The 72089-nt window shown below is 44.5% G+C and overlaps 1 protein-coding gene across 1 annotated transcript; it reads right to left on the minus strand.

Moving 5' to 3' along the window:
* Positions 1-5303: 5303 nt before the first annotated feature.
* Positions 5304-35504, minus strand: RPGRIP1 (RPGR interacting protein 1). Its single transcript, XM_075852959.1, has 25 exons — positions 35423-35504; positions 35249-35308; positions 30599-30731; positions 30060-30355; positions 29199-29298; positions 28830-28973; positions 28605-28710; positions 28023-28046; positions 24286-24432; positions 23688-23761; positions 23464-23603; positions 20142-20305; positions 18905-19198; positions 16242-16359; positions 15701-16150; positions 15023-15162; positions 14499-14847; positions 14270-14406; positions 11784-12002; positions 9295-9415; positions 9112-9209; positions 8111-8303; positions 7896-7986; positions 6690-6820; positions 5304-5701 (listed from the first exon to the last, which is right to left on the minus strand). Exons 1-25 carry the CDS (start codon positions 35502-35504, stop codon positions 5553-5555), a joined length of 3960 nt encoding a protein of 1319 aa, XP_075709074.1. The 3' UTR covers positions 5304-5552.
* Between the last annotated feature and the right edge of the window lie 36585 nt (positions 35505-72089).

Genomic DNA, 72089 nt, shown 5'->3' on the forward strand with positions numbered 1-72089 from the left:
CCTTAGAAGCAAGTGATTGGCTCAGAATCAGCTTCAAATTGAATTATGTTCTGCTGGATTGTTAGGACCCATTACTTTGTCAGAACCTGTGCCCCACCGGTGGATCCTTCGGTACTCTAGTGGGCCAGTTCAACCCTGCTTACCTGCTCTTTCCTTCTTCTTTACCATGTCTGTTTTTCTTGTGTATGTTTCTCCAATAGTTACTTCTCTGTACCTATTCGGATTAGTACACAAGGGAAGACACTCCTACTCTGAGGAAGGAACACCCACATGACAGTCCAAAATCACCCTGAGAGTTAAAGAGGTTGTCTAGGATTAGAAAAACATGGCTGCTTTTAAAAAAACAGCTCCACATTTGTCCACAGGTTGTGTGGAGTATTGCAGCTTAACTCCATACAACATATGGACAGGTGTAGTTCTGTTTCTGCAAAAAAGTAGCCATATTTTTTGAATTCCAGACAACCCCTTTAGCAATGCAACTTCTTCCTCTTAGTGTTTTAATTTATCTTATTAGAAGGCACATCCTGGGAGAAACAGCTATAAAATATAGTAGGACTTGATATTTTTAAATAAAACAACCTAAATGCACAACTCATCTGGGACGTAGGTAGAGTGAGGCACAAGGGTTGGATTATAATTGGAGTAAAAGAGCCATTTTTTAGTCGGTGGAAAGAACTGGTGCAGCACTCCTCTCTCCAGAGGGGGCAGGAAATTGTCCCAAGGGTCCTTCTGTCCTGGATGGGAAAAATTTGCACCTAAATGGCAGAAGCATTTAATCTTTGCTATGTACATAACTGGACATCATTTATGGCAAATCCACGGGTCGGAGGACCTTAGTTTTTGACATTTGTGATTTATAGAACTGTGGATATGCCGTAAATGAGATGAGAATACCTCTTTAAAGAGAATCTGTCAGCTTTCCTAACACGTCTGTTTTAGTAAATAATTGTATTCCCCATGACATAACATTTATGGAGCATCTAGTCTTAAAACTCTACACTGTGCCCTTCCTATGTTATTCCTTCTAGAAATTCATGAATAAATTGACAACTGGGTGTTACTAGTTGGGGATGTCCCTACACAGACTGAATGGCCAATCAGTACTACAGAGTGAGACTGTAGGGACACGCCCCTTTGGAATTTATTCATAAAATTCTAGGAGGAATTAACAAAGGAACGGCACAATGCAGAGTTCTAAAAAATAATGTTCCACAAATGTTATATCATGGGAAATAAAAGTATTTACTAAAATAGACATGTCAGGAGGTGACACGTCCTCTTCAAAGAATAGCATTTTTTTTGGTTTAGAGCATTCACAAGGGGTAGCTGACTACATATGGAGTTATACAGCTAGGATTGGGTTTATTGGGAGTTGTATGAATATTTATTTTGGTGGCTGCAGGCAGAAAGAATTGTATAATTTAATGCTATGGCTGTGTGAAGAAAAGCAGGGTAACTGTCACCTTTGCCTAGCATGGAAACAGCTGAGAGGCATGTAAATAACCTAACGCTATCACTCCACATTCATTCAAGCATCAAAATAATGGGCTCTTCACCCCTTTTCTTAGACAACGAAAAAGGCCATACTTACAAATGGACACAGCCAGGTCAGAAACGCTGATGAAGGAGAGTGAGCAGGTGCTTTAAATAATAATAGCCACTCCCACTAGTCTTGAGGGGAGTGGTGTGTAGTGCATGGGATGTGTAGTAAAAAATAATAAATGAATAGTGTATGTGCAAGTGTAATACTATAAGTGAAATATAGGGGGCAGTAATGAGTGAAGTGCCTCAATAGAAATAAATGAATAATGGGGTGCAAGTGTGTGAAACATGGAGGGATAGTGTGTACGTCATGAGGCACAACGTGTATAGCCAGGTAGAAGCCTATTTGGGACGCCTTGATAGTTCATAGAGCGGGCTACCCTGCTTGCTATGCCAAACAACAACACACCACCCTCTCCCAGCATCAAAGACCCGGCTGTGTCCAAGAGAAGCGAATGTATGTAATAATGAAAAATACCTGGGGTATTAGTGATCATTTTGGCCAAAAGGACGCAAGCAAGCTTTTGGCCAAAATGATCACTAATACCCCAGGTATTTTTCATTATTACGTATATTCGCTTCTCTTGGACACAACATGGTGTGTTGTTGTTTGGCATAGCAAGCAGGGTAGCCCGCTCTATGAACTATCAAGGCGTCACAAATAGGCTTCTACCTGGCTATACACGTTGTGCCTCATGACGTACACACTATCCCTCCATGTTTCACACACTTGCACCCCATTATTCATTTATTTCTATTGAGGCACTTCACTCATTACTGCCCCCTATATTTCACTTATAGTATTACACTTGCACATACACTATTCATTTATTATTTTTTACTACACATCCCATGCACTACACACCACTCCCCTCAAGACTAGTGGGAGTGGCTATTATTATTTAAAGCACCTGCTCACTCTCCTTCATCAGCGTTTCTGACCTGGCTGTGTCCATTTGTAAGTATGGCCTTTTTCGGTGTTTTTGTATATGTCCTCCTGTTTTTATCTGTTTTGCCTTTTCTTAGACAAGTTGCGGGGGTCAATGGATCACTGTTCTAACAGTTGGTGGATCAGACTCTTGCTGATCTGACATTTATGTCATATGCAATTGATATGCCATAAATGTCTATGGTGGAAATCCCCTTTAAATGACATCTAAAAATTATTGTTCGAGCTTATTCACACATTGTGCTTTGTCACCTTTTTGCCACAGTTTTGTGAAAATCGTAACACCAAAAAAATACAAAACTGCAACGTGTGAATGAGCCCTAGCACTGATTTTATGAGCCATATTCAAGTTTACGCAGACATGCACACATCCAAATACATACACATACCGAAGTACACAAGCACACACAACCTTACAAACAAATACACATACAAACACATATAAACACACACACACAGACAGACCTCCTCAGTGCTTTTTCTTCACATGGCTCTCGCATCTCATTGAAAGCATTGCATGGAAGGAAGAAGGGAGATTTGGAGCTGCGCTGTGTACTCTGTCCACACATCCTAGTTGGTGTTGCAGCGATTACTGAAAATCATAACAAAACCGTGATAAAACCATGATGTGTGGGCACAATCTCACTCTGACATTATTATGTTATGTCGTACACGTAGAAAGTTTTCAAAGTGAGTTTGAGACCTCAGTCCAGTTATACTTGTGTAATAGAAAAAATCGAGAAGGTAGATATTAATACGACTTTATCTTCAATAATGAATGTGCATTGAAACGTGGGGTTGGTTAAAGGTGGCAAGTAGGTTGGTGTCTTTATAAGAGGGTTACCTGAACCAATTTATCAGAGGGAGATAGAGGAGAAGACGTTCCCTGCTTTTCACCACTTTTTATTTTTTTATTTTATAAAGTAGATATGGAAAACAGTATTGGGAACCCACATTTAAAATTTATGTTCATGGATTTTACATGCAAGTTTACAGGCTTGCAGAGAATAATGTGACAAAGAGGGCACTTACAATTACATTTTATTTAAATCCGGTTTCTGTTAAGAATATATATATTTTTATGTGACTATGTAAATAAAACAGCTTGAAATATTCCAGTTTTGACACTGGCCACTAGAGCAGACACAATACGCTCCTATTTCCTGACTGTGTTCTGCTTACATTTTATTAATGAAACTAAATTGACATACAAGACATTTTCTTTAAGGCTGGGTTCACACGAGCATGTTACGTCCGTAATGGACGGAACGTATTTCGGCCGCAAGTCCCGGACTGAACACACTGCAGGGAGCCGGGCTCCTAGCATCATAGTTATGTACGATGCTAGGAGTCCCTGCCTCGCTGCCGGACAACTGTCACGTACTGTAATCATGTTTTCAGTACGTGACAGTAGTTCCACGGAGAGGCAGGGACTCCTAGCGTCGTACATAACTATGATGCTAGGAGCCCGGCTCCCTGCAGTGTGTTCGGTCCGGGACTTGCAGCCGAAATACGTTCCGTCCTTTACGGATGTAATGTGCTCGTGTGAACCCAGCCTTACACCAAGCAAAAGCAGCACTTGTCCTGACCAGCATCTTCTTTGATACACCCCGTGCAGCGTACACAAGACATAATATAGCCATTATCTAAATATTTAGGAAGGTGATGATGGCTGCAGACCAGGTCCCCTTACACAAATAAATGTGTAAAACTGAAATGCATGTAAGAAATTGCAATGCAAATTGTGACTTTTGGGTCCTTTTGCGACTTTTCTACGACAGAAAACTGGCATAGAAAGGTTGATAAATTGCCCCCAAAGGGTTTGTCTCCTGCTCATGACCCCCTCTACTAGCTAGATCAGGGATCCACTATTATAAAGGGTTCTGTAGGAGTCAACACAACCATGTATTACATTCGAATGGGCCCCATACAATTATAATAATTTGATAGAATTGGATTTCTCACTTTTTTTGGGCACTTTCTCTAAAGGACCATGCCCTATTTGCCATGAATACAGCAAAGTATACTACACAATTGAAAGTGAGCATGAAACCTCTTGTGTATAGATGGATTTCTTCTGCTGATGGGCTTAACGTTGCATCCGACACTGCATAGATGTACAATTCTATTGGAGTTATGTTGTTGGAAATGGATGAAAGTGGTTGTTGAAGGCTGACATGCAGGCAGATGCCATTAACAGCTGTATGCTATAGTTGGTATATATACACTCATGATATCAGGTCACATCACAGAGGCAGCTTGAGAAAATACAAAAAAGATGATATTGTAGGGTTAAATATGGCAAATGTTTTTCAGTATCAGGATATGGAAAAACTGCTGAACAATAAGGGGTATTGTGTGAAAACCATGCTTGTTGATGGTTGGAGATTCATATTTTTAAACCAAACCCAGAAGTGGATCCAGGAGAAAGGAGAAGTGTATGTTCATCCTTTATATTTCTCATTCCTTTTGAGACCGCTTCTGACTTTGGCTCAAAAATCTGCATCGGAATATGCAACAAATGGCGATGTGTGAACATAGCCTTAAGGGCCTTTTACACAGAGACATCGTTGATCGGTGCTCTTCTGCACCTGTCACAAGGAGCTATGGATGAGGACATCCGATCGCTCGCCCCCATACATTATTATCATGTCAGCAGCGCATCTCCTTATTTACACAGGGAAATGTGCTGCCGACAACGATAACATTTGACTTTTTTAAACCGATACGGCCAGCAGATGATCCAGCGTTTGCTCGTTCATCTGCTCATCGCTGCCCTGTTTACACTGGGAAATTATCGGCAACGAGCGTTCTATGAACACTCGTCTGCACGATAATCTGCCAGTGTAAAACCTCCTTTATATAAGGATTTCAAACAATGGTGTTTATTGTTAAGTAGATCTTATCCCACACAGCATCAGCTCCTCCAAGCCAATTTTATTTCTCAAGACCTTTTATATTGTGTGCTATGCCTTCATTCATTATCCTTGTAATGGAAAGTATTACATGTCTTAGTCTTCTCTTGCAGGCCAATGGACGGAATTCCTATTGCGTTATGCTGTCAGAGCACTTGACTTGTGATTATGGAAGGTGATGTTTGGCCTCTAGACTTCATTCTTCTCTCCCTGTACACAATTCGTGCTGCTTCTCTTGCTTCTATCACCACACGTAGTGCTCCAATTATTTGTCTTGGGTCAGATACATCTAAAACTGAAGAAAAATAGAAAACACATTTTCTGACACGCAACCAAAATATGTTCTATTCTAAAATACAAGTAAGAGCCTGTTCACTTCAGCGTCGGGCTTCCGTTTATGGGCTTCCGTTTATGGGTTTCTGACTTTTCTGTTGGAGGCACCGATGAACGGAACGCCAAACGGAAATCATTGCTTCCGTTTGCATTACCATTGATTTCAAATGTTTTTTTTTTCAGTTTTTTTTAGCAGAAACACCGTAGTCGACTACGCTATTGTTTCCGTGAAAAAACCTGAAACTTTACGGAACTGAAACAAACGGAAACCAACTCCAACAGAAGCATTACCATTGAAATCAATGGTAATGCAAACGGAGGCTATGATTTCCATTTGTCTTTCTGTTCATCGGTTCCTCGGACGGAAAATTTGAATGGAACCCATGAACGAAAGCACGATGCCGATGTGGACAGGCCCTAAGGCAGCAGATATACATTCTAGTGCTGAATATAGGGCAGCCATAACAGGCTTGGGTTATATAAATAATTCTCTATTGGTCCAAGGTATAGTCCTTCTAGTTCATACAGATGAGCATTAGTTCTCACGCAGTATAGTTTAATGTGTTCAAAGCTGTGATTGGATCTAAAAAAAACAACTTTCCTTTATAATATTCTTTTGTTATAGTTAGTTCGTTTTTTTTAAAAAACTAAGTAGGTACAAAATTCAGTGCTGATTAATACTATATCTTTATAGGGCTTATAGCTCCCATGTTCTGACACAGAGCTCGGAATCCCTTCACATATTGATAGAACCAAATGATAAAATTCTGTCTGCCTGAAGCCGACATTAGGGGGAGCTGACTGAATCCAATAATAAAACCATCTTCAGTAAGCTTATTATCTCCCCCTAGTGGTGTTTACAGAATCTTATCATTTCACGCTATGGCTGTATGAAGGGGAGCAGGGGATTTAGAGCTCTGCTGGAAGCTGTCTGTTGGATATTTACTCACCCTGTAAAGTTTCTTCTGCCGGCTCTACAGCTCTTCTCAAGAGGTTCCGCAGGTCTAGATAAGCATATCCTAAATCACGACACTCCTCTTCTTCTTCATTCATTGGGTCGCTCACCACTGTGAACGTTAACCTTTGTTGTATCCATGAGATAAAAGTAAAACTTTTTATTCATTTAAATTTATTATTTTTTATGGACAAATAATAACTTCCTAGTGCAACCCCATTAGGGTATGTTCACACGGCTTATTTTCGGCCGTAAATGCCCGAAAAATCGGAAGCAGAACACCTCCAAACATCTGCCATTGATTGCAATGGGTAAAAACGGCTTTCTGTTCCGATGGGCCGTTTTGAAAAACGGCCGCGTAAAAGAAGTGCATGTCACTTCTTGAGACGTTTTTGGAAACGTTTTTCATAGACTCTATAGAAAAACAGCTCCAAAAACGGCCGTTAAAATGCAGTGAAAAACGCGACTTTGATTGAAAAACTTCTGAAAATCAGGAGCTGTTTTCCCTCCGTATTTTCAGACGTTTTTTGTGTGTGCAAATACCCTTACAATAAAAACTTCTTTCATTTTCTCCCATACAACAGGTTTTATTTGCCAACATATAATGACCACAGTAGCTCCCTGAACAAAAGATGTCCATTTTACATAAGGTCCTATGAATTACAACCAACTGTAAGCAAGACAACTGCTCTTGTATGTGATCATTTCATTGTGTTACATAGCAGTGATAACAAGTTATGTGTATGCTATAAAGGCACTGTGTGGTCTCGAAGTGCGCTCAAATAATCGGAATCAAATGAGCCTCCTTCATGTTCCAAACACTTTACAGCTAATTGCAATACAGTTTTTTTACGGGTCCACACAAGCCATTTTTTAAGTCACAATCCGGGCAAAAACTGAAAATACAACTATTGCTTGTAGTGGCGGTGTCCATTTCAGCCCCAAAGTCTTACGTGGCACCCACTTAATGGGGGATTGACAGGTTTCTTATGGTAGGCCCGTCCTGCAGCCTGCCTGTATTCTCAGGTGCCTGGCAGAGGTTGTATATGATGTGACTTATTGTAAATTCGGCACGCGCAGTCTCACTTCCTATCCAGATACCTGGGCAGGTCATGACCGCTTTTGCCCGGAGAATTTCTTTAATGCAATGTGACTATTGACCATAAACATCATAAACGCTGACAAACAAAAAACCGCACACCTGACTCTTTCTCCTGCAGTTTCTGATCCGTCTAGGAGCATATAGAGGAAATGTCTACGATCGGCATGATTTTCACCATCAATATAAATCGCTGTGAGAAGAGAGGACATTCAGTTAAAGCAATGATCTTATGAGTCTCTGCCTGATCAGCGACAAGTGATCACTTCCGATGTTAAGGTTTTTATTATATATTGCAGTCACCATGCTGTCCTAACCTTTGCTGAAATGGTAGAATATCTCTTCACCATGGACAGGTTTGCGAAGTGAAAAAGGGGTTTCTGTTTCTTCAAGGGGAACACCAGGAAAATGGAATTCCACAAACACTCTCTCCACTGATTTATCAGTAACCACATGTGAACACGGGTCTAAAGTTAGAGAGGCCACCTCCACCCGGATCCTGGATGAGGGCTGAACAAAGAGTACAGAGGCAGGATTAAACATTCTACAACAATTCTAGGTACTAATATTACAACTTTTGTATGCCAATCATTGACATTCTGCGGAGCTGGAAACATCTGACCCATTTGTGAACTGCCACAATTTGGAGGTGGAAACTACATCATATAAAGACGTTTATAATTAATAACCTCCAGATACAAGAATATTACTAGGCTAGGTATTGTTCCAAAGGAACATCCTCCCTTCTATAATGATTAGGCAGCTCTATAATAGATACATTTATACAGAGAAATACAGAGTCTGAAGCCAATTTATATCAAACTGTATGACAACTTTATTTAAATATACAAAACAACAAACATATTAAAAAGGTATATGACAGGAGAAACTCTATATATAGTAAACATAGAGATACACCAAAAAAAAACAGAATTTGAAATGTCAAACCCTATTGTGTGGGCAGCTGTAAGAATATCACCTATATAAAGTGTCAGTCATCTCAGTCTGTATAAGTATTCATACGTATGCGGGACATGAATCGTCCAACAGTAGAGTATTGTGATAAAGAGATAGATGTAGATCATGCATTAAGTAAACATTAGATGAGTGGGATATTCTTACCCATGAAGTAATCTCTGGTACACCTGGTGATCTATGTGTGCGCTGTATTTCCCGTTGAAATCAATGGCCAAATGTCTGGAGTCGTTCTGCCTCCGATTCTTCAGCCATTTCTCGGGACGTTTACGGCCCGAAAAACGGCTGAAAACACTGCGTGTGCACATGCCCTAAGAGAAGGCATAAGAAATTAGGCACATACCAATTTATGTGGAAAAAATGGTTCCGGTGCTATGACAATATCATCATCATCTTCATCATCTGTAATGTATGAGTCACCAAGTTTATTTGATGTATCACCTGAGAAAATGGCAAGTCATGTGTTAAACTTGACCAGTGTATTAATAGGTATTATTAATTACTATTTAGAAAGCTGCTGCGTTACCTCTTTCTTTTGGTAGACCTTGTCTGACTGGTTTGAAGGAGCTGACGTATCTTGTTTCCTGATCCAATTCATTTATATCTTCACACACAAGACTTTCTTCATGTTGTGCCTCTGAAATATCCTGCAAATTTAAAGGTGAATGTAAAACATATGAACAGATGTCTGTATGCTGGCATTTATTATGTACACGTACTGCCTAACAGCTCTTGTGCATGGCCGAATTACGGCTCCGTGAAGAGGTTAAATATTTAGAGCCAAGGACGGGATCAAATCAAACCCTAGGATTTAGGAAATTCTCCTTCAAAGAAGGGCTTTGGAAAATGCTTTCCTGATCTCCCCGGACAGGATCCAGTCCCATCTTTGGCAGTAAATCTATTACCTCTATAACCTGTATTAGGCTTCAACATTTATTCACCCATTCCTTACCTACAGATCTTGGTTGGCCTGATAGAGATAATAGAAAAAGAAGTCTACTTGTTCAACCACAACCCAATATGTCATCAAAGGGGTATTCCAATTTCAGCAAAAAAGTCTTGTGTGATTGTGCAATGAAAGGTTATGATATGTTCTGTCATGCTATTCTTTAATATATTTTGTGCACCAATTACTCAAGGTTTTCAACATCCCTGCTTGCAGTCATCAAATGTGAACCTTCCTTCTTTACTCGCATTAAAATCTGTCCTGGCCATATTGTGATCACACAGGTGCATCGCTCAATACAAGACACACTGTAAGGCCCCATGCACATGACCGTAGAAATTGTACGGAATTGCGGACTGTAATTACGGTCCTCAATTACGGACCTATTCACTTCTATTGTCCACGGACACATTCCTGTTTATCTACGGGAAGGTGTCCGGGCCGTAGAAAGCCACCGCAAAAGATAGGACATGTCCTATCATTTCGCTTTTTACGGACCGTGCTACCATACTGTGTATGGGAGCACGGGCCGAAAATGAGGGTGGCTGTTGTCGGTCGGTCGTGCTCGTAATCATGGACCGTGATTATGGGCATGGCCGTGTGTATGAGGCCTTAGGCTACATGCACACGTTGCGTATTTTGCTGTGGAAAATACACAGCAAAACAACAGGAGACCGTAATAAATTTGCAGGAAAAAAAAACGCACCTGAAGGTTTTTACGTTTTGCTGTGTATTTCTCCAGAACCAGGGAGATAGAATTCACAAGCGGAATTGCGGGATAAATTGACATGCCGCTGTTTAGAAAATACGCACTGCGGGTCAATTTACATCCTGAAAAATACTACAGCGTGGACATCAGATTCCCTGCAAATACGCGTGGCAAAATCGCACGTAATATGCATCGTGTGCATTGACCCTTAGGCTACGTGCACACATGCGAATCTGGCTGCGGAAAGTACATACCAAACCGCAGCAATACGCAGGAAAACCCGCACCTAATCCTGCATTTTTTGATGTTTTGATGCGTTTTCCGTTGCGTTTTCATGCTGCGAGTTTTGGTGCGATTTTCCTCTGCATTACGCAGATACAATTGGCAAGCGGAAACACAAGAGAAATTGAAATGCTGCGGATTCAAAAAAACGCACCGCAGGTCAATTTCCGACTCTAATAATACCACAGCGTGTACATGAGATTTCCTCATTGACTATGCTGGTACTGTATTACGCTCCGTATTTTCCCTATGCAAATCCGCGTGGAAAAAACACACGAGATACGCATCATGTGCATTGAGCCTTAGGCCTTATTGAGACGAACATTGAATACGTCCATGTGATGGCCGTTAAAACAACGGCTGTCACTTGACGCATGTTTTTCAATGGGGCCGTTCACACGGCCGTTGTTTCAATGGACCGTGTGAAGGGTTCGTTGACAAATAGAACGTGTCCCATTTTGGTCCATTTTCACTAATCCCTCCACAGACTCAAGTCTATGGGGATCCGTAAAAACGGGTCCTGCACGGGGGCACCTCGGACGTGAAAAACTTCACGTCTGAGTGTCCCCACGGTCGTGTGAATCTAGCCTTAGGGTAAATTCGCATGCGGCAGATTTCTTGCAGAGATTTCTGCGACAGTGCCATTCATCTGAATGGGGTTTGCAGAAATTCTTGCACATACTGCAGACCCCATTCAGATATACGGAATGTATTTCAGTCGCAGAAATTTCTGAAACAAATCTGCCTTGTGTGAACATACACTAATGAGCATTGCACCTTGACCAGCCCAGATTTTCATAACCTGGAAGTAAACAATGAAGGTTCACATTCAAGGGCGGCAAGCAGAGATCTTCAAAATGGCGAGGAATTGATGCACAAAGTATATTAGAATACTGCGTAACTTTTTATCAAACCAAAAAATAAGCTCTATATGCGGAAACTGGAAAACCTGTTTTATTCTGATGAGAAATAATAGTCAGCCATTGACCTGGGGCAGTTACTTATCACACTCAGCAGGTTATCTATTATTACTATTCATATAAAACAATGTCAACCTGGTATTCATATAACCACTCACCTCCACGTTCATGTCCATCTCTTCACTCTGGTGACCAGGTGTCGAGGAGTCATGTTTGGTTTCTTTTTGCTTCAGATTTGGATAGTCTGGTGTGTAAAGATCTCGCCTTCCCCTTTTGTTAGTGCTTACATCTCTCTGTAGTTCCTCCTCAGCCTTTCGTGATTTTGATAAATGAATCTTTGAAGCATCTCTAAGTAACACTTTCCTTGGAGATTGGGGCTGAAAAATATTATACCTTTTGCACAGACATGTATATGCAGTATATTCTAGCTTCACGAACACACTATTATGAGAGTTTGATATGTTTAGACCTATGTATATAGTTGAATAATAACAAGACAACAAACTGGCTGCTTCATGGAAATGACTTTATTATACACTATATACTTACACTATAAACCAGCGGTGCACAACCTTTTCTGGTCTAAGGGCCACATTGTCACACTGTATCACTTTGAGACATTTATGGTATATTGGTCGCCTCATCTCCTCCTTGCTGGAATGTCAAAACAGTGGATATGCCAAAAATGTCTAAGATAGGTATAAGGGTATGTTCACACGATCTATTTTTGGCCGTTTTTCAGGCCGTAAATGCCACGAAAAACGGCTGAAAATAAGGGGGCTGAACGCCTTGATTTCAATGGGAAAAACAGCGTTTCGTTCCCACGGGGCGTTCGCCCGGTAAAAAAGAAGTACATGTCACTTCTTGAGCCGTTTTTGGAGCCGTTTTTCATTGTCTTAATAGAAAAACAGCTCCAAAAACATCCGTAAAAAAGCATAAAAAAACGCCTGATGTATATAAAAAGGATGAAAATCAGGGGCTGCTTTCACTTGATAATAGCTCTATATTTTACAGCCGTTGTTTGTTAAGCATGTGAACATAGCCTCAATCTTTAAAGGAGCACTCTGGGTAAAACTAATACCCTGTGTTATGCAGGGCCTGAGAGAGCGTTGAATGACATACATTCAAAGAGCACCAAAGAGAAAAACCCTGTCATGGTCTGCATTAGGCATGACACAGTAACAGACTGTTCCTTTAAGTTGCCTAATATACTGTCCCACAGTTCTCACATAGCAGTCCCAACAACACTGTGCCCCCATAGAAGTGCCAACCACACAGTGCCACCATAACAGTACCAGTCACACAGCGCACGTTATAACAGTTGCAGACACACAGTGTCCCCCTATAACTGTGCCTTCCACACAGTGCCCTCCCATTTCTGTGCACATCACACAGTGCACCATTAGTACTTACCTCCTCACCACTCCTCTCCTCTCTGACATGGATGATACATGTGAGCACCCACTAGAGGTCGCTCTCATGGTTTTTCAAGACCTACACTGATATCTATGGTCAGTGCAGGGAGAACGGCTGCTGTCTAATATCAGCACTCCATTCTCTGCATCAGATTGATGTGGTAGTCTTCTGACAGCTGAACCACGAAGACATAGACAAACGTGTCTGTGTCCTGATAGCTGGGGGCCACATAAAATGGCAATGCCCCTGGGCCATACGTCGTTCACTCCTGCTATAAGCTAAGAAAATGATAGCAAGATCAAAATTGTGAACTACACCAATAACCTTTTAACTCTTAGTATATTTGATCTTCATGTGAATTCTCTAATGTATATATAGGACACTATAAGACACTGCTTGTCTCTTCCTGCAGAAGTTGTGTCACAGATCAATTTTGTGGGAAATTTATTTTCCTGTGCCTCACATTGATTTACCGTCATTTAGGACTTCCTATTTCTTTCAAAAGATGTTCTTCAGCAGCTGCAGTGTGTATTATGCAGGACTGTGTCCCAGATGACGCAAAACATACAAATACTGTAAAGGATCTGCCAGACTCAGCTTCTGTGTCGACGCCCGTGGTTAATCAGTCTGCATCTGCTTCTAGGTCTGATAGAGTGACTCGATCTGCTACCACTCAGGCTGGTAGGCTGAGGAGTGGGAGAGCCTATCACAGCCTGGCCAGACGGAGCTAGCTCCCGCCCTCGGTCTATTTATACCTTCATTTCCTGCTCTTCCTTTGCCTGTGATTCTGTCTGGTTTCCTGGCTCTGCTGTTCCTGCTAGTACTATTGACCTCTGCTTCAAATTGACCCTGGCTTTACTGACTACTCTTGCTCTGCGTTTGGTACACTCCTGGTTTGACTCGGCTCGTTCACTACTCTTGTTGCTCACGGTGTTGCCGTGGGCAACTGCCCCATTTCCCTTAGCTTCTGTGTACCCTTGTCTGTTTGTCTGTCATGCACTTATTGAGCGTAGGGACCATCGCCCAGTTGTACGCCGTCGCCTAGGACGGGCCGTGCAAGTAGGCAGGGACTGAGTGGCGGGTAGATTAGGGCTCACCTGTCTGTCTCCCTACCCCGACATTACAAATACGGCTTCTTTATGAAAAAGATGGGGGGGGGGGGGCTGAAACATTATGCCATATATTATAGTTTAAAAGCATTTACTTGTAGTAATGAAGTTTCTATTACCTTCTCAGAAGTTATGTCACCACTGATAGATGATTCCCAGAGGCTCCGACCAGGGGCATTATAAGGATTTTTCCATTCCAAACTCATCTGTACTGATCCAGCACATTTACCATAAGGATTTATAAGACCAAAATCACCTAATAAGAGAAATATCAGACAAATAAGCACTGAAATTATTATTATTATTAATAAACTATAGGTAATTGATCCTAGTAAGTGATTTTCTGACCTTGAATGCTGTTTCCCTGTGCCAGTCTCAGAAGTGGCACCTCAGCCTTTCCGAGGTAAACTCCTGGTTGAGTTTCTTCATCATCAAACACATAAATATGCAGACGCTCCTGCTGAAGATAGCGCTCCAGATCAATGGTGAATTGTAGGGGATAGACAGCTTCATACACAAACTGAGGGTTGTTGCTGCACGGTATGATAGAGGTCGTATGGTCTGGGTGATGGTAAAAGCGATAGACGATGTATGGACTTGGTTGATGGCCCAAGTGGCTCACTTTTAGACTTCTACAACCCCATATGTTGATGATCAGTTCATTCTGGAGTCCGCAATTTAATGGGGATTTCCAGAACTAAAGAATTAAAAGAAAAAAATGAATTGGATAATAACATTGTCAATGTATAACCATACATGATGGCTTTTGTATTATTCCAGGCTTTCATTCATTGATCAATGTTATGAATATTAATATTATCTTTCTCACTCTTGCCTGTGTATAGCTTGCTGTTTCTGCTGTAGAATTTTACCTTTTCTGCATTTCTATGTCTGCGAGTCGATAAGTAGCCATGGGCTTTGTTTCTTTGCCTTTGAAGACACCGAACATGGGAAAGAGGTCCATGCAGCCGTATCCAGTAGCTCATTTCCCCAATGGTCTCCCCAGACTCATCTAATGATAGCAAAAAGTCATCATTGCATTAATTTCTTAATCTGTTTGTCATCTCCTGATATTTCAAGTTTCATGTATCATAAATACGCACAAAGGTTATTGAAAATCTGTGTTCTGAACTATGGAGCCATAGGCACTTAATGTGTGGCCATATGGTGCTCTGTATGGTACTGCTTCTATTGGAGAATATCTCTATAATAGGGGGTCAGATGGAACATTGTATTTTTCTTTTCTCACAAATTCCATCTGAATTGGTGATAAAAAAATCTCTTATGCCTCCATATGAAATCGGAAGCATAAAGAATTACATTATGGACCCATCAATTTCTATGGATGTTGTATTATGGCTCCGAAGAACTCGAAAATTGTATGTAGCCATAATACTGTTGTGTTCGTGAGACCTAATATTCTGCATGCATTTTACAAATAAATATATTGTGTAAAATGATCAAATCAGCAACTAAAAGCAAATGTGTTTTGTCATATGAAAAGAAAATGAAGAACATTTCTCATTTATTTTCGTGATTGGAACGCTTACCAGTTAGAATGAAAGAGTTGTATACCCTGTCTGTACTTTGCAGTGCTGAGTCTAGTTTCAGTCGTCCTCTTGCCAGTTCACAGTGGTCAACCCCTTTAACCTGATAAAGCTCAACTGTTAGTGTCCCGACTCTTAGATAGCGTAGGAATTCAGGATCTGGAGTTACTGCATAGTGAGAAGTGAAGTTGTATTGAGGGCTTATGCCAGCAACGAGAGGGGTTGAATGGGTCTCAAAGTCATATAATGAATAGATACAGAATGTGACTGGTTGAGGGTCTTCAATAACTCTTATGCCATATGGGGTGAAGCAGATATCTCCAATATGAACTTCAAATAGAGTTTCCCCACGATGCAGAGATGGAGGTGGGGAGACACCAACCTCAGAAGAAGGTGGATCTTCAGTATTAAGTCTGAATGGAAATGTGCCATATGCAATGTCTTTAAGCTGAGCTAAAAGAAACGAGAAAATGGGTAGAATATATTGATGATATACATATTTATCTGCATATAATACAGTCCATTATATTAAAAAAACAGTTACCTTCCAACATCTGGACTCTGGAGTGGCGCTGAAGAAGTCTGTCCTCGTAGTGATGGACCTTTTCTTCATTCTCTCGACTTTTACATTCTGAGCTAAGCTTTACAGTCTTCAGTTCCTCCTGACATTGAATGTGAAGGAAAGAAGATAGGCAATAAATAGAAAACAAATGTAACAGCAGGATATCTGTACAGTACAGATTACCTATACATGTACTGTGTATGTGCAGACCTTCTTCTGATGCTCAGTCAAATGTTAGGGTGCCTAAGGAGGCCTCCAGGCTATAAATATTATCTGCCTTAACTCCTTAAGGACTCGGCCTATTTTGGGCTTCAGGACGCAGCAACGTTTTTAATTTTACCATCTCCACATTCCGAAAGTGTACACTGCACAGTATAAATGTTACAGATATGTTCACCCTTATCTTTGCTTGAATTTGATTAAGGTCTCCAAATTACATGAAATAAAATCATTACAATATTGTGACATGCGAGCAAAACACTTGACAGGCTGCAACTCACACCCCAACCACTGGGCAGCCTCATATAGCACAGACATCTCATGAGAGCGTATTGCGAAATCATGTTCAAAGCTGGTCATCTCACACCACAAATCTCTGGATATGTTAAGATATGAAGAAAGGTAAGGAAGGACACATCTGTAGCTGTATGCTACGGGTCCATGCACTTACCACGATTCCAAATGTATATATTTTCTTATATTTTACCACTTTTGCACAATAAAAGCACTTTAAAAAAATAAATAAAAAAAAATTATGTTTTTGTTTTGCCATATTCAGCATCAGAGTCAGCATCTTTTTTATTTTTGCTTCGATGGAGCTGTGTGAGGGCTTGTTTTTTGCAGTATGACTTGATGTTTTAATTGGTACCATTTTCAGTCACTTATGACATTTTGGACCACTTTATATTCCTTTTTTTGGGGATGCGGGATAAACAAAAAAACAGCAATTTTGGCATCGCTTTATTTTTTTTTTTATGGCATTTACCGTGCGGGTGAAATAATGTTATCATTTTATAGATGGGGTCATTATGGACACGACAATACCAATTTTATATACTTTTTTTTTCATTCGATTTATATTGCAGTGCATCATAGCTGTCAATATCATTCTGACAGACATCCTATAAGGTGTCCTATAGGGCCCTGGCTGCCATAGCAACCTATTGGCACCGCTCAATTACTTTGTGTGGGGCGATGGGGTGACAGAGGGAGCCCCCTCTATCTGTCTAACCAGTTACATAACGTGGTCGGTATCGACTGCAATTTATAGCTGACACCTGCTGCTGATGGCATGGTCAGCTAAGGAGCCCAAGCCGTCACTGTGTCGTAAATGTAGCATTGATAGCATAACGCTAGGATTAGTTCTCTGATTGGTGGGGGACTGACCACTCTAACTGCAAGGAAAAATGCCATACAACTATGTATTCTATAAGCTTCGTTCGTCTTTTTATGAAAGGACGATTATAGTCCGGCCATTATAGTCAATATGGAGTACTGGGGAGCTGCAATTATTAAAGGGCCACAGATAACTCTGCATATCTATGAGTGGAAACCAGCAGAATTAGAAATGATTTTCAAGGATGGGAAAAAATCTTACTCCTAGACAGAACAAACCAAAATATATAATTTATAGCTGCTCATGTACTGCAGAAAAATCTATACATGCACATACAGCGTAAATGATCAAGTCATCTCTTACACTAGTGTCACAACCTTTAGCTTTAATAAACTAAAATAGTGCCCATAAAATGTATCTAATATGAATGTAGCACAAACAAGCACAGGATCTTTGCACCAGTAAAACAAGTGAAGTTTATTTTAGAAGGCAGAACAACGTTTTAAGAGGATCTTGGGGGCTCTTCGATGCCATCACTGGTAGTCCCCTAAGGCTATTCGCTTTGTGATCTCCCAGCCGTCGGTTGTATTTGCTTGCTATCTCTAGACTGAAATACAAGGAGGCAAACAAAACTCCAACCTCAGAGGGCGCCACTTTTATTAAAACAATTGAATAGATTGCACTGACCAGATTAAAAACATCAGTCAGGCATATCACAATTATCTCTGACACTAGTCACAAGTGCCCTATGCATTTTACCTTGCTCATTGAGTTGCCTAGTTCCACCTTTTTGTTTACGTGTAAAGGCCATAAACTCATTAAAATGTAGTCAGAAATGAAGGGTTAATGTGAGTGTTGGGTTAATAATTTACACTGGGAAACCCACACACAAGAAGAACATACAAACCCCATACCAATGTTGCCCTTGTCAGATTTGCATCCAGGACCCCAGTTGCCCACGGAGACAATATTTCTGAATGTGATTGCAGAAGAGTTCATGATGTAACTCAAGATGTCAGGAAAGAAGTACATTTACCCAACACTATGCCACACATATTTTTTTTATCCGAACCCTGTTCTCATTATCTGTGCCTGTACTCTGACTGATATAGTGTGTTATACTTGGAGAGACAGTGTGGCCATTAACAAAAGAAGTCATTGACAGTTGGGGAGCAGTTGAATATGCAAGATTTGAGCGAGGAACTCTAATGTATATTATTGCCTTTAGATTAGGGAGGCATCAGGAATATCAACAGATATTGTTTCTTTAGTTTTTTTTATACTAATCCACTGTCATTTATTATGTTACCTGGTAATCATTGTTGATTTTATGCTGTAGAGATAACATCTCACGGGTTTTCTCTAGCTCCAGAATTGTCTCGGCATGAGCTGCTTCCATTTCTCGCATCCTCCTTTGTCTTCCCCCCTCCTTGTCTCTCACCTCTTCCTCCTCTGTTTGGACATTTGCACTTTCCATATTTGATTCCATATCAGGCTGTCTATGGTTATTTTTCTCCACCTTCTTTTTTCTTTGGTCATCCCACAGAAAATGTTCCTTATCATTTATTTCTGTCACTCCTTGAATGTCCCCAACTTTGGTTGGCTATATCAAATAGTAAAGTCATTAGAGCAAGTTTTTTATTCAATCAATCAATCAATCAATCAATCAATCAATCAATCAATCAATCAATCAATCATCATTTATTAGGAGATAAATAGTAGAAATAACATTACATTAGATAGGCTTACAGAAAATGTTAACTCATTGTGCGTAGATGTTCTTATGAAAAGCTTAAATATGAAACGTCACAAATTGATTCAAAGTACTCATATAATGTAAATGACAGTAGTTGTTAGGGTATATTACCATGGAGTAGCAGCGAACTTCAGTATTACCGCACTGCGACTACAATACCACACCACAACTAAACTGTATGGTTTTTGATGGACTATTACCCCCTGTGTAAATATATTCATATACAGATTAGGACCTGTTTACATCTGCGTCGGACCATTCCGTTGTGCTGCTCTGTCACAGGTGCAGAACAAGGGAATAGCGGAGCAATGTTTTTGTTGCACCATGGACACCACCGGCGGCCTGATTAAACCCATTGACTTTAATGCGTTCCGTTGGCGTGTCCATGGTTTTACTCCAAACAATAGCGCACGGATCTGCGATGAAGGCCCCTAATAGAGCCTCCAACGCAGATGTAAACAGGGCCTTACTGATAGTCATTAAATATTCTGTTGCATTCTTTTACAAGAAAAGCTGGTACCAGCATTCAATAATTTATTATTATTATTATTATTATTATTATTATTATTATTATTATTATTATTATTATTTTTTTTATCATCAAGGGATTCCGCTGGTTACCACATTTACAGAAAGGAAATTTTTTGCAAACCCCTTATATTAGGAGAAACTGGCAACCATATCCCAGTTTTGTTTTTGACTTCTTCTGGATCAGCACAACAGTATGGAAATAATGACCTTGTTCAGCAAATATAAATCATATTTAGTCATCGGTGTTAGTATTTCTTACCTGGGCTTTTTGTCTTTTCATCTCCTCTTCCTGGGGGTCATGCTTAGCCATTGTTAAAAACTCAAAATCTGATACTTTGTCTTGTAGATTTTGGATTTCCTGTATCTTCTCAAGAAGTTGAGACTGCAGCTGGCCTAGAACTTGTTTCAGATGATGATTTTGCTCTGAGTTAGTTAAAGGATAAGGTTATTTAGAGTTAGAGAATTAAATAAGCAGTACAAAAACAATGAGCGCCTTGCAATAATGCCTAGGAATTAGCTTTCAGGTTCCGTTCATCGGTTTCATTCAACCTTTCCGTCAGAGGAACCGGTAAACGGAAAGCCGAACAGAAACTATAGCTTCTGTTTGCATTACTATTGATTTCAATGGTAATGTTTCCATTTTAGTTTGTTTCCGTTTGTTTTTTTCACGAAAACTATAGCGCAGTCGACTACGGTATTCTTTCCATGAAAAAAACGTAAACTTTGCAGAATGGAAACAAACTGAAACAAACTGAAATGTAAGCATTACCATTGAAATCAACGGTAATGCAAGCAGAAGCTACGGTTTCCGTTCGGCTTTCCGTTCATCGGTTCCTCTGACGGACATGTTGAATGGAACTGATGAACGGAACCCAAACGCTGATGTGAACAGGCCCTTACTGTGACAATCCAGCCAAGCATGTTGGATAAGCGCCATGTTGTAGTAGTCACATATTAATACAATCCATTGGATCAGGTTATTTACTGACTTGCATAAAAGCTTTCCAGATCTTATCATAGTAATAATTGAATATTCTTAGGAAAATCTTATCTGGCCTCATGCACACGACTGTAAAAACGCCCGTTATTACGGGTCGTAATCACGACCCGTAATAACGGGCTCATAGACTTCTATTGGCGACGGGTGCCTTCCCGTTTTCTCACGGGAAGGTGCCCGTGCCGTTGAAAAAGATAGAACATGTCCTATTTCAGGCCGTAATAACGGCACGGACAGTCCATAGAAGTCTATGGAGCTCTCGTAATAACGGGTGGCTACATGTGTGCACCCGTCATTACGGCAGCGTTGCTAAGCGACGTCAGTAAATAGTCACTGTCCAGGGAGCTGAAAGAGTTAACTGATCGGCAGTAACTCTTTCAGCACCCTGGACAGTGACTACCGATCAGTATAAACCTGTAAAAAATAAAAATAAAAGACTTTCATACTTACCGACAACTTCCTGCTTCCTCCAGTCCGGTCTCCCGCCCGTTGCCTTGGTGACGCGTCCCTCTCGACATCCGGCCCGACGTCCTGGATGACGTTTCAGGCCATGTGACCGCTGCAGCCAATCACAGGTCAATCACAGGCTGCAGCGGTCACATGGACTGCCGCGTCATCCAGGGATGTCGGGCTGGATGTGAAGAGAGGGACGCGTCACCAAGACAACGGCCGGGTAAGTATGAATTTCTTTAACTTTTATTACAGAAAAGGCTGTCCCTTCTCTCTATCCTGCACTGATAGAGAGAAGGGGCTGCCGATTAGTGCAGTGCTATTTTGCCGCCAAAAACGTGCTCGTAAATACGGGTGGAATACGTGTGACACCGGACCCATATTTACGAGCACGGGTTCGTAAATACTGGTGCAAAACGGGTGGAATACATGTGACACCGGACCCGTATTTACGCCAGTATTTACGGGTGGGAAAAAATACGGTCGTGTGCATGAGGCCTAAGACTTTATTTTCCTATAATGGGAAAAACATAACATGACTTACCTATGTCAGCTCACTCCTATCACGTATCCGGAAAGGTGGTTAAGCATAGAGAGCACAGACATACCTGAAACAACTAAATGCACACTGGGGAAAATGTCTCTGTACTTAAAGAGGCTCTGTCACCAGATTTTGCAACCCCTATCTGCTATTGCAGCAGATCGGCGCTGCAATGGAGATAAGAGTAACGTTTTTATGACCATTTTTGTATTTATGCAAATGAGGCTTGCAAAAGTCCAAGTGGGCGTGTTTAAAGTAAAAGTCCAACTGGGCGTGTATTATGTGCGTACATCGGGGCGTGTTTACTACTTTTACTAGCTGGGCGTTCTGACGAGAAGTGGATGATACTTCTCGTCAGAACGCCCAGCTATTAAAAGTAGTAAAAACGCCCAGATGTGCGCACATAATACACGCCCACTTGGACTTTTACTTTAAACACGCCCACTTGGACTTTTGCAAGCCTCATTTGCATAAATACAAAAATGGTCATAACTTGGCCAAAAATGCTCATTTTTAAAAAATAAAAACGTTACTGTAATCTACATTGCAGCGCCGATCTGCTGCAATAGCAGATAGGGGTTGCAAAATCTGGTAACAGAGCCTCTTTAAAGGCTGTATCTGTGCTAAACATAGACATACATAGTTGGCGATAGGGGAAAAAAAGGGAACGTTGTACATATCTCTGCCCAATTTTCTTACACCATCTGTAAGATGTTCTAATTACAACATTTCAGCTCCTTTACGTATAATGTCGCCCGAATAGAAGTTCATGGATCTGTTCTGCACCTGCTGACATATTTTGACCATTGTACTCTGTCATCGTGATTCTCCTTAAAAGTTTTCTCTGGTAAAGATAAACCCTTTTAAAATGCTGTTTTAGGAAATTTTTAGGTAATATATAGTGTCCTCTCAATAAGTCTGACCGGTCAACCACTACAAAGAGAAGACCTTATTATGGTGGACCTGGTGGCCAATTTTAATATCCGTTGACAAGCTGAACATTTAGGTCAGACGGTTATTATCTGTTTAACAGGAACAACCAACATGTCTTCAATCAAGACATTCCTGTATATGGATTAACATAAAATTTTTGCAAAAAGGTCCCAGCTATGTAAAAACTTTATGCCTACCGTGACAGTTTTAAGAGTATCTAGAAAAAAGGGGATTCGTAAAATTCACTAAAGATGTGTGCTATTTTGGGGATCAAAATATTGGTGTAAATGTATGTATGCCAACCATGAGGTAGTGTAAGGAAAAGAAGAGTGTCTAACATGCCTAGTAAATTCTGCAAAATATATTATCACATAGGCAATTTCGGTAAATTTGGCACAGGTTGCCCCACATTGATGCAATCTACAACACTATTAATAAATCTCCACCATTGTTTCCTGCTCCTTTCATATAACGCTTGTAAATGAGGAGCTCAGAGTTGAAGGGCCTTTATTGCTCCCTGTAGCTCAAGCCTTGAGCATTACACACATCTGTATTATATAATCTGTATTTGCTTGATCGATTAGCATAATGTAGTGTAAAAGATGATGTTTTAGGTCAATTCTTTTGCATTGAATGTGTAGTTTATGTGTATTTAACCACCTTTCTCTTGCTGAAGTCGCTCCTTGCTTTGTGTAAGATCAAATACATGGCATTGAATTTGTCCCTCCAGCGTTGTGATCTGTGCCTTCAACGCAACCTCTGTCACTTTCCCAGAGGTTACCTGTTCTCTGTCCAGAGAACTGACAATGAAATGAAATATTTATTAACATTTAGACCCATTTATTAACATTCACCAACCAGTCAACTCTTCTTACTGATCCTACCTTTTTAGAAGATTCTCATAGTTCTCTTTAAGAAGTTCTTTCTCCTTCTCAAGATCAGAGATTTGCTCCTGAAACTAAAAGACAACAACACTGACACTGTTGAAAAAGTCAGTAACCTTTCAATAAAAACTTAATGAAAAAGTCAGTAAAGCAGCTAAAGGGGTTGTAAAGTGCGCCGTTACAACTAGACGCCAAGAGAATGGCAGAGCTAAAAGTAGACAGTACAGAGGCCCATTGACGTACCATCCTAAATGCACAATGATATAATCACACCAGATGGAGCTATCTTAAAACACTAATAGTATATTATCATCTATGACATCACATGATGTTATTGGTTCTGGCATAGTTTTTGCACCGGCACACAACAGCTTCAAGCTAGCCCCATAACAATAGCAATATATTGTATAAAATCTAAACCAGTTTAGGGTCAAAAATTGGGTAGCTTATATCCTATTAAAAAAAAAATAATTTTTATACCTGTAAGGTGTCAATATTTGAATGCATTTTCAAATTAACCAATCTACAGTATAATAAAACAGGGGAAAATAAGTTTTTGCGGCTCCGTGATTAGGGTCCTAAACTGGTGACACTCTACCTCAAGAAGAGACTTGTGAAGGTTGGCCATGCTCTGCTGATCAATCTCCATTAGCAGCACCTTCCCTCTTTCTTCTTTCAGTTGTGAGCTGAGGTCGTCTAACTGAGTCAACACTGCCTTGTGACTGAGTGTCATCGACTTTTGTTTCTACCAGGATGACAATTATATAATAAGTAACATATATTGAGATCAAATAGATACTTTACTTCAGGTTTTAATAATCATCAGACTCAAATCTGCTATACCCTGCTAGGCCCTTTGACATTTATTAATACCATATCTAGAACGTAAGGATATAAGGAAATAAGTAAGGATGTTTTATGGCTGTATTAGCAAGTGGCTAAGTGTTTATATTATAGCGAAAAAGACAATTAAAGGTATTGTCTTTACAATACCCTATTAGGGAATTCAGAGTTAAAGGCTATGTACACCTTTGACATCTTTTTCTTTTTTTTTATTATACATAAAATTGTGCATCAGTGTGATTGGTGCAACTTCCAAAATATTTTTTATTAAAAAATATTTTTACTTTTTGATTCACAGCTGCTTTGTATTCTGTATACAGAGCAGCTGTATCTTGTGCTGAATCCTGTATCTGTCAGGTCAGTGGCACTGACGGGTTCAGTGTCAGCGGGTCCTGCGTGTGATCGAGCTGTTACCGATCACATCTAAAAGTAGATGTCTTCAATTATAGGTGTATCCTGCATGTCAGAGACACGCAGAACCCACTGTCACTGAACCCGTCAGTCCGTCGAACCTGACAGATTCAGGTCTTAGCAAACTATACAGCTGCTCTGTATACAGAATACAAAGCAGCTGTATCTCAAAAAGTAACAATAATATTTAACCCCTTCCCGCTCAACTCAGTACTATTACGTTGGGCTGAGTGCATCGTTCATGCTCAGCTCAGTAATAGTACTGACCTGATTTAGCACACCGCCATTTTTAGCCGGCGTGTGTTTGAGCTATGATACCTGCTGTTTTCGACAGCAGGCTATCACAGCTCAGTGTGCAGGGACTGATCGAGGTGGTCCCTGCCGATTAACCCCTTAGAAGCCGCGTTCAATAGTGATCGCGACTTCTAAGGGGTTACAACCCCATTGGCGGTCCCGTGTCACAATCTCGGGCTGCCGATGGTTGCAATGGCAACTGGAGGCCTAACAATGGCCTCCGGTCTGCTATCCACGGAAGCCTAGTAGGTCTTCCCAAAGGCAGGACCCACTATGCTTGCTGTCATTGAGTAACTGACAGCTCTAATGAACTGCACTATGTAGGCATGTAGTTCAGTGTATTAGAATTGCGATCAGGGCCTTCAAGTCCCCTAGTGGGACAAAATAAAAAAGTAAAAAAAAAGTTGTGTAAAAATAAAAAAATAAAAGTTTTAAAGTAATAAAAGTAAAATTCCCCCTTTTTCCCTTATCAGTCCTTTATTATTAAAAAATAAATAAAAAAATAAACAAACTATACATAATTGGTATGGCCGTGTCCATAACAGCCTGACTAACAAAAGTATTTTGTTATTTATCCCGCACGGTGAACGTCGTAAAAGAAAATAATAATAAACCATACCAGAATCACAATTTAATGGTCACTTCACCTCCCAAGAAATGGAATAAAAAGAGATAAAAAAGTCGCATGTACCCAAAACGACAGGTCGTTACGCAAAAAACAAGTCCTCACACGGCTTTCTTGATGGTAAAATAAAAAAGTTCTGGCGCTTAGAATAAGGTAACACAAAAAGTTATTGATTTAAAAAAAAAAAAAAAAGTGTTTTATTGTGCAAACGCTGTAAAACATAAAAAAACTATAAACATATGGTATCGCCATAATCGTATCACTACGCAGAATAAAGTGAATGTCATTTATAGCACACGGTGAATGCAGTAAAAAAAAATGGAATAAAAAACAATAGTAGAATTGCTGTTTTTTAGTCACCACGTCTTTTAAAAATAGAATAAAAACTGATCAAAAATTTGCATGCACCCAAGAAAACTACAATGAATTCCTCAAGGGGTCTAGTCTCCAAAATAGGGTCACTTTTAACGGGTTTCCACTGTACTGGTACCTCAGAACTCTTCAAATGCGACATGGCACCCAGAAACCAATCCAGCAAAATCTACATGCCAAATAGCGCTTTATGACCACATGTGGGGTATTGCTGTAATCGGGAGAAATTGCTTTTCAAATGTTGGGGTGCTTTTTATCCTTTATTCCTTGCAAAAATGAAAAAATGTGCAAGTTTTAACAAAAATATGTGATTTTCAATTTCACAGCCTAATTCCACAAAATGCAGCAAAAAAACCTGTGGGGTCTAAATGCTCACTATACCCCTCGATAAATTCCTTGAGGGGTGTAGTTTGCCAAATGGGGTCACTTTTGGGGGGTTTCTACTGTTTTGCCACCACAAGACCTCTTCAAACTGGACATGCTGCTAAAATATATTCTAATAAAAAGGAGGCGTCATAATCCTCTAGGTGCTCCTTTGCTTCTGAGGCCGGTGCTTCAGTCCATTACCACACTAGGGCCACATGTGGGATATTTATCTAAACTGCAGAATCTTTTGTTTTACAGCAAAATTTAATAAAAAGGATTTTCTGCATAAAAAATGGAATTTGTAAATTTCACCTCCACTTTGCTTTAAATTCATGTGAAACACCTAAAGGGTTAAAACACTTTCTGAATGCTGTTTTGAATACTTTGAGGGGGTCTAGTCTTTAAAATGGGGTTTTTATGGGGGTTTCTAATATATAGGCCCCTCAAAGCCACTTCAGAACTGAACTGGTACGTAAAAAAAAAAAGGCTTTTTGAAATTTTCTTCAAAATATGAGAAATTGCTGTTTATGTTCTAAGCCTTGTAACGTCCTAGAAAAATAAAAGAATGTTGAAAAAACAATGCCAACTAAAGCAGACATATGGCAAATGCTAACTAGTAACTATTTTGGGTGCTATAACCATCTGCCTTACAAGCAGATACATTTAAATTCAGAAAACTGAATTTTTTTCTACATTTTCTGTAAATTTTGCTATCTTTTAAAAAAAAAAAATGTATTTAGGAAGTTGCACCATTCACACTAATGCAAAATTTTATTTAAGTAATTTAATACAGGGGTCCCGCATTCTGGATTCTCATCCTTTATCCGGATCAGAGAACTGTGTATTATACAGACAATTTATTTCAGTGGAAACTGTGTAATGCTTCATTTCTTCTGTGGTGGTGCTGCAGGGAAATTGGATACTGCCACGTTCCCCCACAGGTAACAGCTGATCGCTGGGGGTTCTAGCAGCAGGACGCCCTATAATAACATATAAGTGCAGAATCATACTACATATAGGTTTATTTGTAGTCTGTGTCTGGAGACACATATATTTTTCGTGAAGAAGGGACTAGTCTAGTCCCGAAACCAGTCAGATCCATTTTCATCACATTTAATTATTATTTGGCATGTTATGCTTTCCAATGTCTGTTTTTTAGTTTTGTTTTTTAAAATAAAAATACCATTATTTAGACCTCCTGCCTAAAGAGGGGTTAATTACTAACAGTGCCTCCGAAAATCCCACTATTTTTTCCTATGGAGACACATACGTCAGCCTTTGTTTTTATTTTAGATCCACTGGAGCAATAAAATAAATTGGTGGCAAAGGTGTACATACCCTTTAAGTCCACAAGTGGAGATGCCCTTTAAAGCCAAAACTTTTTGTTGTTCTTAAATTTGTGATTTTAAATAAATGCAACATACCTCTTGCAGCTCTGTCTCATAAGACTGACAGTGGTAAAAAAAGGGAAGAAAAAAAATTAATATACACACTAAAATCATGTAATAAGTGGAATAATTATAATAATGAAAATCTATCCATAGTTTTCATGAAAAAAGATAGTGTTGGCAGTGTCAGTAAAAACTTTTTTTGGGGGTAATATAAGGTTTCAGGTTCTCATGATCACCTAAACAATGTGTAGAATATCTGTATAATAATAATAGAGAATTTAAGGCTGAAGTCACCCATGAAATATCCACCTATGAACACCATTTTCTTTTTGTCTAAATGGGTCAAAAATTCAGTGCTGAATAATGAAATAAATTAAATTAAGTCATTAAGTAAAAATAAAAAATATATTGGTGTCGGAATGCTGTGAGGCAAAACAAAAAAGGCAAAATTGACTGCGTCCTTAAGGGGTTAGGTAATAGTGGGTAAATGAGTGTGAGAGTGTGATATACATAGTGGTCAGATCTGGTGCTGCTGTCAGTCAGCAAACATGTAGGTGGCATTGCCATAAATGAATGAAATATTAGAAACTTTAGGATATAAAGGTCACACTTTACCTCTTTGAGATGTTGGAATTGTTCTCGGAGAGCACAGAGACTTGTGCTCTTTTCTCTGAGCTCCTTTTGCAAACGGATATTTGTCACATTTTCCTGAATTGTTGTCCTAAGAGAATACATCTATATTTGTTCTATTACCACCAAAAACAATGCACGTATTGTTGGTTATGAAGGGTCGCAATGGTAAAGCTGAACTCATGGAATCAAAGTTTACACCAAGCTCACCGTTGATCCTCCACTTGCTGCATTTGGTGAAGGGAGAGGATCATCTCAGCTCCTAATTCCTTTGGCTTACTAGTAACCATGTTCTTCAATAATGCCATGGACGGATCATCCACACTACTGGTTTGTCTCCCGATGATCTGCAACCTGAGGAGAAAATGAATTTGAGGAAATTTTTTACATTGTATGGTCTGGTAAGTCATCGCTTCCTAGATGCTTTCTTCTCAATTGTGTTGATCCTGCAAGATGGAGGCTTTTCATGTTAGTAAAAGTCTTGAAGACGCTACTGTATGACTTGGAAGAAGGTGGCATCTTAGCTGGGAACAATGTTGGCATAAGAAGTATTCAAGGACATTTTGATGATGTACTTACAGTCTGTCAATCTCAGCTCTGGCTTCATCATTGGGAGTCTCTAGGCAGAAATCACCAGTCACACGTGGATGTCCAATATCTTGACCTTGCACAACTAGACCTGGAATTATAAACTATGAGTTCAATCGGCTGTCGGGTCTCCTATGCTCCCCTATCTGAGGGCATCACAAAATAAAGGGGCAGACGCTGATATATATACTTTTTTATGATGTGATTCAGTATTTTCATGGAAAAGTGTTGACCCGGAATCGTCTGTTTTTACTGAAAGCCCAGTACCAACCTATTTCCTTCATACATATCATTGCATGCCCCAAAACACTTACTATGTTTTCTTAGTCATGGTTTTTGGCCTCCAATTGCTCCGTTTGATTCGCTGGAATTACTGTTGCTTTTTGATAATTGGCTAAAATGGCAAATATATATATAATTTTACAATATGTGTAGACTGAGGATTGATTATGATTGTGGGAATACCCCTTTTAAGTGCAGTCAGGTCTCAGAGAGAAAGCCTGTGAGACCTCCTCCCCCCACCCACACACAGTGATTGACAGCTTTTGCTATTCGAGTTTGTATGTAGGGACAGTTGTCAATCACTGTGTGGGTGGGGAGGGAAAAAGGACTCACATGCTTTCCCTAACAGCATTTGAACAACTTTTTACATGAAAATATTGAACCATGTCATAGAAAACAATATATTTCTATGAGCAATATGTTATAGATCATGTGTCTTCTATTCTCCAGTAGGGTAACATTGGAGACCTAACAGAGCCACTTAAACCCAGAGAATTTTGAGGAATTTGCCAAAAGGTAAAAATTTGGATTGTCTGCCATTCATCTTTACTAACTGAGGTCAATACTCACCTTTCTTATATTTATCTGTCAATACTGTGACTTTTCTAACACCGGAATCTGTTCGAGCAGTTACTGTGCTGTAGGGACAATGTCGGCAGCCATTTTGAAACTGCAGTCTTTGCTTGTATGTAGTAAGTCGGTGCCTTAGGGCTTCATTTCTACGTTCTAAGTCCCTCACACGATCCTGCAAGTCCTCAATAATTTCCTCAGCCTCTAAATCTCTACCATCTCTCCGTGCTACCGGCGCTTTCTTTTCTCCTGGTTTCCCAATATCCGAAGTCAAACGGAGCAATTTAGTGGCCATTCTGTTTAAGAAATTACAGATTTCTATTATTTGCCTTGAAAAACCTAGCATTTATTTTCTTGACTAAACAATGCATATATATGATTTGTTCTAATACTTAAAACACACAAAACGGGAATAGTTTTATTATATATAAAAGTAAAATTATTTTGATTAATCTGATGTTTATGGACAAACTAATACAGATATGCGAACACAATATTCTTAAGAGACAAGCAACACTCTACTGCCTGGAGTTTAGTACCTTTTAATTTTGTCTTCTTGCTTCCTGGCGTAATCCTTAAGAAGTAGATTCTCTTCATGAAGGTGCAGAAAATTGTCCTCTAATTCTTCACGGGAAATTAAACAGATTCTCCGTCTAGCCTTGAGATCTTTCTCTACATGAAGAAGCATATATGAGTTGACTGCCATATACAAAATACATAAAACAAAGGAGGGTAATATATATATATATATATATATATATATATATATGTATACTGTATATATATATATATATATATATATATAGGCTTAATGTAGGTCAATCAGTATATGTTCACCTACATAAAGACCTCAGAGCAGGTAGGCCACCAGACTGTTAGGCCGCCAAGATGTTTTCTTGCTGGCTTCTACTCAGAATTTGGAAAAATGCCTTTTTGTGGGTTCATGTTTTAGTATACACGTCCTCACCCTTTTCTTGTGAAATGCTCATTGATCAATCATATAGAGACTTGTGAGTTTTGACCACTCATACTAGCTGTGGTGGGTGACGCACGCACGCACGCACGCACGCACGCACGCACGCACGCACGCACGCACGCACGCACGCACTCACGCACTCACGCACTCACACACTCACACACTCACACACACACACACCTTAGGGCATGGCCCCACGTGGCGTATTTCTTCCGCAACTGTCCGCATAAATGCCGCACAGAATCTGAGTTGCAGATTCTGTTGTGGATCTGCCCAAAATGTGCAGTAAATTGATGCAGACTGGCCGTTGCGTATTGAGGTGAAAGTACTTCCCTTCTCTCTATCAGTGCAGGATAGAGAGAAGGGACAGCACTTTCCCTAGTGAAAGTAAAAGAATTTCAGACTTACCGGCCGTTGTCTTGGCATACTTACCGGCCGTTGTCTCTTTCGGCATCCAGCCCGACCTCCCTGGATGACGCGGCAGTCCATGTGACCGCTGCAGCCTGTGATTGGCTGCAGCCATCACTTAGACTGAAACGTCATCCTGGGAAGCCGGACTGGAGAAAGAAGCAGGGAGTTCTCGGTAAGTATGAACTTCTATTTTTTTTTATAGGTTGATGTATATTGTGATCGGTAGTCACTGTCCAGGGTGCTGAAACAGTTACTGCCGATCGCTTAACTCTTTCAGCACCCTGGACAGTGACTATGTACTGACGTCGCCTAGCAACGCTCCCATAATTACGGGTGCACACACGTAGTCACCCGTAATTATGGGTGCACACACGTAGTCACCCGTAATTATGGGTGCACACACGTAGTCACCCGTAATTACGGGAGCCCCATTGACTTCCTCAGTCTGGCTGTAGACCTAGAAATACATAGGTCCAGCCAGAATGAAGAAATGTCATGTTAAAAAACCAATACGCTCCGCAGCACACATAACATGTACATGACATCTGCGGACTTCATTGCGGAATTTAGAATCTCCATTGAAGTCAATTGAGAACTTCCGCAATTAGTCTGCAACCAGTCCGCCACACGTCCGCAACATCCATTGTATGCTGCGGACACCAAATTCTGCACCGCAGCCTATGCTCCGCAGCGGAATTTTCCGCATCGTCTAAACGAACCCTACTAAAAAAGCAGTGGAAGGCAATGGAGAAACAGGTCCGCTGCGGATTAACGCTGCAGAGTGTCCGCAGCGGAATTCCAGAGCAATTCCGCCATGTGGGGCTTTGCCCTTACACTGTAGCACAGCGCATGTCAAAGGTGTGTAGCAGAAAGATTATATATGAAGAAGGCATTAAGCAACTAAAAAAATGTGTCCCTGGTACCCTCACAACCCAGGCTCCACAAAAAGCCAGTCCATATCTATAAGCTACCATGTAGCACGTAGCTCCTTGAAGTCAATTGGTGCGTGAAAAAAACGGACAGCACAAAGGACCATGTGAAGGGTCCGTAAGAAAATAGGACATGTCCTATTTGTTCACGCTTCACGCATCCCTCCATAGACTCTAGACTGCATGATTACGCGTCTCGCAGAGCACGGATGTACCTCGGACATGAAAACCGTCCATTTTTCACGTCCGAGATGCCCAGCGCTCGTGTGAATCCGGCCTTAGTCTGTTGACATGTGCAGTTATGCCGTTCTAGTGCGTGTATGAACGAACCGCTGATAGATGTAAAAATGCGAATGCGCCGCTGCATCCTTCTGATTGGACAAAGGGGCAGACTTTTGATTAGTCTAACCCTTCGTCCCTCAACTGTAATGAGTGACACAAATATCTGTTATCTTTTGATTGGTCCAACTGAACGACCACTTCCCATGGTTCCATACGAATTTATAAATAGAGGCATTTTGTTGAAAGCCGCCATTGGCCCCAATACCAGTGAAGACGCTACATCCGTAGCGAAACATTTCGGGTGGGGGGGGGGCTAGTCTAGTTTTAATATAATACTTTGCTGACAGTTGTATTTAGCATCTTTTGCTCTGTCATCTATGATTATGCAGCGCACTGCAGCCACTGATTCAGATTGTAAATTCTAACAAATTTGTCGCTATACTAGCATCATTCAGGCCTCATGCACCCGACTGTACCCATGTGCACGGCCGTGATTTTCGGGTCGGCCGGCCACGGAGAGACAGCCGCGAGCCGCCCGCAAATCGCGGGCCGTGCACATAGCCGCGGGCAATATTTTCAATGAGCCCGGACCGCAGAACACGGCCGTAATAAGGCTTGCCTGTTCTTTCTGCGGTGTGGGCTCCTGGGCCATGCACGGACCGTGAAAACCACGGTCGTGTGCATGGCTCCCGTGGATTTTCTGGGGAATTGCTGTGTGTGGTTCGTTGATGTTACTCTGTACCTAAATAGGTAGTTGGAAAACAGGGCTTTCTTTGCCTTTTGGCAATTAGGCTTTTTGGAAAGTATGCATGACACCTATGGCCTGTTGTACATTTGCATTGTGGTTTCTGCTTCTTCCAGAAAGCACAATGCAGTGCCGAATCTGTCGTCCGATGAATGCAACCGGTGCCCGACAGATATCAACGGTGCTCAATGTATCACACTGGTGCCTGATGGGCCTCAATGACTTACAGTGCGGTCTATCGGGTTTCTTTGTAGTGTCCATCATGTTGTTGGGAAAGATGGCGCTGCACGCATAGGATGTGACTACGGATTGAGGCCTCTGACAACAGTATGAACAGAATCTTTTTGCCTTTTATAAAAACTGTGGGGGCTGTGTGTAACGGAGGTAAAACTAATGGACTAAGATATTATTAAATATGGCAAGCCAGGTGCCTACCATATTTCCTGATGAATTTACTTAATTTTATGTCATGCCACACTTAATACCGTACATAAGCCATAAAGTGGATGTCACAACTTTCCTGACATGCATGTTTTAGTAAGTACTTGTAATTTCCGATAAAACAACAATACTGTTGCATCTTTTTGTAGAACTTTGCATTGTTCCTCTTTTATTCCTACTGCAAATATATGAATAAATTGTCACCTAGGTGTTACCATTCCCTTGGTCAATGCTATATTTTACTATGCACTTTAAGGGTATGTTCACACAGGGCGGATACGCTGCGTAAAAGCACACAGGGTATCAAGGAAGGAATTCTGGCTGAAAACCTCACAAAATTGTGCAGTATTTCGGGTGGTCTGATGCTGAAAACTGCAAAAAAAAGTTTCATACTTACATAGCCATGGCGACGCATGGGATAAAACGTCATCCCAGGAGGCCGGCCTGGACGAAGAAGTACAGAATTCTGGGTAGATATATGATTTTTTGCTTTTCTGAGTTGCAATTTTTGAGGTGGAATCGCAGCTTTTCCGCCGCAAAAATCGCAACATCTGTTATTTGTTTCGGGTTTTACCTCCCCAAAAGCAGCTATTACGCAAATACAATTGACCTGCTGCGCAATTTCTGAGCGTTTTTTTCCACTTATCATTTACGCAGCGTGTGGATGAGATTTGTTCAAATCTCATCCACTTTGCTGCTACTGTATTATGCGGCGTATTGTCCGCAACTAAATCTGCTGCGGAAAATCTGCATTATTTACGCTACGTGTGAACTCTAAGGGTATGTTCACACAACATGTTTTCAGACGTTTTTCAGGCCGTAAACGTCCCGAAAAATGGCTGAAAACATCTGCCCATTGATTTCAATGGGAAATACGGTGTTCTGTTCCGACGGGGCGTTTTTTACGCGCCCGTTTTTTAAAAAAAAACATGCAGTTTTCTTAAAACGAGGCGTAAAAAAATGCCCCGTTGGAGCAGAACGCCGTTTTTACCATTGAAATCAGTGGGCAGATGTTTGGAGGTGTTCTGCTTCCGATTTTACAGCCGTTTTTCGGGACGTTTACGGCCCGAAAAACGGCTGAAAACACTCCGTGTGAACATACCCTTACGCTTTCTAATTAGTGGTGATTTAATTTGAAATTGTGTAGGGACACGTTCTATCAACAAGGGGAATTGTGATTCCAAGTTGTCAATTTAGTAAAATGTTTCCAGGAGGAATAACAGAGATACCACACAATGCAGAAAGATAAAGAATAGAGGCTCCAGAATTGCATTTTTTGGGTTTATACAAGTATTTATTACATTGGACATGTTAGGAGTGCTGAAATATCTTCTTTGAAATTATTTAGTTACCAAAAATAGCAGATTGCTAAAAATGTTGGCTTCTAGATTACAATATATCATACCTTTCATTTTGGGAGCCTTTTGAGTCAAATACCTCTGGGAGTGAGTTGCTTTTGCTACATCTGTAAAGTAGATTTCATAATATCATTGAAAACAAACTACTACCTAGAATGTAAGAACTGAATTGAGATTATTTCATATAAGAATAGTGAAAGGTATAGAATATATAGTCGTACCTTGTATGGCCGAAATTACAGCCGGTCTGCAATCTGTGTCCTTCACCGGAAGGTCTGAAGAGGTCTCATCCAACAGTGACATTTTCAGTTTATTATAACTCGTCTAACCTGAAGACACATTACATACATAGCACTAAATCAGTACTTGGCATGAAAAGGTTAAATCAGAGGCTCTTAAGATATTAGCTAGCTGATCCTATAGGATGTACCTGCTCAATACAATCAAATATTGTTCAATCTGTTTGTCCTCCTGATTTCCTCTTCATATATGTCACGTTTCTTTCTCTTCTTTCAGTTACCTCACTCGGTGAATTGTCTTCTGCTTCTTTATGGTGGATCCTTTTCATCTGTGTCACTTCTTCCTCTGGATTAAAGTCTTGATAATCTTAATAATCTCAGCCCCATCTGCTACTGGTGGGGGATGTATTGTCCAATCCATTAAGGGTGTTAGTCAGTCATAGTTGAGCCAAATCCTCACAAAGAATGGACAGAGCAAAGCATTTTATGTAAAGGAGCAGCAAATTGTTTTACTTTAGATAGAATATATTTTTCAGTCTTAGACAACTATGTTTTATGGGAAGATTACAAAACACAAAATAAGGCTGTGTTCACATGTTCAGGATTTATCTATCGCAAATGTGTATTGCAAAGAATCCGTGGCAGAAATCCGAGGTTGACATTCGGATTTCTGCCGCTGATGTGCTAGCATGCAGAGGATTACATTCAACGGGGCTAACCCTGGGCCTTTCCTTCCATGTGGAATCTGTGAGAAAAATGAACATGAACATGCTCATGACACTGGGATTGTAGAGATCGTTCAGTTAAAGGACGGGTGTCGCGAAAAAAAAAATGTTTTTATATCAATTTGCTTTTAGTGTTTTATTAAAAAAATGTTTATTTGTGTGTTTGTGTTTTACTTTTTTTTATTTTTTTCTCTATGGGGGCTGCAATTTTTTTTTTCATCTCTGTATGTGTCGATTAACAACACATACAGATATGGAATATGGCACATACAGCCCCATAGTGAATGCGAACGGGACCCGTTCCATTCGCTATGTTGTACGCAGTCTGTGTGGGAACGGCGCATGCGCCGCTCCCACACAGTCCAAATGGAAGGTCTTCGGCCGAGTGACGTCCGGCGCCATTTTATTGTGGACCGGAAGCCGCGGCCGGACAGTAAGATTACTACTTCCGGTCGCGGCTTCCGGACTTGTGTTCCAATGCAAGCACTTGGAGCGGAGGGAGCAGACGGACCGGAGGGAGCGGCGGCGGCAGGAACAGGTAAGTTATTTCTGTGTATGTACGTGTTTTAGTGTGTGATTACTACTGTATGTAAACCTACTACACTGTGTTCGCTCAAAAAATGGCGACACACAGTGTAGAAGGTTTGACCGTTCAATCCCCTCCTTTCTCCTGGCACTAGCTAGGATAAGGGAGGGGGGATTCTGTGAGCTCACTAGAGCGAGTGTGTTTACACCAAATTTGCAGCATAAAGCAATGTGGTTGCTTTACCACATGCCAATGCTGCAATTTTGGGAATTGCTCCATCTAGTGATGAGCACTGGGAAATGTTATAAATTAGAATCTAATTTATAATATTTCCTGACTCGTGAAAAATTTTTAAAAAATTAGAACAATGTTTAATCATATATACACTAACTGCTTAACTAATAATAAAAAAAAAAATTCTAGCGACACATTACCTTTAAGGACAAGAACCATAGCATATCTTTTTTAGTCCCCCCCCCTTTAGAGGCCAGACCCCCCCCCCCAATTTACCCATCCCATAAAACACAGACACCTTGGGTTGGATACATTTTGGCCACAGCAGCCATTTTATTAACAAACCTAAATAACAATAAACAAATTAGCATAGAAAATTAACGGGGAAAGGGGAGTCCTTGGAGCTACAAAAATCTTGCGCCAAAAATTTTCCCATCTGCATAATATTTACCCCAGCCGTCTCCCACAGGCTCAGGGGCACGTTCATAACTGCAGTAGGCTGTCTTTAAGTGCCACCACTCCCTGGGACACTACCCAGCAGGAGCCCAAATTGAGCCAGACCACATATCAGTAATATTATTCGCGAGAGACCATACCCATGATGAATCCCCCCCACACAATCTACCACCAACTCTAAGGACCCAATCTGCCACATGTACATACTTAGAAAACCTTTAAATATGAGAGCCCCACCCAGCAGCAAGGCACGTTCTACTCCCTCCTGGATCCGAAGGGCCCAAAGGTCAATGCCAACCGCGTTAAGGTGTATGCCATCGCCCAACCAAAAATTCCCCTGACCATCCTCGAAGTCATAGTGACGAACGAAAACACCTCCGTGCCTCACCAGGAACCCCAAAACCGTCCGGTTAACTTTAACCCACGCCTTGTTAAGGCCACGGAACGGGCATGCCACCAGGACTTACAGGGGACAATTTCCGACCAAACGACCACCACCCCGGGAAAACAGGACTGCAATAGGAGGTCGTATTTGACATCCCTAATGAGTTCCCTAAAGGGGCGAACACCCAGATCATTGCCCCCTACATGCAACAACAAGATGTCAGGGGCCCTATCCAATTGAGCAAAGCGATGGAAGTCGGGAAGAACCCGGCTCCAGACCATACCTCTGCACCCGAGCCAGCAGACTAAGACCTCAGACCGCCGGAAACCCAACTGTCGTCCTCACCGGGACATCAGCCCTCACCGCCCCCCAGTACACATATGAGTGCCCGAGTATCCACACCAATCGGGGAGAGGAATCTAAAATGACAACAAAAAAGGGGGGTGACAACAGAAAAAGGGGGGATAATAGGTGGGGGAATGATAAGGCCAAAAAACACATAACAACAAAACAAATTCACAAATATTTAAATACCGAATCACAAAAACTGAGGACGAACGTATGTGTAACGACGGGGGTAGGGAAACGAACAAGTGAGCCCTAATCTACCCACCACTCTGTCCCTGCCTACTTGCAACGACCCGCCCTAGGCGACGGGGTACAACTGGGCGGCGATCCCTACGCTCAGTAAGTGCACGAGACAAACATACAAGGGAATACAAAGCAAAGGGAAAGGGGCAGTTGCCCACGGCAACACCGTGAGCAACCAGAGTGGTGAACGAGCCAAGTCAAACCAGGAGAGCACGAGGTACCAAACGCAGAGCAGGAGAGTAGTCAGTAAGCCAGGGTCAGTATGGAGCAGGATCAAATAGTTAGGAGCTGTAGCTGGGCCAGGAAACCACACGAGAAGAATCACAAGCAAAGGAGGAACAGAAAAGGCAGGTATAAATAGACAGAGGGCGGGAGCTAGCTCCGTCTGGCCAGGCTGCGATAGGCTCTCCCACTCTTAAGCCTGCCATCCTGAGTGGTGGAAGATGGAGTCAGTCTCAGAGACGTAGATTCAGGTGCAGACTGATTACCTATGGGAGTTAACCCCGAAGCTGTGCCTGGCAGATCCTTTACAGTACCCCCCTTTTATGAGGGGCCACCGGACCCTTTCTAAGAGGACCTGGTTTACTGGGGAAACGAAGGTGGAACTTCCTGACCAATACCCCAGCGTGAACATCCAAGTCCTCTCCTCAGGCCCGTATCCTCTCCAATGGACCAGGTACTGGAGGGAGCCTTGGACCATCTTGCTGTCCACAATCTTGGCCAGCTCGAATTCCACCCCATCAGGGGTGAGAACGGGAACAGGAGGTTTCCTCGAGGGAGCCAAGGACGGGGAGCAGCGTTTAAGGAGGGAGGCATGAAACACGTCGTGTATATGAAAAGATGGGAGTAACTCCAGCCGGAAGGAGACAGGATTGAGGACTTCAATAACCTTATACGGCCCAATAAACCGGGGAGCAAACTTCTTGGACGGGACCTTAAGACGCAAGTTCCTAGACGATAACCACACCAGATCCCCGACCATAAACAAGGGGTTAGCAGAACGTTTTCTATCAGCCTGAGTTTTTTGTATGCTCTGGGACGCCTCTAGGTTCTTCTGAACCTGGGCCCAGACTGTGCACAGTTCCCGATGAACTACCTCTACCTCGGGATTGTTGGACCTACCAGGTGAAACGGAGGAGAACCATGGATTAAACCCAAAATTACAGAAAAAGGGGGAGACCCCTGACGAGTTACTGACCCGGTTATTAAGGGAAAATTCGGCGAGGGGAATGAATGAGACCCAATCATATTGACAGTCAGAGATAAAACACCTTAAATATTGTTCTAGAGATTGATTAGTCCTCTCAGTTTGGCCATTGGTTTCAGGATGGAAGGCAGAGGAGAAGGACAGATCAATCACCAACTTTTTACAGAAGGCTCTCCAAAACAAAGAAACAAATTGTACCCCTCTGTCCGAAACAATATTGACAGGGACCCCATGGAGACGCAGGATGTGTTTGACAAACAACGTAGCTAACGTCTTGGCGTTGGGTAGTTTCTTGAGGGGCAGAAAGTGGCACATCTTACTGAAGCGGTCTACTACCACCCACACCACCGACTTGCCTTGGGATGGAGGCAAATCGGTGATAAAATCCATGGAGATATGTGTCCAAGGTCTCTGGGGAATGGGCAACGAACGTAGTAAGCCCGCTGGTCGGGACCTGGGAGTCTTGGACCTAGCACAAACCTCACAAGCGGCGACGTAGGCCTTAACGTCTTTAGGCAACCCAGGCCACCAATAGTTTCTAGCAATGAGGTGTTTGGTACCCAGGATGCCTGGATGACCAGATAGTGCGGAGTCATGATTTTCCCTAAGTACCCTTAGCCGGTATTGCAGGGGAACAAACAGCTTGTCCTCAGGAAGGTTCCCGGGAGCTGAACCTTGGTCAGCCGCAATTTCAGAGACTAAATCAGAATCAATAGAAGAAATGATTATACTGGGAGGCAAAATACAAGCAGGATCTTCCTCCGAAGGAGGGCTGGCCATGAAGCTACGCGACAGTGCATCGGCCTTAATATTTTTAGACCCAGCCCTATAGGTAACCAAAAAGTTGAATCTGGTAAAAAATAGCGCCCATCGAGCTTGTCTCGGGTTTAGCCTCCGGGCAGATTCTAGGAAAACCAGATTCTTGTGGTTGGTAAGGACCGTTACCTGGTGCCTAGGCCCCTCCAGGAAGTGGCGCCACTCTTCAAATGCCCATTTAATGGCTAAGAGTTCGCGGTTGCCAATATCATAGTTACTCTCAGTGGGCGAAAACTTCCTGGAGAAGTAGGCACAGGGGCGGAGATGGGTGAGGGACCTGGTACCCTGGGACAAGACAGCCACCACTCCCACCTCGGATGCGTCAACTTCCACGATAAATGGCTCCATTTGGTTGGGCTGAACCAGCACCGGGGCCGAGATAAAGCACTTCTTAAGGACCTCAAAAGCCTGGACAGCCTCAGGAGGCCAGTGGAGGAGATCAGCACCTTTGCGAGTGAGGTCCGTAAGAGGCTTAGCGATGACCGAGAAGTTAGCAATAAATCTCCTGTAATAATTAGCGAACCCCAAAAAACACTGTAACGCCTTCAGGGAGGCAGGTTGGACCCATTCCGCCACAGCCTGAACCTTGGCGGGGTCCATGCGGAATTCATGATTTGTGAGGATTTGACCCAAAAATGGTATCTCCTGTACCCCAAACACACATTTTTCGGTTTTTGCAAACAGTTTGTTTTCCCGAAGGACCTGGAGCACCTTCCTGACATGCTCAATGTGGGAGGACCAGTCCTTGGAAAACACCAGTATGTCATCAAGGTACACTACAAGAAATATCCCCAGGTAATCTCTCAAAATCTCATTTATGAAATTCTGGAAGACCGCCGGAGCATTACACAACCCAAAGGGCATGACGAGGTATTCGAAATGACCTTCGGGCATGTTAAACGCAGTCTTCCACTCATCCCCCTCTTTGATGCGGATAAGGTTATACGCCCCCCGTAGATCAAACTTAGAGAACCATTGGGCCCCCTGAACCTGATTAAAGAGATCAGGAATCAAAGGAAGGGGATACTGGTTCCTTACAGTGACCTTATTCAGGTTACGGTAGTCAATGCATGGCCTAAGACCACCATCCTTCTTCCCTACGAAGAAGAAGCCAGCACCTACCGGAGAAGTAGAGGGGCGAATGTAACCCTTGGCCAGGCATTCCTGGATATACTCTCTCATGGCTTCACGTTTGGGACAAGAAAGATTAAATATCCTACCCTTAGGAAGCTTAGCTCCTGGTACCAATTCGATAGCGCAATCGTATTCTCTATGAGGAGGTAACACTTCGGAGGCCTCCTTAGAGAAAACATCAGCGAAGTCCTGAACAAACTCAGGTAGCGTGTTCACCTCCTCAGGGGGAGAAATAGGATTAACAGAAAAACATGACGTCAATCATTTATTACCCCATTTGGTAAGCTCCCCAGTATTCCAGTCAATCATGGGATTATGCAACTGCAACCAGGGAAGGCCTAAAACCAAATCGGACGATAATCCCTGCATCAACAGTACAGAGCACTGCTCCAAATGCATGGAGCCAACAAGGAGTTCAAAAACAGGGGTATGCTGTGTAAAATAACCATTAGCAAGAGGAGTGGAGTCGATACCCACTACCGGGAAAGGTTTAGGCAAATCAATCAAAGGCATAGCAAGAGACATAGCAAATTCCACAGACATGATATTAGCAGAGGACCCTGAATCCACGAAGGCACTGCCGGTAGCAGACCTACCACCAAAAGAGACCTGAAAGGGAAGCAAGATCTTATTACGTTTCATATTTACGGGAAATACCTGTGCGCCCAAGTGACCTCCCCGATGATCACTTAGGCGCGGAAGTTCTCCGGCTGCATTCTTACGCTTAGGACAGTTCACTTGATGCTTGTCATCCCCACAGTAGAAGCAGAGACCATTCTTCCTGCGGAAATCTCTACGTTGTTGGGGGGACACGGAGGCCCCGAGTTGCATAGGTACCTCTGAGTCTTCCGGGGAGGAACGAAGCAACGGAACCTCGGGAGGCATCATGGGGGAGTCGGAGGAGAAAACACATAAACGTTCATGTTGTCGTTCCCTGAGACGTCGGTCAAGTCGTACCGCTAAAGCCATAACCTGGTCTAGGGAGTCAGAAGAGGGATAGCTAACTAGCAGGTCTTTCAGGGCATTCGACAGACCCAAACTAAACTGGCACCTTAAGGCAGGGTCATTCCACCGAGAAGCTACGCACCACTTCCTAAAGTCAGAACAATACTCCTCAACAGGTCTCTTACCCTGACGTAAGGTCACCAGCTGACTCTCGGCAAAGGCAGTCCTGTCAGTCTCGTCATAAATGAGTCCGAGAGCAGAAAATAAATGATCAACGGAGGAAAGTTCAGGGGCGTCAGGAGCCAAGGAGAAGGCCCACTCTTGGGGCCCTTCCTGGAGCCGGGACATAATTATACCCACCCGCTGGTTCTCAGAACCTGAGGAATGAGGCTTTAAGCGAAAGTAAAGCCTACAACTCTCCCGAAAGGAGAGAAAAGCCCTCCGGTCCCCTGAGAACCGGTCGGGCAACTTGAGGTGGGGTTCAGGAGGTGAGGTGAGGGGAACTACCAAGGTAGCATCAGGCTGGTTGACCCTCTGAGCCAGGGCCTGGACCTGTAGGGAGAGACCCTGCATTTGCTGAGCCAGGGTCTCAAGGGGGTCCATAGTGGTGTCAGGGACCAGGGTAGACTAGGTATGGGCTTGTGATTATGTAACGACGGGGGTAGGGAAACGAACAAGTGAGCCCTAATCTACCCGCCACTCTGTCCCTGCCTACTTGCAACGACCCGCCCTAGGCGACGGGGTACAACTGGGCGGCAGTCCCTACGCTCAGTAAGTGCACGAGACAAACATACAAGGGAATACAAAGCAAAGGGAAAGGGGCAGTTGCCCACGGCAACACCGTGAGCAACCAGAGTGGTGAACGAGCCAAGTCAAACCAGGAGAGCACGAGGTACCAAACGCAGAGCAGGAGAGTAGTCAGTAAGCCAGGGTCAGTATGGAGCAGGATCAAATAGTTAGGAGCTGTAGCTGGGCCAGGAAACCACACGAGAAGAATCACAAGCAAAGGAGGAACAGGAAAGGCAGGTATAAATAGACAGAGGGCGGGAGCTAGCTCCGTCTGGCCAGGCTGCGATAGGCTCTCCCACTCCTAAGCCTGCCATCCTGAGTGGTGGAAGATGGAGTCAGTCTCAGAGACGTAGATTCAGGTGCAGACTGATTACCTATGGGAGTTGACCCCGAAGCTGTGCCTGGCAGATCCTTTACAGTATGACTGGAACTTGTTAGAATCCCATCTGCCGATGCACTTAACCACCTCCGGTCCCAACCCACAGGACACCGCCTCCATTGCGGCCCTGATACGAAAAGAATGAGGTGCGAACAGAGACCCGCCCAACCCAGGACCTCCAAACAGCAACGCAACACCCAGGTGAACTGATATCATGACAAATAAGAGCCGTCAGCATGGCATAAAGACTGCCCACTGATGCTCCGTTGTATTGTGCTGTAACAGGAAAAGCACTCTACTGGGCACATCCGAGCCCTGGCAACAGCCTATAACACCACCCTCTTACCTTGACCACCCTGATCCGTCTTGGAAAGTCCCGGACCGAATACACTGCAGGGAGCCGGGCTCCTAGCATCATAGTTATGTACGATGCTAGGAATCCCTGCCTCGCTGCCGGACAACTGTCCCGTACTGTAATCATGTTTTCAGTACGGGACAGTAGTTCCATGGAGAGGCAGGGACTCCTAGCAACGTACAAAACTATGATGCTAGGATCCCGGCTCCCTGCAGTGTGTTCGGTCCAGGACTTGCGGCCGAATTACGTTCCGTCCTTTAAGGACGTAATGTGCTCGTGTGAATCCAGCCTAACAATGAAAGCGAAACGGGGCGACGACCATCAGGCAAAACGCTCCCTTTATGATAACCCCTCAGGGCCTGGCCCACCAAAAAATCCTTTGTGACATCCCGGAAACCCTGTAGTTTAAAAAAGAATGCCAGGGCTGCCACAAAACGATTAACCCTGGATGCTGACTAGCCCGCAACTGAAGCCTGACCTAAAAACCCTAGCAACGCCACCACTCGACCATCATCCGCACGCACCCCAGGTAGACCAGCTAGCTACACCTCTCAAACCTTCCACGCCATATCATAAGCCGACCAAGTATCAGGTGCTAGAAAAGATCGAATCAATCGTCCTGAGGCTCGTAAGCCAACTCCCATAGCCATTCGGGGAAAGCGGTCCCCTCCACGTCCGCCTCCGGAGCCAACGAGTGATACCGATCCCACTGTAATCGAGAAAGAGCATCAGCTATATCCTTTTGAACTCCAGAAATATGCACCGCAATTATCCACGCATTAGGGGACAAACACCGCAAAACCAAACGCTGCGAGAGCCACACCAGGGGGGAGGACACTGACACGTTATTAATGGCCAATACCACCCCCATATTATCACAATGAAAGTGCACCTTGCTTTCTCTTTACCTCTCGCTCCAAATCTCCACCGCAACAAAAATAGGAACAAGTTCCAGGAGAAAGGTTCCTAACTAGTCCCATGTCGACCCACGGCGTGGGCCACCGCGACGCGCACCATTGACTATTAAAAAAAGCGCTGAACCCCACACCCCCCACCGCATTGGTAAAGAGCTCCCAGTCAAAACTTTCAACTACCCGGGACATAATCAGGGACCTCCCATTATACAATTGTAGGAACTCGGACCAAGCCTCCAAATCCGCCCTATGTTCCCTAGTCAGCCAGACAAAATGATGGGGGGCTTGACACCCACCGTCGCGCCCCTGATAGACGCCTGCAAAAAACACGACAGGCAAAGTTAAGCTTGCCCAACAGAGACTGTAACTCTCTAAGTGGAATTTTACGTAGTTAACGGGCCCGACAAACTTCCACACACAGAGCTTCAAGTTTATCCCCCGGAAGGCGGCACTCCATTTTAACGGAATCAATCGTGATTCCAACAAAAACAATGCATGAGCACGGCCCTTCCGTCTTGTCGGGTGCCAATGGGACGCCAAACTGTTTTGTCCCCCAGTCGATCGAGCGCAGCAGGGGAACCTGCAGGACCAACACACAAAAAATCGTCAAGGCAATGGATAACTGACAAGACACCCGCCACGTCACAAATCACTCATTCCAGGAAGGAGCTTAAAGCCTCAAAATAAGCGCAGGAAATTGAGCACCCCGTCGGGAGGCATCTATCCACGAAATAAGCCCCGTCCCAGTAACACCCTAGCAGCTGCAGGCTATCCGGATGCACCAGGAGGAGGCGGAAAGCAGACTCAATGTCGGTTTTTGACATCAGTGAGCCCCTGCCGTAACGTCGCACCCACTCTACCACCGCATCAAAAGACGTGTACACCACGGAGGAGAGTTCAGGAGCAATCTCGTCGTTAACCGACAACCCTTACGGGTGAGATAGGTGATGAATGAGCCGAAACTTATTCGGCTCTTTCTTAGGCACCACCACGAGCGGAGAAACAACCAGTTCGGGAATAGGGATATATGCAAAGGGGCCTGCCATCCTGCCCAACGATACTTCCTTACGCAACTTACCCCTAACCACCTCAGAATGTAGCTGAGCTGAACGCAAATTACGCAATGAAAAGGGGACCTCATGGGGGGGATACGAAAACCCTCTAACAACAACAACACCGCCCTCGTTCTATCAGGAAATCTATTTAGGTACGGTTCCATCTTTTCCCATTTCACCAGAGTCAGGCCCATGGCTAGGGCCACTCGGTCCCTTTCCCATACCCTTAGGGCTTATTCAGACGAACGTGATATACGTCCGTGCAACGCACGTGATTTTCACGCGCCTCGCACGGACCTTTATTAGTCTATGGGGCAGTGCAGACTCTCAGTGATTTTTGTGCAGCGTGAGTCCGCTGCGTAAAACTCACGAGATGTCCGTTCTTTGTGCGTATTTCACGCATCACACACCCATTGAAGTCAATGGGTGCGTGAAAATCACGCAGCCGCGCATCATACGGGGCTGACACACGGAGCTGTTAAGTACCTTTTGCGTGTGCAAAACGCAGCATTTTTTTGCGCGCGCAAAACGCACATGCTCGTGTGAATCCGGCCTTAGGGAAACATTTTGCAGACCCGTGTGAAGTCCCGCCGCAGGAGGAGCAACTATGCTTGAACTTACATCCCTGCCCAAACTTGCATTGGCCCTCATTAAATTGCCAACAAAACCCAGATCTACTTCCAGATGCCCCCGCACTTTGACCGGGGTTTGCAGAGGGGCTGGCAGCACCGGCCCCGCCCTGACAGAACTGACTGAAACAAACCGGGGGCCATAACACGCAACCACAACCCTATATCCTTATTATCCCACCTGATGTTGGGACGCACAGCCGTACGTTGACCTAAATTGTTCATCATAGCGCAGCCACATCTGCCCGCCGTAAACACTGTGCACCTCGCCGATAGCGTCCATGTACCCGAAGAGGGCGGAACAATGTTTCCCGGCGTCTTCTCCCCAATAACACTTGCCGAAACGGCAAACGCCTGAAGCCAATTCTCAAAAGTTTGGGGAATCAAACTGTACCGACGTTTCTTCTGTGCCCTCACACAGTATAATACCCCTCTACAGTATAATGATCCCATAGATGCACCCATACAGTATAATGCCCACACAGACAGTATAATGCCACCATAGCTGCCCTTAGGGCCAGTGCCCACATATAAAGTGCCAGTGCCCACATAGTGCCACAGTGCCCATGTAGATAGTGCCACACACAATGCCTATGTAGATAGCGCCACAGTTTCCCCTGTAGATAGTTCCACAGTGGCCATGTAGATAGTGCCACCCCCCTGCAGATAGCGATACACTCCCTGTAGCCATTGGGACTGCCTCTCAGAGCGGAATCCATGGCCAGAGCGTTGGCAACTCCGTGGCCGGGGATTCCACTCCAGGAGGAGTGGAACCCCAGCCATAGTGTTGGCAAAGCTCTGGCAGAGGATTCCGCTATGGAAGAACCACTAACGTCACTGTCCATATATGGACAGTGACGTCAAGGGCTTCCCCGGGTTTCAGCGCTTAATGTAGCGCTGTGCCCAGAGAGTCTTCCATAGTAATGCTGAAGCAGAGAGCTGAGAGTTCCCTGCTTCAGCATTATATTCAACTGTATCTGTGTCCTGAGGCCTCATGTTCGTTGATGTGCCAGTTATCGTCACTTGTCGCTAACTGAGAGGGACAGAATCCTTGAACTGAGAGACCTTGGTTTATCACTCTGGCAGATCGCTACACACCTAGGACGAGATATCAGCACTGTTCAACGATGGGTGTCCCAGAGGTTGGGAGAACAACAACGAACAGGAATGACAGCAATAGGTGCATGGAGGCGGACCTCTGCACGAATGGATCGTCTAATGGGAAGAATGGCGCGCAGTGATCCATTCTGTACTGCATGTGAAATTGGACTTCACATCCCAAGCCTAGTGCAGCAACCAGTGTTGACACAAACAATCAGAAAGCGTTTGCACGACATTGGGCTGCGAGCCAGACGTCCAAATACAGGTGTTCCATTGACTACACGCCACCGCTCTCAAAGGCTATTATGGTGCAAAGCAAGACGGCAGTGGAGTCTGGAATGGAGGTCTATCCTCTTCAGCTGTGAGTCTCACTTTTGTCTTGGATGCAATGATATCTGGAGATTGGTCTTGAGACCATGTGGGAAACGCAATGAAAAGGCCTTCAGAAGGGAACGTCACACCAGTCCTTCTCCCGGGATTATGGTGTGGGGTGGCATAATGTACAGTAGCCGGACCCCACTTCATTTCAGGTACACTAACAGCTTGGCGTTAAAATGATTTGGTTGTGGAACCAGTGGGTTGGCCATTTCTCTAAAGTGTCCCAGAAACATTTTTTCAACAGGATAATGCCAGGTCGCATGTTATTAGTTCTACTGTGAGCAGCCTGCGTGGCCTAAAAGTGCTACCAGGGCCTGCAGGGTCTCTGGACTTACATAGTTACATAGTTACATAGTTAGTACGGCTGAAAAAATACACATGTCCATCAAGTTCAACCAAGGGAAGGGAAAAGGGAAGGAAAAATTTCTACACATAGGAGCTAATATTTTTTTGTTCTAGGAAATTATCTAACCCTTTTTTAAAGCCATCTACTGTCCCTGCTGTGACCAGCTCCTGCGGTAGACTATTCCATAAATTCACCGTTCTCACTGTAAAGAAGCCTTGTCGCCTCTGCAGCTTGAACCTTTTTTTCTCCAGACGGAGGGAGTGCCCCCTTGTTTTTTGAGGGGGTTTTACAAGGAACAGGATTTCACCATATTTTTTGTATGTGCCATTAATATATTTATATAAGTTAATCATGTCCCCCCTTAGTCGTCTTTTTTCAAGGCTAAATAGGTTTAATTCTTTCAATCTTTCCTCATAACTTAAATTCTCCATGCCCCTAATTAGCTTCGTTGCTCTTCTTTGTATTTTTTCCAACTCCAGGGCATCCTTTCTATGAACTGGAGCCCAGAACTGGACTGCATATTCTAGATGAGGTCTCACTAATGCTTTGTAAAGTGGCAATATTACATCCCTGTCCCGCGAGTCCATGCCTCTTTTAATACACGACAATATCCTGCTGGCCTTTGAAGCAGCTGATTGATACTGCATGCTGTTATTGAGTTTATGATTTACAAGTACACCCAGATCCTTCTCAACAAGTGAATCCGCCAGTGTAGCTCCCCCTAGGACATATGATGCATGCAGGTTGTTGGTACCCAGATGCATAACTTTACATTTATCTACATTAAACTTCATCTGCCAAGTGGACGCCCAAACACTTAGTTTGTTTAAATCTGCCTGTAATTCATGAACATCTTCCATAGTCTGAACTATATTGCATAGCTTGGTGTCATCTGCAAAGATAGAAATAGTGCTATTAATCCCATCTTCTATATCATTAATAAATAAGTTGAATAATAGTGGTCCCAGCACTGAACCCTGGGGTACACCACTTATAACCGGTGACCATTCAGAGTAGGAATCATTGACCACAACTCTCTGGATACGGTCCTTGAGCCAATTCTCAATTCTTGACTCCCATCAAGCACATATGGGATGTCATTGGTCGGCAATTGCAAAGGGAGCTGCCAGCAGCCAATCTTGATGATTTGCGTGCCCAAGTGCATTCAGCGTGGCATAACATTCCTCAGACAACCAGTAATAACCTCATTGATAGCATGCCAAGGCGTGTAAGTGCGTGTATTTCTGCGCGTGGCACTCATACTCAATATGGAATAAATCAAGAAATGTTTCGAATATTTTGTTTCCATTTTTTTTTATTATCATATTTGCATATCATTAATATGTCTATCGATCCTGTGATTTCCACAGTTCCAAAACCTTTCCTTAGTGTTGCAATTTTAATGTTGAGGAGTGTGTGTGTATATATATATATATATATATATATATATAAACCCACACTATTTTTTTCATATCTATCTGCCTGTCCATTCGTCTATTTACATATCTACTGTGTTTTGCTGCAAATGTAAAAACATAAAAGAGAAAAAAACTTTTCTAACGCGTGATATGGGCAAGTTCCTCTAGATGGCGATATGGGCAAGTGTACCAGTATTGCAAGTATGATTCTGAAGTTTGTTTTTCACAATAATATTAAAATTAGAATTGCGTAAAAATGTTTCTTTTTTGCTCTTTGATATATATTGATGTAGTGTACGGTTTTAGCCTGGTGCTACATGGCGACTTTGGCCGCACACCCAAAGAGTTTGCTATGTCCTATAGCCTATATTGCAAGTAAAGAAAGTCAATGTGGTCGTGTTGTGACACACAAATTGCCGTGACATGACATTTGCAAGAAATCCAAACTGTTGTGTTGCGGTTACTTGCAGGTCGTAACGCGATCACATTGACTGTCATTCCTTGCGATGTAGGCTATGGGACATAGCGATCTTTGGCCGTGAGACCTATGTCGCGGCCAAAGCCACTATGTAGCCCCAACGTCAGGGTGATTTTACATGTGGCGAATTCGCTGCAGATTTGAACTGTGCACAGGTAAAATCTGCAGTGGATTACAGTACAAAGCAAGTAAATGAGATTTTACACATCACATCCACATGCTGCAGACATTTAACGCTACAGATTTTCAAATCTCTTATACGTCATTAAACTAATACCTTGGGGGTCCAATTTCCTAAAAAGAGTCATTTTGGGGGTTTCACAGTGTTATGGCATTTCACAACATCTGTAATTGTCGTATAGTGTCGGCAAACCAGCTTTGGAAAATTTGCTCTCCAAAAGCCAGTTTGCGCATCATTTACTGCAAACTCAAATTGCGTCCACCGTGTAAGAAATGCGCACATATTTAGTGAAGTCGGCAGAAGTTGCCAAAAATGTGTTCAGGTGTGTTTAACCATTAGCATGCACCACATGTAAAAAAAAAAACATCATCTAAAATCACATATTCCCATTTTTTGTAATTTTTGTAATTTCTTCCTTCCATATTTAAAAAAAAAAAGTTAAATATATCACTTATTTTTATTACATACGACGAAAGCCCACAATGTTCTGAGAAAAACAGGACCAAATACATGTAAGGCTGGGTTCACACGCCCTATTTACGGACGTAATTCGGGCGTTTTAGCCCCGAATTACGTCCGAAAATACGCCACCAAAGCGTCGGCAAACATCTGTCCATTCATTTGAATGGGCTTTACGATGTTCTGTGCCGACGGTCATTTTTTTTACGCGCCGCTGTCAAAGAAGTGCCTGTCACTTCTTGAAACGTAATTGGAGCCGTTTTCCCTTGACTCCATGGAAGAGCAGCTCCAATTACGTCTGTAATGGACGCAGCGAAACGCGCCTGCACTTGCCATTACGTCTGACATTGCGGAGCTGTTTTCTCCTGAAAACAGCTCCGTGATTTCAGCCGTTACGGACGTGTACGTGTGAACATACCCTAAAACTTGAAAATGTGCCTGATCAGGAAGGGGGTAAAGCTTCTGGTCAGGAAGTGGTTAATGGACTGACTGACTCATAAGGCCAGCGCTACACCTAGACTTTTTCTAGTACTACATAATTGATTTTAACTATTGAATGACAGCTACAGTCCAAGATTGCATGCAACTCAATGTACTCATTTGGACTTCAGCTGTAGCTCAATAGTTAAAATCAATTATGTAGTACTACAAAAAGTCTAGGTGTAGCCCTGACCTAAGGCTGGATTCAGGGCCGTCTTCAGGTTTATGTGGGCCCGTGGGCGACACAGACTTAGTAGGCCTCTTTGCGGGCGGTGGTGGATCATCATTACGGCAGTTACGGCGGCTGCCGGGGCCCAAGGCACCCAGGGGGCCCACGGCCGCTCGAACCGCAAGGGCCCCCTCATGCCTCGTGTGCTAGCAGCAGCCACATTCACTTGCATCTGAGTCCTCAGGACTCAGATACAAATGAATATTATAGGCTGCAGGCCACGTTAGGCCTGCAGCCTATAAGGCACCGGGAAGACTCCCTGCACAGGCCGACATGATGACATACTGCATCACGCCGGTCTGCGCATGGGTACCGTCCGGAGCATGCATCTGGTCGGAGCGGCCATCGCGGGAACGGGGCAAAGTAAGAACACTAAATTTTTTACTGCTGTGCTGTGTGCACTATATACAAAGGGGGGAGCGCTGTTTGCACTATATACAAAGAGGGGAGCGCTGTGTGCACTATATACAAAGGGGGAGCGCTGTGTGCACTATATACAAAGGGGGGAGCGCTGTGCTCACTATATACAAAGGGGGAGCGCTGTGTGCACTATATACAAAGGGGTAGTGCTGTGTGCACTATATACAAAGAGGGGAGCGCTGTGTGCACTATATACAAAGGGGGAGCGCTGTGTGCACTATATACAAAGGGGGGAGCGCTGTGCTCACTATATACAAAGGGGGAGCGCTGTGTGCACTATATACAAAGGGGTAGCGCTGTGTGCACTATATACAAAGGGGGAGCGCTGTGTGCACTATATACAAAGGGGGGAGCGCTGTGCTCACTATATACAAAGGGGGAGCGCTGTGTGCACTATATACAAAGGGGTAGCGCTGTGTGCACTATATACAAAGGGGGGAGCGCTGTGTGCACTATATACAAAGGGGGAGCGCTGTGTGCACTATATACTAAGGGGGAGCGCTGTGTGCACTATATACAAAGGGGGGAGCGCTGTGTGCCCTATATACAAAGAGGGGGGGGGTGTGCTGTGTGCACTATATACAAAGGGGGGAGCGATGTTTGCACTATATACAAAGGGGGGGAGCGCTGTGTGCACTATATACAAAGAGGAGACACCTACAGACAGAAAGATGATACACTCTGGTACAAACGTACTGAGTATAAAAATATATAAATTTTATTAAAGATAGACACAACAGAATAGAAAAGATGAGTCACACAATGGAAAGAAGGCGTCAACCTGTGCAAGACCAAAAAACATGTACAGTATAGCGAGCATGATCATACATGTCAAAATACAGGCGCATGTGTAAATTGGAGTCCAGAAGGGAAAGCAAGCTGCATGAGGTGTGTAGCAGAACTGTAACAGTAACAGTCAAGTATAAAGTGCTGAAAAATGCGGGTAGCGCAGCATATAGCAATAAACTACTGGACTACATATAAGTCAAGACATGGGGCCTATGCAGCCCATCGACTGAAGGGCCAAAGTAACAACAGACCTAAAGCATGTAACACAGACACCTGTTGAAGATAACATACATACCCAAATTCATGGTCTCACACAGGGAGGACGCCAACACCCGACGCGCGTTTCGGCAGATGCCTTCGTCTGGGGGTGCACTATATACAAGGGGGGGGGGGCGCTATGTGCACTATATACAAAGGGGGGAGCGCTGTGTGTTCTATATACAAAGGGGGGAGCGCTGTGTGTGCACTATGTACAAAGGGGGGGAGCGCTGTGTGCACTATATACAAAGGGGGTGGAGCACTGTGTGGCCCTATATACAAGGGGAGAGGGGAGCGCTGTGTGGCCCTATATTCAAGGGGGAGCGCTATGTGGCCCTATATACAAGGGGGGTAGTGCTGGGTTGCCCTATATACAAAGGGGGGAGCATGGTGTTACACTATATACAAAGGGGGAGGGCTGTGTAGCACTATATACAAGGGGGGGGCTTTGTGGCGCTATCCACAGGCGTATGTGTGTGGCACTATTTACAAGAGGAGGAGGGCTGTGTGGCGCTCTCTACAGGGGGGCTGTGTGGCGCTATCTATATGGGGCTGTGTGTGGCTCTCTCTACTGGGGAGGCTGTGTGGCGCTATCTATAGGGGGCTGTGTGCAACGCTTTCTATGGGGGGATGTGTGGTGTTACCTATAGGGGAATGTGTGATATCTACAGGTGGCTGTCTGTGGCACTATACATGGGGCACTGTGTATGTGGTGGATTACTTTACAGTGTTTGACACAATTATATTCAGGGGCACAGTGTTTGGTATTATTTTATTCAGGGGTGCAGTGTATGGTGCTATTATATTTAGGGGCACAGTGTGTGGCAGCATGATAACTTTATTTTCGTTGATAGGTGTGGAAATGTTGAAAAAGTGAGGAGCCGAAGACATCTGAGTAGCAAATTCTGCAGAAATGCGTCATGGCCGGGAGAAGTCGTCATGAACTCTGGACCGGATGGAGAAGAAAAGAGGAAAAAAAACTACTAGAATCTGAGACGTCGTCACCTGTGAGTCACTGGATTTATAGAGAATCTGTCACCTCTCCTGACATGTTTATTATAGGAAATCCTCGTATTTCACAAAAAGTCTTTGTGCAGTACAGGACTGATAGATAATTCCCCTTTTCAGGAGGATGTGTCCCTGCACAGTGTTATACTGTCAGTATGTAGGGACACAGCCCTGTGACAAGGGGAATCGTAACACCCATTTGTTAATGCTTGCAAAAAAGGTAGCGTTAACAATAGTTACGACGCGGCAGGGGGGCAGTGCGGAAGGGGGGCCCAAGTTTGGGAAACAGCCCAGGGCCTATGGTCTACTTAATCCGCCACTGTTTGTGGGGGATCTCACAGCGTGCCACACAGCCCCCCTTCCCAGGTAGTACCACACAGCCCCCCTCCCATGTAGTGCCACACAGCCCCCCCTCCCAGGTAGTGCCACACAGCCCCCTCTCAGGTAGTGCCACACAGCCCCCCTTCCTGGTAGTACCACACAGCCCCCCTTCTTGATAGTGCCACACAGCCCCCCTCCCTGGTAGTGACATACAGCCCACTCCCTGTAGCCTTTGGGGCTCACTCTAGTGGAATCCCCAGCCAGAACATTGCCGATGCTCCGGCTAGGAATTCCGCTTCAGGAGAAGTCCCGGATGGACAGCGTTGTCAGGGGCAACCACAGAACCAAGTCCCGGGCAGAGCACTACTCTACACTACTGACAGTGATGTCAGGAGCAGAGCAGTGTCCCAGGCAGAGTGCTAGAAGTGGCTCTGCTCCGGTACTCTGGCTCTGGGGAAGCCGTTGACATCACTGTCCATATATGTGTAAAGGATCTGCCAGGCACAGCTTCTGTATCAACGCCCATAGGTAATCAGTCTGCACCTGCTTCTATGTCTGTGAGACTGACTCCATCTTCCACCACTCAGGATGGCAGGCTTAGGAGTGGGAGAGCCTATCACAGCCTGGCCGGACGGAGCTAGCTCCCGCCCTCTGTCTATGTATACCTGCCTTTCCTGTTCCTCCTTGCTTGTGATTCTTCTCTGTTGGTTTCCTGGCCCTGCTGCAGCTTCTTGAACTATTTGTCCCTGCTTCGTATTGACCCTGGCGTGCTGACTACTCACCTGCTCTGCGTTTGGTACCTCGTGCTCTCCTGGTTTTACTCGGCTTGTTCACTACTCTCCTGCTCTGCGTTTGGCACCTCGTACTCTCCGAGGCTGTCCATTGCCGAGAGTCAGTTGGTGACCTTACGTCAGGGTAAGAGACCTGTTGAAGAGTATTGTTCTGACTTTAGGAAGTGGTGCGTAGCTTCTCGGTGGAATGACCCTGCCTTAAAGTGCCAGTTTAGGTTGGACCTGTCGAACGCCTTGAAAGACCTGCTAGTTAGCTACCCCTCTTCTGACTCTCTAGACCAGGTTATGGCTTTAGCGGTACGACTTGACCGACATCTCAGGGAACGATGACTTGAACGTCTTGGTGTCTTTTCCTCTGACTCCCCCATGATGCCTCCCGAGGTCCCGTTGCTTCGTTCTTCCACGGAAGACTCGGAGGTACCTATGCAACTCGGGGCCTCCGAGTCCCCCCAACAACGCAGAGAGTTCCGCAGGAAGAATGGTCTCTGCTTCTACTGTGGGGATGACAAGCATCAAGTGAACAACTGTCCTAGGCGTATGAATAAGCATGCCGGAAAACTTCCGCGCCTAAGTGATCATCGGGGAGGTCACTTGGGCGCACAAGTATTTCCCGTAAATATGAAACGTAATAAGGTCTCTTTTGGTGGTAGGTCTGCTACCGGCAGTGCCTTCGTGGATTCAGGGTCTTCTGCTAATATCATGTCTGTGGAATTTGCTATGTCTCTAGCTATGCCTTTGATTGATTTGCCTAAACCTGTCTCGGTAGTGGGTATCGACTCCACTCCTCTTGCTAATGGTTATTTTACACAGCATACCCCTGTTTTTGAACTCCTTGTTGGCTCCATGCATTAGGAGCAGTGCTCTGTACTGTTAATGCAGGGATTATCGTCCGATTTGGTTTTAGGCCTTCCCTGGTTGCAGTTGCATAATCCCACGTTTGACTGGCATACTGGGGATCTTACGAAATGGGGTAATGAATGCATGACGTCATGTTTTTCTGTTAATTCTATTTCTCCCCCTGAGGAGGTGAACACGCTACCTGAGTTTGTTCGCTGATGTTTTCTCTAAGGAGGCCTCCGAAGTGTTACCTCCTCATAGAGAATACGATTGCGCAATCGATTTGGTACCAGGAGCTAAGCTCCCTAAGGGTAGGATATTTAATCTCTCTTGTCCCGAACGTGAAGCCATGAGAGAGTATATCCAGGAATGCCTGGCCAAGGGTTACATTCGCCCCTCTACTTCTCCGGTAGGTGCTGGCCTCTTCTTCGTAGGGAAGAAGGATGGTGGTCTTAGGCCATGCATTGACTACCGAAACTTGAATAAGGTCACTGTGAGGAACCAGTATCCCCTTCCTTTGATTCCTGATCTCTTTAATCAGGTTCAGGGGGCCCAATGGTTCTCTACGTTTGATCTACGGGGGGCTTATAACCTTATCCGCATCAAAGAGGGGGATGAGTGGAAGACTGCGTTTAACACGCCCGAAGGTCATTTCGAATACCTCGTCATGCCCTTTGGGTTGTGTAATACTCCCGCGGTCTTCCAGAATTTCATAAATGAGATTTTGAGAGACTACCTGGGTGTATTTCTTGTAGTGTACCTTGATGACATACTCGTGTTTTCCAAGGACTGGTCCTCCCACATTGAGCATGTCAGGAAGGTGCTCCAGGTCCTTCGGAAAACAAACTGTTTGCGAAGACCGAAAAATGTGTGTTTGGGGTGCAGGAGATACCATTTTTGGGTCAAATCCTCACTCCTCATGAATTCCGCATGGACCCCGCCAAGGTCCAAGCTGTGGCGGAATGGGTCCAACCTGCCTCCCTGAAGGCGTTACAGTGCTTCCTGGGGTTCGCTAATTATTACAGGAGATTTATTGCTAACTTCTCGGTCATCGCTAAGCCTCTTACAGATCTCACTCGCAAAGGTGCTGATCTCCTCCACTGGCCTCCTGAGGCTGTCCAGGCTTTTGAGGTCCTTAAGAAGTGCTTTATCTCGGCCCCGGTGCTGGTTCAGCCCAACCAAATGGAACCATTTATCGTGGAGGTTGACGCGTCCGAGGTGGGAGTGGGGGCTGTCTTGTCCCAGGGTACCAGGTCCCTCACCCATCTCCGTCCCTGTGCCTACTTCTCCAGAAAGTTTTCGCCCACTGAGAGTAACTATGATATTGGCAACCGCGAACTCTTAGCCATTAAATGGGCAATTGACGAGTGGCGCCACTTCCTGGAGGGGGCTAGGCACCAGGTAACGGTCCTTACAGACCACAAGAATCTGGTTTTCCTAGAATCTGCCCGGAGGCTAAATCCGAGACAAGCTCGATGGGCGTTATTTTTTACCAGATTCAACTTTTTGGTTACCTATAGGGCTGGGTCTAAAAATATTAAGGCTGATGCACTGTCGCGTAGCTTCATGGCCAGCCCTCCTTCGGAGGAAGATCCTGTTTGTATTTTGCCTCCAAGTATAATCATTTCCTCTATTGATTCTGATTTAGTCTCTGACATTGCGGCTGATCAAGGTTCAGCTCCCGGGAACCTTCCTGAGAACAAGCTGTTTGTTCCCCTGCAATTCCGGCTAAGGGTACTTAGGGAGAATCATGACTCCGCACTATCTGGTCATCCAGGCATCCTGAGTACCAAGCACCTCATTGCCAGAAACGATTGGTGGCCTGGGTTGCCTAAAGACGTTAAGGCCTACGTCGCCGCTTGTGAAGTTTGTGCTAGGTCCAAGACTCCCAGGTCTCGACCAGCAGGCTTACTACGTTCTTTGCCCATTCCCCAGATACCTTGGACCCATATCTCCATGGATTTTATCACCGATTTGCCTCCATCTCAAGGGAAGTCAGTGGTGTGGGTTGTAGTAGACCGCTTCAGTAAGATGTGCCACTTTGTGTACCTCAAGAAACTACCCAATGCTAAGACGTTAGCTACCTTGTTTGTCAAACACATCCTGCGTCTCCATGGGGTCCCTGTCAATATTGTTTCTGACAGAGGGGTACAATTTGTTTCATTGTTTTGGAGAGCCTTCTGTAAAAAGTTGGGGATTGATCTGTCCTTCTCCTCTGCCTTCCATCCTGAAACTAATGGCCAAACTGAGAGGACTAATCAGTCTCTAGAACAATATTTAAGGTGTTTTATATCTGACTGTCAATATGATTGGGTCTCATTCATTCCCCTCGCCGAATTTTCCCTTAATAACCGGGTCAGTAACTCGTCAGGGGTCTCCCCCTTTTTCTGTAATTTTGAGTTTAATCCACGGTTCTCCTCCGTTTCACCTGGTAGTTCCAACAATCCCGAGGTAGAGGTCGTTCATCAGGAACTGTGCACAGTCTGGGCCCAGGTTCAGAAGAACCTAGAGGCGTCCCAGAGCATACAAAAAACTCAGGCAGATAGAAGACCTTCTGCTAACCCCTTGTTTATGGTCGGGGATCTGGTGTGGCTATCGTCAAAAAATTTGTGCCTTAAAGTCCCGTCCAAGAAGTTTGCTCCCTGGTTTATAGGGCCGTACAAGGTCATTGAAGTCCTCAATCCTGTCTCCTTCCGACTGGAGTTGCCCCCATCTTTTCGAGTACACGACGTGTTTCATGCCTCCCTCCTTAAACGCTGCTCCCCGTCCTTGGCTCCCTCGAGGGAACCTCCAGTCCCTGTTCTCACCCCTGAGGGGGTAGAATTCGAGGTGGCCAAGATTGTGGACAGCAGGATGGTCCAAGGCTCCCTCCAGTACCTGGTCCATTGGAGAGGATACGGGCCTGAGGAGAGGACTTGGGTACCCACCCGGGATGTTCACGCTATGATATTGGTCAGGAGGTTCCACCTTCGTTTCCCCAATAAACCAGGTCCACTTAGAAAGGGTCCGGTGGCCCCTCATAAAAGGGGGGGGGGGTACTGTAAAGGTTCTGCCAGGTACAGCTTCTGTATCAACGCCCATAGGTAATCAGTCTGCACCTGCTTCTATGTCTGTGAGACTGACTCCATATTCCACCACTCAGGATGGCAGGCTTAGGAGTGGGAGAGCCTATCACAGCCTGGCCAGACGGAGCTAGCTCCTGCCCTCTGTCTATTTATACCTGCCTTTCCTGTTCCTCCTTGCTTGTGATTCTTCTCTGTTGGTTTCCTGGCCCTGCTGCAGCTTCTTGAACTATTTGTCCCTGCTTCGTATTGACCCTGGCGTGCTGACTACTCACCTGCTCTGCGTTTGGTACCTCGTGCTCTCCTGGTTTTACTCGGCTTGTTCACTACTCTCCTGCTCTGCGTTTGGCACCTCGTACTCTCCTGGTTTGACTCGGCTCGTTTACTACTCTTGTTGCTCACGGTGTTGCCGTGGGCAACTGCCCCGTTTCCCTTGGGTTCTGTGTTCCCATGTCTGTTTGTCTGTCGTGCACTTAATGAGTGTAGGGACCGTCGCCCAGTTGTACCCCATCGCCTAGGGTGGGTCATTGCAAGTAGGCAGGGACTGAGTGGCGGGTAGATTAGGGCTCACTTGTCTGTTTCCCAATCCCTGTCATTACAATATGGATGGTGATGTCAGGGCCAACCCCAGAGCCAAAGTCCCGGGCAGAGCACTACTAGCACTCTGCCTGGGACACTGCTCTGTTCCTGACATCACTGTCCATATATGGACAGTGATGTCAGGGGCTTCCCCATGACGGAGTCCCGGAGCAGATCCACTTCTAGTGCTCTGCCTGGGACTCCTCTCCTCCTGACATCACTGTCCATATATGGACAGTGATGTCAGGGGCAACTTCAGAGCCGGAGACCCGGGGAGAACGCTATTAGCACTCTGCCTGGGAGTCTGTAGCCTAGTAAATGGCAGGCGGGGTGATTTGTCCCTGCTCTGCCATAGCGTTCAATAGTATCTGCGTCCTAAGAACGCAAATACTAGTGAATGTGATGTCGCTACCGCTGTAGCAGCCATAGTGGCTGCTAGCGGTGCCACTGGGCATGGGGGGACGTGACGGCGGACGGCACGGGTACCCTCATGCTGCGGGCCCTGTGGCAGCCGCTATGGCTGCTACAGTGGTAGTTACGCCGCCTCTTACACAGGGGCTCCCCCTAAGAGCAGAATCCCCGGCAAGACTCTGGCCGGGGATTCCAGTCCTAGAGGAGCCATGATGGCAGTGTCAGCACCCGGCAGACGAGTTGGCCCTCCCAACGGTAGTGGGCCCTGTCACTCTCCCGCGTTCTTCATAACATTAAATAACCAACTGCGACCCTATCAGGGTCATAACATTATTAAACAACCAGAATGACAGGGGCAAGTCCTTGAAGCCACCGATATTAAATTTTGGTCATCTGTCCACCAATACCATACCCCCAGCCGTAACCCGGCCCGGGGGCACCAATTACCTTTTACAGATGACCACCATATATAACCAAGCCCTAAAAATGGGGTAACACCCTAAGAAGCCGAATAATTGGTGGTGCATCCCGTGATGCATTCCCCCCCACTACTTTTTACGACCTACTTCAAGGACTCCTCCCCGCAGCTACAATGACAAAGTAACCTGGCCAAAGACATACATCATTAGTAAAATAAACTTCTGGCCGGGAAAAACCTCCACCCGCAGCAACCTTTTGCTGCAGTACACCAATCCACTCCAGGGTGGGTGGGCGGGAACATGTTCTTGCTTCTGTGTCCTGGCGAAGAGAGGGAAAAAAACTACAGGAAACAGGTACATCCCCCTCAATCCCCACCCCTAATCCCACTAACCCTCCTACTATCCCTTTCCTTAACTTCCCATAGGCCAACCAACTCCATGTCCCTCCCATCTATTTTAAGTCATGGAGGCCTCCCCTTATTTTATTTTTTGTCTGCAGTACCGCCTCTTCTTGACTCAAATAAGTCGAGTCGCTTCTCCCCTTATGGAAACCTACCCTTTACTCAAAGCAGACACTGAAACAGAGTTGGATTTTAATGGCCACAGCAGCCGTTTATTATTTAAATAACAAGGAAATTTTAAATACCATAACTTTTTGAATCCCCAAAAAGGAATTCTTCATAACATTAAATAACCAACTGCGACCCTATCAGGGTCATAACATTATTAAACAACCAGAATGACAGGGGCAAGTCCTTGAAACCACCAATATTTAATTTTGGTCATCCGCCCACTAATACCTTACCCCGAGCCGTAACCGGGCCCGGGGGCACCAATTACCTTTTGCAGATGACCACCATATATAACCCAGCCTTCAAAAGGGGTAACACCCTAAGAAGCTGACTAATTGGGGGTGCATCCCGTGATGCATTCCCCCCCACCACTTTTTATGACCTACTTCAAGGACTCCCCCCGCCAAAGCAAAATAGGTCTTGACCCCCGTTCAATTCCATCAGTCAAAGCCAGACTCCACATATCCATTCCCACGTTATTGAGGTGCACACCATCCTCTCTCCAATACCTTCCTATCCCAGACTCCAAATCCCAGTGGCGCACCGCAACCCCGCCATTACGTGCCACGAAGCCAGATATAGCCCTGTTAGCCTTAATGCGGGCCTTGTTAATTTTCGCCACAGAATGAGCCATGCGCCAGCTCTTCCTTGGGACCATCTCTGACCACACAGTCACCAACTTAGGATAAGTCGCTCATAAGCAAAGCAAATCATGCTTGACATCCCGCACCAACTCCCGAAGAGGGCGTAGGCCCAAATCGTTGCCCTCCACATGCAACACCAGCACCTCTGGTGCCCTGTCCAGCAGTACAAAGTTATGAAACTCAGGCAACACCCTGTTCCATGTCATTCCCCGTATACCCATCCACTGCAGGACCGCCACGTCCCGAGGGATCCTGAGCTGTCGACCGTCCGGCTGTACGTCTGCGCGAAGGGCACCCTAGTACACAAAGGAGTGCCCCATAATCCACACCATGCATGAGTCACGGCCTGCAAAACAAAGGGAAAACATACACGCACCTCCACTCACTGCCTCACACAAGTATTTCTCAGGCGGAACGCACACACACGGAACATGTTACACATTACCATATCACAACATGTGCAAGCGAACATACGAACGGAAACGCGCAGACTCCAAACGCCCTATCCGCCGCACACCTGCATCATCCAAACCCCAACTCACCGCCTCGGTCGCTGTCCCAATGCGAAAAGAATGAGACGAGTATTGATCCGCCCGCACCCTACAAGCCACCAGACATTTTCTGAATACCGAGACGAACTGATAACGCGACAAAAACTTGCCATCTGTATGTCGTAGCAACGGAGCATCCAAAAGGTCTAATCCCTCTAAATACTCCCTGAGGCACAAAACTGGACAAACCGGATTTCCTGGGACCGCAAACAACACCACCCGACGTCCCACACCCGCCTGACCAGTTTTAGATCGTCGCAACACTATCTCCACCCTATCCTCATACAAATCAACATTATCCTGCAGCAAGCCCCCTGGTTTAACCGAACTAGGCGAAACCAATTCCCCCACCCGAAACGCTCCAAAAAAGGCTGACGCAAAAGACAACCGAAAAAGCTTGTTCTCATACACTGAACGACAAACCTGCCACACCATCACCTCCAGCGAACATAACAATTGAAAAGACACGGGGCGCCTCTTATCTCTCACCACTACACCCCTTCTCAAACCCCTCAATGCCTGACCCACCAGGAAACGCTTCGTGATGTCCACTAACCCCCGTAATTTAAAACCAAAAGCAATGGCCGCCACGAAGCGATTAACCTTGGCGACCGTGCAGCCCTTAGCAAACGCTTCCCCCAACCAAAACAACAAGGCCAGCATCCTATCATCATCAGAACACACATCACCTAAAGATCTCACCCACTCTTCCCATTGCCTCCATCCAGCAGCATAAGCCGACCACGTAGAACTGGCTAGTGACCGTTCAATCAATGCACCTGCCGCCCAGATACCAGCTCCCACAGATAACTGGGACATTCCACCCCAGTTAACTCCGCGTCCAGGACCAGATGATGAAAACGATCCCACTGTGAGCGAGAAAGCGCATCAGCAATACAATTCTCCACCCCGGGAACATGCACCGCCACCACCCACGCATTCAACAGCAAACAGGCAAGCACCAACTGACGCAACAAGCGAACCACTGGAGGGGACGACGCCGAAGTGTTATTTATAGCCATCACCACCCCCAGATTATCGCAATGGAAGCTCACTTTCTTATCCCGGAACCTGTCTCCCCAAGTGGTGACTACCACCACGATGGGAAACAGTTCGAGCAGGGCCAAGTTACGCGTCAAGCCCGCCTCCACCCACGAAACCGGCCATTGCCCCGCGCACCGTTGCCCTTTGAAGAACGCCCCAAACCCCACTGCACCGGACGCATCAGTAAACAATTCCATATCAAAGCTGTCTAACACCCGCGACATGCAAAGAGAGCGACCATTATACTGTGCCAAGAAATGGAGCCAAACCTGCAAATATTCCCTGTGCTCCGCCGCCAAACAAATGAAATGATGGGGCTCCTTAACACCCGCCGTCACCGCTGCCAATCGTCGACAAAACACCCTGCCCATCGGCATGATGCGGCAAGCAAAATTTAATTTCCCTAATAAAGACTGCAATTCACGTAGCGCAATCTTCTTAATCCGACACGCTCTTTCCACTTCCAACTGCAAATCCCCCAGTTTATCAATCTGCACTCCATTGCCATAGAATCGATTGTAATCCCCAAAAAACAAATGGTCATCACCGGACCCTCTCTTTTTCTACAGCCAAGGGGACCCCGAACTCCCGTGACAGCCAGTTGACTGTTTCCAGCAAATTCGCGCAAACCCCAGAACGCGCCGGACCAACACACAAGAAATCATCGAGATAGTGAATAACAGACTCTACGCCGGCGACCTCCCGAACTACCCATTCCAAAAAAGAACTAAAAACCTCAAAGTACGCACAGGACAACAAACAACCCATAGGGAGACAACGATCGATGTAATAACCCCCCTCTCAATAACATCCCAACAACCGCTGGCTGTCCGGATGGACCGGCAATAAACGAAACGCTGCTTGAATATCCGTTTTGGCCATCAATGCTCCTCTTCCGTAGCCTCGCACCAATGCTACCGCCGCATCAAACGACGTATATACCACGGAACACAGGTGCGGGTCAATTCCGTCGTTAACTGACGCCCCTTTTGGGAATGACAAATGCTGAATGAGCCGGAACGTGTTACATTCCCGTTTCGGGACCACCACTAAAGGAGACACCACCAAACCCGGAACTGGGACCGTACTAAAGGGGCCCGCCATTCTGCTCAGATCAACCTCCTTCCTAAGTTTCTCCGAGACTACCCCCCGCATGCTGTTATGCCGACTTAAGGTTGCGCTGCGTGAAAGGGACCTCATGAGAAGGAGGCGGAATAACAAAACCAGAACCAAAACCCGAACTAATCAACTGCGCCCCCTCCTTGTTGGGGTATTTACTTAGAAAGGGGGCCATCCTTATGAGCTTCACCGGAGTCTCCCCCATGACCAGACGCACCGCTGGCTCCCCCTTGTCGTTTACCCTTTTTAAAACATTTGGACGCTCCATGCGACTGCTCGCTGCAGTGTGAACACACATGTTTGAATTTACACGTTGCTCCAAATTTACACTGCCCCTCGTTGAACTGCTAACATGTCCCAAGTTTGGAACCCGAGGCCTGACTAGTCCCGCTGGAAGTTCCTGCTGTATTCCCGCTCCCAGGAAAGGACTGCCCCTGTCTATAAAGCGCTGTAACCTTCAACCATAATGCTATGTCCTTATGATCCCACCGTATATTAGGCCGCACCGCTTTTCGTTGCCGAAACTGTTCATTGTAACGAAGCCAAGCCTGGCCCCCATAAACCAGATGCGCCTCCCCCACCGCGTCTAAATAACAAAATAAGGCAGAACAATTATCCGGCGCCTTTTCTCCAATAACACTCGCCAAAATTGCAAAAACCTGCATCCAATTGACGAAAGTTTTTGGAATCAACCTAAAGCGTCGTTTTTCCTCCTCGTCTTTCTTAGTTTCATCCCGCCTAACCTTATCTAAGTTAAACTTCTCGAGTGGCAGAAGGGAAAAGATCTCCACGTACTCATCTTTCCAAATCCGATCTTTAACCTCCTGCTTCAAATGTGCCCCGAACGGGCCCTCATAACATACATAAACCTCTCCGCGCGCGTGATCATCCAAACGCACCCTATCCACCTCCTTTGGTGAATCTGTTTGAACCGACACCGCCACTGCATCCGCCGCCCCCATGGTTATCGCCGCCCCGGTTTGAAGAACCGGAGCGCTACCAATATTGCCCCCCCAAACCGCGGCCCGCGCCGCGATCGCCTGTTCTTGTGAAGGAGTGCCGCCTAGCCGCCCCACCAACGCCTTTAAAAACACACTAACTCCGCCAGGCTATCCCCCCCACACCCGCTTGTAACCTCGGGGCCCCCGACTCCGACACGACGCTAGCCGACGCAACACAATCCGCACCGACACCCGACATCAATAAAGCTGGAAAAGGTAACGTAGGCGTCAACTCACCAGGCTGCCCAGGGGCTGTGAACCCGTCAGCCGGACACCCATGTCCACGTGCAGAGGCCTGCAGCTCACCGTCCTCCAATGTTCCGGTCCCCCTCTGGCGCTGTCCGCATTGGCAGTGTGTGCACGGGGAATTCCAACTTCTGTCCGGGAAACGGGAAGGCGACATCACATCATCCTGTTGGCCTAGCTCCAGGTCCTGCGTCATCCGGCCTGCTGAACCAGCCCCACGCTGCTCAGTACCTGGCACTCCAACCACGACCTCATCCTGAGTCCTCCGCTCCTGCCATCCTCCACCGCCAGCTCGTTGTCGCAATAAGCCGACCCTCTGGCAGGCACATTGCCATGCAGGGTCGCCGCTGCCTATCCGCCACGCACAGAAGAGGGAGGGGGGGTGGCCGTAAGTGAAGGCCGCATCCTCCTCGTCGCTGCCGCCGGGCGCTGCCGCATTCTGGGATTCCTCCCAGGACCAGACGGGAGAGCAGCAGCAGGCCGCCCTGGAGTCTGGCCTGAAGGGTCCACAGAGGGGCTCCTCTTGTGCAGCCGCGTCCGCGGGGTGACTTCAGGACTCAGCCGGGCGGGCGCGAGCGCCTCGTGCTGCGTGTCGCACCGGAAGTGCAGGCCCCCGCCTGAGTCACGGGGGAGACTGGCTCTCCTCGCCTCTTACCTGTCCCCCTGTCACGCCGGTCCCGTACCTCCGCCTGCTCCAGCAGTGACGAGACCGGCGGTGTGGTGGAGCACTCCGTGCCCGCTCCCAATGCCTCCACCAGCTCCTGGTCCGGAGCACCCGCTTGGCCGTGCATCAGTGCCGCTACACGAGCCCCCAGCCATCCAGGACCTTGTGAGGCTGCCGCGGTCCGCAGCAGCTCCATCACCTCCTCGTCAGACGCAGCAGGGATGCCAGATATGTTCTTGCTTCTGTGTCCTGGCGAAGAGAGGGAAGAAAACTACAGGAAACAGGTACATCCCCCTCAATCCCCACCCCTAATCCCACTAACCCTCCTACTATCCCTATCCTTAACTTCCCATAGGCCAACCGACTCCATGTCCCTCCCATCTATTTTAAGTCATGGAGGCCTCCCCTTATTTTATTTTTTGTCTGCAGTACGGCCTCTTCTAGACAAGCAGTCATTTTAATTTATGTACATTGTGGGGTAAGTAGAACTTTTCTTTTTTCAATTACATTTTTATTATATTTTTCATAACAGACATTACAAACAACAATGGCAATGATGATACAGAGATCATAAGGAGCGCATATACTTGTATAAAGAGTTAAACAGACACAAAAATACATACAAATAAACAGTGGCATAGTAAAGTAGTTAGAAATGTAAAAAAATATTAACTATACAAAGGACATCGTGTGGTCGAGACCAGACCACCGCAATAGAAACAAATTGAATCACTTCCTCAAAAGAACAGTGATGAAAAAAACTTATAAAATAAATAAATGTACATGGTTGTATTTAAAGCCTTACATTGTCAGAACAAAACAAGATGTCTAGGGAAACGTGATAAAATATTGCCCCACAGATATAGTGAGAATTCACATTAAGAATCAAGGCGGTGTCTCGAGCGTTTGTAAATGCAATCCAGTTATCCCATGTGTTAAGGAACTTCTGTGAGCCCGGAGCTAAGAAGAGCTGGGCAGAGGGCGGCCATGACGGGTCTGGGCCTGCAAGGGGTATTGTGATTATAGATTGGTGGGTGGGTTTAAGTTAGGAATGTTGCTAGGAGGCTGGGAGTATTGGGGGTGGAGTTAGGGGATATGTATAGGTGGTAAGTAGGGAAGCGATTTTATGCCTTGAAAAACTTTGTCCCGCCCTCCCTTTAGTTTTTATTTTGAATTCGGGTTCGTAAGTGCGGGTTTCTGTGGAGGAGGAATACAATTACTTTATTTCATCTGTACATGCATTGTGTTTTGCAGATTTTGGACTATTTTGTTTTATTTTGGTTTTATTGGTGTGTGCGGGTCCTTGGCAACGGTATGTTATGTTTATATATTGCTGTCTTGGACACAATATATTGGTTTTATTTTAAAAGTTTTGATGGCGGTGGATTTGGGCTTCTCTAAGGGGCGGACCCTGGGAAGCGTGGTGTTTTAGCATACCCATGGTGATGCCATTGTAGCTTATATGTCACGGCTAGTGGTTTAAGGGTATTGCTTTGTTTATATTGGATGTTGTCAAGGACTTAGCCACTTATTGTTAATATTGTTAATAACTATGTTATACTATGTTTATACTTGTTTTTATAATTCTTACAGGTTATGTTAAAAGAAAAAGAGAACACTTAATAAAGCTGTGACAAGCACCTTCCAATTTTACTTATCTGTGTCAATGTGTATTTATTAGACAGGAGGGTGTTTTTTTTATGGCCCCTTGTTGTACCGTCATGTCTGTCGCGTTTTTCCCATCCCCACAGTTCCTCTAAAATGAAACAATTGATGGACTTTGTCTTGCCACTGTTGTATTGAGGGGGGATCCGTGTCTTTCCAGTGCAGTGGATGAGTAGCTTTGCTGTCTGCAACAACCAAGTAATTAAACAGTTCTTATTTGGTTTATATCCTGGAGAGGGGGCCCAGAGAAGTATTGCCTCAGAACCAAGGGTTAAATTAGTTCCGCAAATAGTGTGTATCTCTCTCCCAACCTCCTCCCCGAAAGGCACAATTTTTGGGCAGGATAGCCAAATGTGGGACAGTGTACCAAGAGCAGACAAACATCTCCAACAGAGGTTCGAGGGTACGTAGAACTTTTTGATCTCTTTTTTTTATAGTTTTTTTGGGACTTAGGTGGTCAGAAAAAAGCAAACCTGGCCTTTTTTTTGTTCAGTTTAGTTTTTTTGTTTTACGAAGTTGACCCTGCAGGTTAAATAACGTTATATTAAAATAGTTCGGTCTTTTACGGATTTGGCGATACCAGTTGTGTTTATTTATTTAAATTTTTTTAACTTACTTTAGGGGAAAAATGGAAAAAAGTTTTTTTTTTTTAGGTTTTATTTTATAAAAACTATTTTCTTTACGTTTTTACAGCCCTAGGGGACTTAAACAAGCAACCGTTTGATTGCTGGTACTATACATGGCAATACCTATGTATTGCAGTGTATTTTGATATTTACCAGCTCCTATGAAGATAATAGACCTTTATTAAGTCCCCAGGCTGCCATGACATCCTTCAGCAGCCCTTGATTGCGTAGCGGGTGGAGCCGATGGACTGACTAAGGGGCCCGCCCTCTGTCTAATGACTTAAATGCCGCAATCGCTATTGACTGCAGCATTTAAAGAGGCTCTGTCATCACGTTATAAATGCCCTATCTTCTACAAAATGTGATCGGCGCTGTAATGTAGATTACATCAGTGTTTTAATTTAGAAATACGATGATTTTTGACGGAGTTATGAACGATTTTAGCTTTATGCTAATGAGTTTCTTAATGACCAATTGGGCGTGTTTCACTTTTTGACCAAGTGGGCGTTGTGGAGAGAAGTGTATGACGCTGACCAATCAGTGACCAATCAGCGTCATGTACTTCTCTCCATTCATTTACACAGCACATAGCGATATAGCTATATCACTATGTGCAGCCGCATACACAAACACACTAACGTTACTCAAGTGTCCTGACAATGAATAGGCATCACCTCCAGCCAGGACGTGATGTCTATTCACAATCCTGACACTTCGGTAACGTTTGTGTGAGATTTACAGCAAGGCAAGCGTAATCTGGCGAGATTACACTGTAAACTGTCATTTAAAACGAGATTACACTTGCCTTGCTGTAAATCTCACACAAACGTTACCAAAGTGTCAGGATTCTGAATAGACATCACGTCCTGGCTGTTTTATATGGCCGATTTTGGAGCTTTTTTCAATAGAGTCTATGAAAAACAGCTCCAAAAACGTCCCAAGAAGTGTCCTGCACTTCTTTTTCGCGGCCGTTTTTTACATGGCCGTTTTTAAAAACGGGCGCGTAAAAAAAACAGCCCATCGGAACAGAAGGCTGTTTTTCCCATTGATTTCAATGGGCAGATGTTTGGAGGCGTTCTGCTGCCGAAAATAGGCCGTGTGCACATACCCTCAGTGTGTGTGTATGTGGCTGCACATAGTGATCTAGTAAAATCACTATGTGCTGTGTAAATGAATGGGGAGAAGTGTATGACGCTGATTGGTCACTGATTGGTCAGCGTCATACACTTCTCTCCACAACGCCCACTTGGTCAAAAAGTAAAACACGCCCAGTTTTCTATTAAGAAATTCATTAGTATAAAGCTAAAATAGGTCATAACTCCGTCAAAAATGATAGTTTTTCTAAATAAAAACCACTGCTGCACTGTTACAGCGCCGATCATATTATGTAGAATATAGGGCATTTATAATGTTATGACAGAGCTTCTTTAAGCGGTTAAACGGCCATTAGGGATGGGTGTCAGTTAAAATACACAGCTGACACCTGCGTTGTATGGAGTGGGCTCAGCACATGAGCCTGCTCTATACCCCCCCTAAGGACTGGGACATGCAGTTACGTCAAAAGCCGGTAAGGGGTTAAAGAAAGAGGAAGCATTAAGGGGGAAATTATCAACTTTCTACACCAGTTTTATACTGTAGGAAAGTACATCAAAAGTCCCAATTTGTGCAAAAAATTGCAACTTTTAAATGCATTTATGCTGCTAACGTCATGTTAAAAAACTGTCTGAGGCTTAGTGAAAGGGTGCGTAGATTTCCCTTTCTGGCGCATGGAGGGCAGAAGATGCGACAAATAATAAATTAGACACATCTTACTCCTGCAGGCTGGCATATGAATCGCCACTCTTAGTAAATCTCCCTTTGTCTTCATACTGCGCTGCATATTTTATTTTGCACTATGATCTCACACTCTGGGATGCTCGGTTTGCAGAAATTCCACCTTCACTAATAAAAAAAAAAGGACATAAATTCATGAAGTGTTTACGTCGTGTTGTTTCCTTTCTACCTATACTCGATATTGAGTGGAGCTACGTTTTCCAATGATATGTATAATTTTATAAATAAGAGGAAGGTGTGTATTATAACATCAAATCTTCAGAGCGGTACAAAGCTTCAGACGGAAACCACACACAGAAGAGATCTCTACAAACACAGGTATTCTCCAGAACACAGGTTTTGTTATGATAGTTTTTGAAATGAATAAATCAACTGTATAACTAGTGTACATGTTGCCCAGTATCAAAATATAGGTGACTAAAAGGTTTTATTTTACGCCGTTTAGACCTTATGTAATTAAGGATGACGTCCGATCATCTACACTAATCTTCTATCTGCTTAATTAAGCCTAGATTTACACACAGCATTTACCCATGTTTCCAGTGCTATCCAAAAAACACACACACAGAGTTTTGATGCAGTTTTTGGTGAATTTTTTTGGCTCAGTTTTTTGAGCCAAAGTCAGAAGTGAATCTGAAAGGAAGGAACAGAATAAAGAAAAAACGGATGAATCTCCCTTCTTTTGTGTCCACTGAAGGGAGCCTATGTTCACACGGGGTCTTTTGCCGAGTTTTTTGACGCGGAAACCGCGTCGCAAAACTCGGCAGAAACGGCCCGAGAACGCCTCCCATTGATTTCAATGGGAGGCGTCGGCGTCTTTTTCCCGCGAGCAGTAAAACTGCCTCGCGGGGAAAAGAAGCGACATGCCCTATCTTCGGGCGCTTCCGCCTCCGACCTCCCATTGACTTCAATGGGAGGCAGGAGAAAGCGTGTTTTCTGCCCGCGGCGCTCAATGGCCGCGGGCGAAAAACGGCGCGATAATTGCTATTCACACGGAGTATTTTGGGGGAGGAATATCTGCCTCAAAATTCCGTTTGGAGCTTTGAGGCAGATATTCCTCCCCCAAAATACTCCGTGTGAACATAGAACTGCTCCAAAAACTGCATCAAAACTGTGTGGGTGATCCTGGGCTAAAGTTTATGGCAAAATCTGAGAATGCCTACATACACAGCATTTTGGTTTGTGGTGTTTTATTACAGTTTTTTGGGTCAGTGAAATTTAAAAAAAAATGCAGCATGGTATGTCGTTTTGTCACTAAATTGTAAAAAATATTCCACAGCACTCACTTGATCAGATTCTTTCCACTTAAATTTTGAGAAAGAGATGCAAATTCCATGTCCAGAAATCCCATCCAGACAGATAACTAGTATACAAAACTTGAGGACAGCATCAATATGGCAAAAATATAATTGTGTCATTAAAAGCTATGTTTCGACTCCGCAGGAGTAAGGCTCCTGCGGAGTCGAAACATAGCTTTTTGACATACTTGGGATGTGTTAATAAACACAATTATATTTTTGCCATATTGATGCTGTCCTCAAGTTTTGTATACATTTTGTCACTAAATGTCACTTAAATG

This window comes from Rhinoderma darwinii, chromosome 1 (assembly GCF_050947455.1).
Source record: "Rhinoderma darwinii isolate aRhiDar2 chromosome 1, aRhiDar2.hap1, whole genome shotgun sequence".
Lineage (NCBI taxonomy): Eukaryota > Metazoa > Chordata > Amphibia > Anura > Rhinodermatidae > Rhinoderma > Rhinoderma darwinii.

Excerpts from the sequence above, each read along its gene's own strand:
- RPGRIP1 (XM_075852959.1), bottom strand. The coding sequence starts at position 35,504 with ATGTCACTGTTGGATGAGACCTCTTCAGACCTTCCGGTGAAGGACACA. Across the intron at positions 30,356-30,598 it reads CAAGAAGACAAAATTAAAAG|AATGGCCACTAAATTGCTCC; the intron begins GTACTAAACTCC and ends TTTCTTAAACAG. Across the intron at positions 16,151-16,241 it reads CAGAGTCCAGATGTTGGAAG|CTCAGCTTAAAGACATTGCA; the intron begins GTAACTGTTTTT and ends CGTTTCTTTTAG.